Raw genomic sequence first — 72,089 nt, 5'->3', positions numbered from 1 at the left:
ACTGTGGAGGAGATGACAGTGGACTCTCCCCTGGGAGAAGGTGGGCCCGAGACTAGGCAGCATTGGATACACTCACAGCTGAGAACTCCTGAAAACAAAGAGTGAAGGGGGAGGGGTGTGTGTCCTGCCTGTTCAGAGCAGGTAGTTGCAGTTTAACAATCAGATAAGCCACCCGCAGCTCACGTATTGTGTGTGAATGCTGACTGTTATAATTATTGTTTTGGATATGGCCTTTGGGGTGATAGTAGCATTGACTTATATCCACTCAGTTGGCCTCAACATTGTGTCATCTCTAATGCTCTTTAATGCCTCTCCAAACTCTGCTGTATGAGAAATGTATATGCTAGTCAGCCAAATGCACCCTTAAACTGGCTTTGTTATAAATAATTCCCAGTTGCATCTAGCTTCAAATCTATTTTATATTTTGGGAGAGTACAGTTATTTTTATTGCTTCTGAGTTCCAATTATGACAAATGAATTTGCAAGCAGAAAAAAGCTTGAAGAAATGAAAACCTAGAACCATACTACTAATGGAGAAAGCACATTTTGTGTTGGAATGTCAGTTTCTGTAGGAAAAATTTGGTGTCCTCAGAAGTACAAACTGGTGAACATTGCTAGATCTACCAGCCAGAAAGGTACTTCAAAGAGGTTGTCAGCCTAAAGCCCTTGTGGAAAATGAGATTTGCTCCACAGTTAAAAGTACCCATGCCTTTAAAAGGAATGAAAAGTAGCTTCTTGGAAGAAAGGGCGTACTAATACTTAATTTTATAACCTTGGCAATTTACAAAATGCTCCATCATTTTAACTTAAGACATCTTTGTGGAGTGTGACATTATGCACATTTTTAAGAGCAATAAATGAAATAAAGGGAGACTAAGTGACTTGCCAAAAATCACATAGTCAATAAATAATAGGTTTGAAAGGTCTTTGGATGCCATCTGCCGGCCCCCCACTAGCTCACATCACAGAGGCTACACATTGCAGAGTATCGGCTTCCCCACGCCCTTCCCTTTGCTGCCAGCTGAGCCCTGAGCTGCCTTTGCTTGTTCCCGTAAGCACAGTAGGAAATGGCTCCGCTTCCTCCTTACCTTCCTTCAGTGCATTGCTGGATATCTATGTGCTTGGAGGGTATTCTTAGAGATGAGCTTCATTTTCTTAATTGTTAAGATTTCTGCTACGACTTAAATGTTCTGTCTTTTGACTACTACAAAAGTTGATTTAACAAAGGTGTTCAATGTAAAAATGTACACGACTTGATTTTGACGCTGTCACACAACAGGCGATGTGGAGAGGGGATGCGTGGAAGCAGCTGGCTTCCCTGGTGAGCACAGCCTGCCTTCACTCATTCCAAGGCTTCCAATGCGACGATACTGTTTTCTTGTATTACCATCATTACAACATTGTTCTGTTGCCCACTAGCTGCCATCTCCTCGCTTCGATATTCCTTGGATATGTCTGCCACCATGTAACTTGGTGTCCATAATTTTTTTCAACTCAAGAGGGTGAGCAGGTGAGCTTTGCTCATGGTGCCTTTCAGCAAGCTCATGATACCAAACAGCATTTGTGGTCTCCCTCACACTCCTGTGGGGGACCCCCAATGTTCTGTATTTTTTAAAATTAAAGCTTCAAAGCATAATGAAAACAATAGCTACCATTTCTTGAGCACCATTTGGCATTAAGTCCTATACTGAAATCTTTTTTGTGTGTGTATTGTGGTTACCTCAACACAGCCTGCAACCCTAACTTAACCGTATGGTAAGTGTCCTGAGCCACCGAGCTGCGAAGCAGCTCTCCCCAAGTCTATGAACTCCCATCACCTCTCACCGGGATTATTACAGCGGCCTCCTAATTGGTCTTCTTGCTTTCACTTTGGCATCACCACTTCCATTTTGCACATTACATTCAGAGTAATCTTGACAAAACTGACAGCAGAAGAGGTCCCTGCCCTGATGGCCCCCCACCCCACTTAGCGAACCGGAGCTCAAACTCCCCACCCTCCCTCCTTTACACTCTCTGGGAGTCAGAATAATGCCCCCTCCCCACACGAGATATCTCGTGTTCTGATCCTGCACACCTGTAAAACTGTTACCTTATGTCGCAAAAGGGACTTTACATATTTAATTAAATTAAAGAACTCAAGGCGGGGAGTGGCTTTTGGGGTGATTATCCTGGATTATCTGAGTGGGTCCAATGTAATTACAAGGGTCCTATAAGGAAAAGAAGGAGGCAGTGGGGAGGGGGACAGGGAGTGGTCAGAGAAAGATCTGAAGGTGTTAGCCAGCTGGCTTTGGAGATGGAGGAAGGGGCCGTAAGCCAAGGAATGCAGACAGCCACAAAAAGCAAGAAAAGGCAAGGAAACTAATTCTCACTGAAGCCTACATGGGGCATACAGCCCTTCTGACACCTTAATTTCAGGCAAGTAAAACCCACATTGGATTTCTGATGTATACAACTGTAAGATAATAAATGTGTGTGTTTAAGTCACTAAGTTTCTGGTAATTTGTTACAGCAGCAATGGGAAACTAATACACACGCGTATTCTCTTACTAGTGTTCTGAGCTTCCAACACAACAAACTTGTTCTGGCTTCATGGCCTTTGTACTTGTCCCCTCTGCCTAGAGTGGTCTACCCTGAAATTGTAGAATGACCACCCCACCTGAGGCATCCCACCTGCCCATTGCTCTCTGTCACATACTTTATTTTGTTTTCTTTGCGTTAGTAAGACTATGTTAAGTTACCTTATTGATTAATTTGTTTGTTTTCTTTTTGTCTCATCTGACAATAAGTGTAAGCTCCATGAGAGAAGGGCCTTACCTGCCTTTTTTGTTGCTATATCCATGACGTCTAGGATATTGTCACATGGCATCCCTCTGTCTCACTGTAGACAGACAGTAAGTGACTTGGGGGGAAGTTTAGGAATGGGAGTGGCAAACATATACCCAAGCTCAGGTCAGTTTACTCCTAAACATTTATGAAATGGGCCTCTTGCTCAGCCATCCTCCTGTGCTCTGTAGATGGTTTCCTCTGGACCCGTGCCAGATCTGGAAATCGGGGAGAAATGGAATATACTCAGAGAGGTAATTTCACCATGCCTTTCTCCTCGTTGTTGGCCTGTTGTTAGTCACCGTGGAAGACCTCCAGGAACAGAGGAGAATGGGCCCATCTTAGAGGTCGTTGTTGGCAATGACACTCTGAGACCTTTACGATATCTAGGGTCTCTTTATTGGATATACAGTAAACTCGGTATTTATACTCCATATTTGTAATTAGAAAACTTGAATATCCATTTAGCTTCATTCTAAGAAGCCAGATCAAAAAAGAAAACTCAAGCGATTTCTTACAAATGCATATCTGCCCTTCATTCCCGCCTCATATGACTATTGGCTGTAACATTAATACCACACATTTACATAGGGTAACATGGATCTCCTAGAACATGTGTTCTGGGATTTGTGTGGAAAACATGAAAGTTGTCGCTTAATAGACATCATTAAAATCATTCTAGAGTATCTCGAAGAGCTGGAAAATGTCAACAAGGGGCAGTATTGGATAGCTCTGAGGGCCTGGGCAGGGGTCTTCCAAGACATATCCAGTCTCAGTGAGAGTCTAGAGAGGTGGAGGAGAGGGGTGAACGGCACCAGGCGTGCCAGGCACACAGCGCTCCAATGCGTTAGCTTCCCCAGGAGAAGGAGTATTGCCTCTTTTCTCAGTCCCTCTATTCAAAATCTCATGAGTGAATCTCATTGGGTTATGTGTCCATTCCTGAATCAGTTTCTGTGACCAGAGGGATGCAGTACTCTGCTTGGTCAAGACTGGATCTCATGACCATCTCCAAGTTTAGGGTCAGGATCAACTCCATTTAACAGCTTCAAGGATAGCTAGGGAGACATGGTTTGCTAAGGAAACTGGGATATTTTTACCAGAAGGAGAAATAGATGCTGGGCAGGCAAAAGCAAGGTATGTCTTCTACCTTCTCTAATTGCTAAAGGAGGAATTTCAAGCACCAAGAATCTTGGATAAGGGAGATATTTCTGAGGTGCTTTTTTTGGGTCCTCAGATATACCATGTTACCACCAGCCTACTTGAAAAGCATTAAAGAGCCATCTGGCCTGGGTTTGAATATTCTGTCCATATGCTTAAAGTTCTAGCTTGAATCCCTTGGCTTGTAAAATCAGGTAGCAGCATTTACATGTGCTGAATTCTGAAAATGTTGAGATTATAAATAGTTCATCATATTTTGTAAGTGCAAACAGCAGCTCTAAGAATTGTAGCATCTCAAACACTCCAGCAGGATGTATGCGTTTCTCTGTTTCAGTGTGTGTGTTAGTTTTGTTAGGTTTTGTATAGTCGAAAATAGGATATTTTATTATCAACAATTATTCTTACACTAGACAAATGATGTAATAAAACTCTGTACAGATAAAAACTTTGAAATGCTTATTTCTGTTTCTCGGGTCTGTGTTTGTTGGAATATTTTAGAATATCTGTGTTTTTTATTTTCTATACTAGATTGGCAGAAAGTATGTTAAATTTAAAGTAGGCTAAAGCTCTATTTCTTATGAAAATAAAAAATAAAGGGTATTAATTGTGTTGCTCTGATTTGAATGTCTTGTGTTGTTGATTTGCAACATTTAAATTATATTTCTTTTATCTTTTCTGAAGTTGCACTTTATAGCCCTTCACTTAATATTTTTAAAATATTTCACCTATTTATATTTAGAGAGGAAGGGAAGGAGAGAAGGAGAGAAACATCAATGTATGGTTGCCTCTTGTGAGTCCCCCTCTGGGAACTGGCCCGAAACCCAGACATGTGCCCTGACTGGGAATTGAACCATGATCATGTGGCTCAATCCACTGAGCTACACCAGACAGGGCTTGTTTAATATTATTTTAAAAATATTAAAAAAATATTTTATGTATTATTTTATTCATATTGTTTATATTTTATAGATGATTGCACTAGGCATCAAAATTTATTTCACTGACTCCACTTCTGCTATGGAATAAATTCTAATCTAAGTATGTTAGAGTCATGTCTTCCAAGATTTGTCTGGTGCCTACTTTTCCAGGTGCCTGTTCCACCGTAGGAACTTACTAGGGGTCTCTGCTATTTTAATTTATTCTGCATCCCTTTTTCTTCAGTAACAGCATTGGCGTCCTAACTGCTCCTCCTTTATTCCCTGTGTTGCTGCTGGGACTGCTAATTGCAGCAGCGTTGCCTTTGGCAGAGGATTTTAGTAGGTGATCCAAGCACTGGGAGTTGATCACTGGAAATAAGGAGGTTGAGGAATGAAGAAGCCATGAGACTGGGTGGACCTTTCATGTAGGTATGGGAATCAACAAGTATAATGGCAGGACACTGGAGGAGAGAAAGATAGTAAACCTGATGCTGAAATCTCGGAGAATGTGTGGGAGTGACCAGGAGGACGGAGAGAGCCAGGGTGAGGAGGGCTGGAGGGAGCGCCAGGCTGATGGCGCGAGCTGCAAAGCTGCTGTTGGGGAGAGCAAGAAAGGGAGCATGGTCTGGAGGTGGCGCGAGGAGGGGGAATAACACCGGTACCACCTTCCAGCCCGTGGAGCATGGTACTTGAGAGAAAACTGGTCGCTGCTGATGAGGGCTGCAGGTGCTCGGGGGTCCTGGGGGAAAGCCAAGTCTCCCTTCGAACTGGCAGGGGAAGGGACTGTTGAGAGACGAGTGTGGATGGAGGGGAATTTTGTGATGACAGAGCAGTACAGGAGTAAGGATTTGAGCAATGAAACGGACCTGGGAAGCTCGGACATCTGGAGGTCCCTGAAATAAACGTCTAAGACAGGATGGGGTACCCTGGTGGCAGCTTAAAGAGACAAGACAATTCTAATTATTCTTGGAACCTGGCTCAGGCAGTTCTTCGGTGAGGTGAGAACAGGCACTAAATTGATCAGAATCCAATTGATCCAATAATGCTGTCCATTCTTCTTCTTTAGTAGCTCGAGTGGGCCCCCTTTTCAATCCCCCCTGGTTCTGTCTGTGTTGACTTAGGTTACTCATTAGTTCTTTTCTGGATTATTATGATTGCTTGCTAACGAGTCTCCCTCCTTGGCCTCGCCTCTCCATCCTCCACATTTCTGCCATAGCAGAATCATTCATTTAATCGCGCACCTCCCCTGCTCTAAGTCCACCGACGGCTGCCCCAGTGTTGCAAGATAAGATCCAAACTCCTATCACGGGAAGGCCCCTGAGGACTGACCCTTGTTCTGCCCTGTAGTCCCATGGGCCCCAACTGCCCCCTAGACTCAGGCTGTTCCCTTTGTCCACAGTGCTTGGTCCCGCTTTTTCACTTGATTATGTTGTATTCATTCTTTGAAGTTAGGATTCAAATGTTTAATAGAATGTACAAGAAACGGGCAGAGCTGGTTGTCCCACAGAAGGGAAACTGGGGGGAGGGGCCTGGGGGAGCAGTGGGAGGCGGGGGTCAGAAAGAAGCTTCCACCGCAGGCCCTTGTGCTCATTTTGAGTTTTATATTTATTATATGAACATATTGCCTCATCTTTAAAAGTCATGGAAACTTTTAAAAAAATCCATGAAAGCATCAAATGGACAAAAATAAACACTTCAGTGTTTCCTTTTTTGTGAAGTTTCCCCTGACTCGACACTTCCCTCCACTGAGCCCCCACCATGCCCACCACATTTCTCTATATAACATGTATCGCTCTGTATTGCAATGGTCAGTAAACAAGTCAACAGTCTTACTGACTTCATGGCCTGGAGGTTCCTTGAGGAAAGGGACTTGGTCTCATTCACCTTTGAATCTCCAGCACCCTGCACAGCACTGGTACATAGCAGGCGCTCAGTAAAGGGGTGTTGGATTAATGAGTGAACAGAACTTCTGCCCAGAAGGGACACAAAGACATGGAAGTAATCCCACTTATTTTACAGATGGAGAAAATTAAGCCCCAAGAAGTTGTTCATTAAGAATTAGTAGCAGAACAAAGACTTTCAATCTAAGGTAATGGGCTTAATATGGATTATACCTATTTATTTTGACTTAAATCCCCAGATTTTTCTAGAAATTTATGATTTCCTACCAGTTTCACCCCACAAAGGACACTTTTATGCATATCAGATCATGGGTCCTAAATTTGGGTTTGGAAAGTATATATCCTGAGTAGCTCATAGATCAGGTTTATACCGACAGAAATCACAGGAACATCTTGTGGCATGTTTACCTGAAAAGCTGTGTTTTGTGGTATTGTTTTCCTGAAACACACACACACAGTATGGTAGGTGTAGCTGTATAACAGTGTCTTTGGGGGTAAGAGGGTGGCATCGGGAAATATGGGATATTCAGTTCTCATTTGTTAATATTCGGTGAATATCCAGGGCACGTGGAGCAGGACCAAGGGCGTTTTGTTTTGCATGTCAGCCTTTTTCTCCCATGGGAGGTGGCGGTGCGGATGAGCACCTATACCGTGTTTTAAGTGCCCAGAGAAGATCAGTGGTCAAGGTCAACGGTCTTCAAACTTTTGATCACTTGCCTCCCTGAAAAAATCTGGAAATATTTACTCTTCTCCCACATTTTTATGTTGCCACCTATCATTTTTCATCATAAGTTTGTAAAGGGTGCAATTTCCAAGGTATTGCAATTCATTTTTAAAAGAAAGCTGTTAGCTCACTTTTTTAGTTTTCCCCAAAGAATCTACATCCCACATAATTTGTTACCCTCCGTTACTCATTTTAAATATAGATGACCTAGCTCTTTAACAGAAAATTACACTGTTCTTTCTTCTTCTTGAACTCATATTTTCATTCTATTTCCCCTCAGAATGTTATCTGATTGTGTATTTTCATGCTTGAAAAGTGTTTATTGATCATTTAATCATTCTTTACAACAGACATTATAACTACAAGTTTACATAATTTTCCTTTCCTGTGACTATGAGGATCTAAGTGTTAAAAATGTCTCTGGTTGAAGTTGCCCCTACAATTGTTAGTGATACACAATTGATCAAACAATAGCTGTATTGCAAATTGGTAACTGTGTATTTTTAAAAATAAAATAAGATTTTATTGAAAACACATCTGTTAATGAAATGGAACTTCCTCTTTCCCAGTGGATTTGTGGAAGAATATTATTTATAGCTAGAATGAGACCGAGTTCTGCCTCAATTCTATTCATGCATCTGTTCTCAGAGATAGAAATGCTAAGGCACTTTGTCCACAGAAATAAGTAGATGGGAATGGCTGGAATTTGTTGTGGCAGTGTTATTCCATTCCTCAAACTCCTTCCAATTATATGCCAAAATCATGTGGTAATCTAGCATTTAAATTACTTTCATTGGTCTATCAGGTGACAGTTCTGTTTCCAGCCATCATAGTCCTTCCCTTTGTCAACACTAAGGCAGGCTTCCAGTTTTCTGTGTATTGTGCACCTGGGGTCAAAGCGCCAGAGCGAGGTGTGGGATCTGCAAGAAGAATGACTTTCTTTTGTTAAGTGGAAAAATGGCTATAGTGAAATGGGGTGGAAAAGAGACCGCAGGCATGTTCTCAGGCAGATACAGTTTAGGAAAGTACAGAAATGAAATGGAGGATGTGAAACTGATTCTGTTAAAACTGTCCACACTCTGGACCACTCAGAGAGCCTTCACCTGCACAGGTAGAAGGTGGCTGTCTGGTTGGAAGATTTCTCTAAATTAACCGGCAGGCATTTGAACAAACACGGTTAGAGAGCAACAGAGATTAAGGCAACCCTGAAGAGACTGGTGAGAACCTGGTGGTTAAGTGAAGAGCTCTGAAGTTTACTAGATGCATAAACTTGGGCACATTTTTAACCTCTGCCTCTTAACGCTTCTTCAGGAAGCAAAGCCAGTAATGACACTTACCTCAGATGGTGGTTGTTCCATCTAATTGAATTAATATGCAAAGCGGTTACAACACTGCTCAACAAGAAGTAGTCACTCAATACATCTGTAACATTAATACTAGGGAATGATTATATATGACACAAAAATGAAGATGACTCCTCAGTAAGTTAAAGTTCCATACATACTTTGCTATTAGTGAAGCTAGCTGGTTTAATTTGTAAATTAAATTAAAAAGTGCAAGTATTCACAGCAGGTAGGGGCAGAGCCAAGATTCTTGCCCAGAGCTTGTACTCTTAATGATCTTGCTATGCTGACTCTTGAAAAACAAATGCAATAAAAATAAATGAAAATATAAGGTATATGAGTTTCTAGATCAATGGGTAGCCTATGCTAGGGAAAGTTTACAATCAGTTTATTTCAGAGAGGCAAAAATAGTGTTTGATGTGTTCTTTCCTCATCTTACATGACCACAGAAAGTTCCATTAGCTCCATTTAGGACAATTCCCATCCCCCTGCCACTTATTACTAAATATATCATCCAACTTTTGGTGCTTAGAGGTTCAGTTGCCTTGCTACTGTTACAGGGGCTTCAAGCAGATCATGTTCAACAGTTTTATCTTTGTTACATGAAAATTAAAGTTTTTTCGATACTATTTTATTTCCCCAGTGTTTCTACTTGTCCCCAACCCACCCCATTCTAAATTTGGGTTTTATGTTTGATAGCATATACCATAACTTGAAAAACACAACAAAAGAGCTTGAAAACCCTCATTTGAATAACATCAACTTCAGGAACAGCTGCTAAGATAAAATAAACCCAAGAGAGCTCAGCAACCAGAACCCAATTGCTTTCCTTTTTAAAGGAACAGGCAGATTCACATGTGATTGTAAGTCTTAAATGGTAACTTTAAATCAATATTATATTTTAATTGATATCAAATATGAATTTTTATATGGGTGTTTTACCTAGTATATAGGGGATTCTATTTCACTGTTTTTCAATTTAAACAATTATTTTGTGACATCACTGATAAAAGTGCACAAAGCAGAAAATAAAATCCATCAGGAATCAAGCCTCCAGATTCCTCCTTCACTGAGAATGCAGAAAAATAAAATTTGCTTATTATAATATAAATAATGAAATCAAATGGAAATTTTTAACTAAGATAAAATAGAATTGCCAGAATAAAACAATTTGAGCAGTTTTGTTGATCGCAACACCTCAACCTTTTGTAGTGTGGCTCATATTACAGAAAACTCAATAAAATAGTTATAAAAAAGTCTGAGTTTTAAATAATGAAACATAAAACTTTTTAAAAGAAATCTAATGCTAAAATGTAATCTTATAGAAGTGATAAATGATAAAGAGATTATTTGTTCTATGAAGGTGTCATTCATCAGGCAAAAAGACTACTGTAACTTTTTAAAATCTAGTCATTAGTACATTTAGAACATGATTTGATTTCCAAATATATTATTTACACCTGACTTTTACTAGAAAAGAGCTTTAACATGAAGAAAGTACTAGCAAGAAAAATAGTACTATGGCCTGAACATCTCAGCACAGCAAGTTATTTTGTCAAAAGATGTATATATGAATATGCTTTAATTTTTCTGGCCCAGTTAAATTTATATATATGTACTTTTACAAAAATTTTAATATCCTAAATATAAATTTATAATTCAAAGCATAGGAACAGTTCCACATTTTTCCTGCTTCTAATTTAATTATTTTAGTCAATCAATCCTTTGCAAATAGCTCCTATACTTAATTTTCACTGACTTTTTCTGCTCACTTGGCTGTTTCCACTTGGGACACTTGAGTGTATTTGTACCAACAAAATACAATACTATACTGTCAGGTCACTTTATGTGAGTTCTCCTTTGGTGTACTCTCAGATAAGATGCTTTTAACTGCAAGTAACAAAAACCCTCACTAGTAGTGACTTAGGCCACAAAGCGTTTATCAAGGACTAAACAGAATGCCAATAGGAAGGAAGCCCCAGCTTGTTTTGGGAGCCAGTGATGGCAGCATGACCCAGTGGCTGAGCCAGGGTTCAGCCCAGGCCGTCTGCCCCGAGTGCCTGTGGCAGGTCACTTCTTCTCGGCAGTGTTTACACTGTCATGCTTCCGTCTTCCTGGGAGACGTGGAGTTTCTCTGGTGAGCAGGGACCTTGGAACCCTCACTGGTAATCACTGGCACATGATAATTATGCAATAGATAGTAATTAAACCATTGAGGAAATTTGGAAGTAAGAGCAAGGGAAACTAAGACTATGTAAAATAAAAGAGTGCTTTGGTGCAGAATTAAATTAGTTAGAACTATTCAAGTTGGTGCTGGATCTTTGTGCTCTGTGTTTTTAAAATAGATTTCAGTATAATAAAAAATACCCAATTTTTGGTCATTTATACTCCCCCCACTTCCTTGGAGGGTCTTTGCAAATTTAGGATGTAGACTGAGCTAAATTGCACTGTGTAAGGAAGGTTTCAGGGCCACCTTTGTCAGCAAGGTTCGGATGCATGTACGTGTGTGCTGGGAGGGAGGAGGGGTCAGTGAAAACGAGGCAGCTGGAGGAGAGACCCAGGAGGAGACATGTATGATTGGTGAGGTTTTAAAAAGTGGAATGTTATGTACTGTGTGATGGGAATCCATAAGACTTTCGTAAATTTAAAAAAATGGTACTATGATTAGATACAGAAGAAGATGAATTCATGTCAAGAACTTTAGTTAACATGGTCGAATTGTTGTATCAAAATGTTCAGAATGATTACTTATCGCATGTGTGTGCCGTGCATGTGTGTTTGCCACATTTATTAAAGGAGGTGTGTTTACCCATGTAGATATAGGAATTGAGAACTCTTTTGGTTGATAGCTGACCACTTTTCTATGATAGCACCTTATAAACTATTTGAGTGATTTATGCACAACCACATTTTACATGGTATATTTTAAAATTAATAAATTAATTTGAAGGCAAATGGAGAGTTGGAAACCAATGTGTTAGAGGTTAGTAAAAATCTATCAGGTATCCTTGCTCAGAAAGAATCCTTTCAAAAGGAATAGTGGAGCGGAGCACTCAGCAGGTCAGACAAAAATCTTAAGTACTAAGAATGGGACACCCAGGAGGTGGTCATGCATGTGTCTTCTGCTGCTCGTGTCTGAGTCTGGCAGGGTGAGTTAGGGCAGGGCCGGGCAGGGCAGCGTGGGTAATGAGCAAGGATAGTTTTCTATTCTGGGAATTTTTACCCCAGAGAGGTGGGAGGGACAGGGAACCACAGTGGTCTGTTTTTTCTGTACACTCAGCCAGCATTTTTTAAATGGCTCAGGACTGTCATTTCAAGCTGGACTGCTACTGGCCCAAAGCCCAGGGATTGGCCGGAAATGGATCATCTTTGGAAATGCAGCATGATGCAGAGATTCACTCAGATAAGCAGAGGAGCTGTGCCCAGCTCACTGTAAGGCTACCTTTAGAGTCAGGAAGCAGAGCTGGTGGCCTGGAGTTGACTGGCTGGCAGAGTGAAGACTGCCTCAAGGCCTTACTCCACCTCCTTCCCCGCCAGGGGTAGCCCTGGCCACTTCAGCCCACAGGTGGGGCTCTGAGGTCTTGCAGCCCTTGGAAGCTGTTCTATACTATCTGGCAGTTAATTACTCTTAGCCTTAAATTTACCTGGAGTAAAATGAGATCATGGATATGAAGTTCCTAGCACAGTATCCAGCAAGATTTCGTTTATACACCCTGCCACTGCCAGAAAGAAAGTCCTGGCTAGAACACAGAATTAATGAATGTGGGTTGTTAAGGAAAGGTGACTCAGCCCATCTTCTCATCTGTTATAGCGTACAGGCCCTAAGAAATTCTTTGCTAGATCCAGAAATTATTGCTGCCATTGAAATAGCTCAGATGGTATGAATTACAGCTTGCTGTAATTATTACCCAGATTCGTATACATGTATTAGTAGAAGCTGTGCGGCCTGAATGTTTGCTGGGGTATTTAATACACTAGTTTCTGAGAAACATATATGAATAAATAAGGGTAGATTATTAACTCGATACATAATAAAGTCAGAGCCTATTTATTTCAGCAAAATTAAAATGTTTTAAAATTACAATACATATAAAAATTCACTTACAACAGAAGTTAATAAAGTGAAAAGTGGATGCTCTTTTCCTACTATCGACCTCCCACCCAATTTCCCCATTAACAGTGTGGTTAACAGCTCTAATTGCAGGCATGGAGGGGCTGGGGCTGTGAAGGCAAACAGGACCAGTGAAGTCCCCACATTCGTGGGCTTATGTTTTAGTGGAATAATACAGACCATAAGCAAGCAAACAAACAAACAAACAAATAAAACCAAGCCTGTGAAGTTTGCTTTATCTATGGAACTGGGATCCAAATGATGAAAAAGAACCATAGTCTTGAACCCTGTGGGAAGAGCCTTCCAGGCTGACTGAATGGCAGGTGCAGAGGGCCAGGGGGCCAAAACACAGGCTGCTATGGCTGGCACTTGGTGTGCCAGAGTGAGAGTTCCAAGCTGGGGACCAGATCATGTGTGCAAGACTGGGTAGAGAGTTCAGTTTCATCCTAAATACAATGAGCGGCCATTAAAGGTTCTTAGCTGTAGGGAGTGGGAGAGAGGAGTGGAGAGCATTTGATTTTCATTTTTGAAAGACTCATGTAACGGAGGCAAGAATGGAAGTCTGCAGACAGATTGGAAGAGATTCATTCCACATCCACACAAACATACAGAATATATGTATATATATTTTCCTGAAACTTGTTACCCATGTACATTTTTAGAACTCCTCTCTGAAATTATGTTCAGAGTCAGTTTACTGCATGTCTTAAAAAAATCAAACACATCTTATTTTTTTACCTTTCTCTATCCACCCAAATGTAACTTAGTTGGAAAACATAGGTTGGGCATGTTCAACACTCTTCCAAAATGTGTTCGACAGAATTGGCTCTAACTTTTGGATTGTTCCAAAAATTAGGTTTCTTCTCAAGAAAAGAATTCAATAATTCCGTGCCTACTGATGTGATCGCTTTTGAGCAGCATCATTGTAATGTGTATACATTAGCTTGCCAAGGCAGTTCTTTGAAATGAAAAAAACATTCGCTTGAAGTTATGTTCCTTTATTCACCAAATAATTATTGAGCACCAAGCACTAAGTACCAGACACTGTTTTTGGTGCTGGGGACACATCAATGAACAAGCAAACAAAACCTCTGCCTTTGTTGGGCTGACATTCTATAAAGGGAGGATGGACCAAACAAATGCACGATCAAATAAAATAAGTAGGTGTTATGTTACGGGTGAAGATTACATTAGAGGGATTTGGAAAGCTGGAGGGGCCCAACCTGACAACATTATTTAAATTGTAATAATTTAAATAATGTTGTCAGGTTGGGCCTCACAAAGAAGGTGACTTTGTGTAGACTAGAAAGGGGAGAGGTAAATACAGCTGTTAAGAGGGAGGACATTCAATTGGAGGGAATAGCTAGTGCAAATGTCCTGCAGCACTAATGTGCCTGGCAAGACTGAGGAACAGTGAGGCAGCCAATGGTTACTTGAGAAAGGGAGAGTGTTGTGGAACATGAGGTAAGGAGATGGAGGGCCAGCCATAAGAACCTTATAGTCATGGAAGAATTTTGGCTTTAACAATGAATGAGGGGGAAAGCAGAAGAATGACATGCTATAAATTACATTTTAAAAGAATTACTCTGACCACTGTGATACAGACTATACAGAAGTAGTGGTGGATGTTTTGATGTTTTAGAAAACAACAATACTTGATAGTTGCACTTCCTTAATTTTGCAAAAAGAGGGCAAAGTAGCCAAAGTAAAGCATTTAAAAAATATTCCAGATTGCACCTTTATCCTTTATCTTTCCTTGCCATAGTAAAGTACTATCAAGCCCAGTTCCTTTAGCCCCGTGTTTAATGTGTCCTTACACTAATTTTAGGCTGATGCCAAATTCCTTATTTTGTCCTATATGTCAGTCAAATGTCTTGGCTGCAAGAAACTGAATAGCTGACCCACACTGGCTTAAGCAACTGGTCATTTACTAGCTTACATGTGAGCAGTCTGGAGGTACACAGAGCCAGAGTTGGTTAACTCGGCCACTCAGTGACATTTGGGGTCTGGATTGCCTTTCCCCTCTCCCCTTTTCTTTCATTATTTTGGAATGTGCCACCACAGCTCTAAACATATTTTGCTCACTGGAGGATGACCAGGAAGGGACGTAGGAAAAAGACTTCCTATGGGCTCTTGTGGGAGGGGTCTCCATCCACAGAGCCCAACTCCCATCCACCAAGGTGAAAATAAGTCTACCAAGAGATGATCTGCTTAAGGAGAGGTGGCCAGTCTCTCAGAGGAGAAGGGCCAGGAGTTTGTTCCACAATGAGCTTTTATTGGGTTCAATTCGCACAGGAATACAGGTAAAGCTCATCAATCATTGTCAGCTAGTAAGGCTCAAACAACAGATAACATACCAAGAACTCTGAGGACTTATTCTGAGTCAGGGTCAATTAGATAAAGGGCCAAAAAACTTGGGGAAACAAACTTGTTTCATGCTTGGATCCTTATCAGAAAATTGGGGGCATTCTTAGCAAAGCAGTTTTCTCAGGATTTTATGCATTCTTTCTTAGGCCTGATTGCCCTGGGGAACCACCCATTCCTGTCCAGGGCTGCACCCCCTCCAGCATTGTTTCAGGCTTAAGTCAGGCAGGGGAAATAAGGCAGCCAAGAGATTAGGAGACTTCTTCCAGACAGAATGAGCACTCAGGGTATGTCAAAGCTGAGGGGTGAGGATCCATCACCCTCTTTTTCTATAGTCCCCCAAGTCCTTCCCTGAGGGCCACTTCGAGACTGTGCCTGTCTTAGGTCGTCCCTCCCTTGTGGAATCTTACCCATCATTGGCTAACCAGTCATCCACCTGGGGCCAAGCAGGGTGAAGTGAAAGGGGACAGAGGCCGGTGCCCCCTGCCAGGAAAATAAGCTTTGTCTCCTTAGTGTATTATGGCCCTAAGGTCTTTTACTCAGCCTTAGCCATGGCGGGGTGTGGGGGTGGTTACAGCTTCTGAAACCAGGCAGGGCAGTCCCCAACAGGCTCTCAGAGATAAAAGTCTGGCCTAAAGCTCCCTCCCCCACCATACACACTTCTCATAATGTACTGTCACCTCCTCAGTTCCTAAACCAGTCCTTGAAAAGGGTACGGCATACCAACACAGCTTTGGACTAATGGTATCCCAAAGACCATCTCAGAACATCTACAGAGTTACAACTATTTTTATCATACTACTAAAATGCTAACTTCTATTCCCATTCTCTTATGAGTGTACAGTTTTCCAAAGGCTGCCTGAGATAGTGCAACAGATTGAATGCAGCAAGTATGAAAGTCCAATTGCCTTCCATTAGGCCAGACATTCAAGGCATTTGAAAATTTTTAAAGTTATGTCACTGTTTTTGAAAATATAGCTGTTTTCCATTAAAATGTGCTATTTATGTTAAGATGTATTTTTATTATTTTATAAATAAATAATTTAAAATTTCCGTTTTAATTTCTGGTATGGTAAATATCTATAAATATAGCCCTTTGGGGGGTTCTCAATAATTTTTAAGAATGAAAATTGGGCCCTAAGAGCTAAAGATTGAAAACTGTTGATTTATTGTCACAGGTCTGAATCATCCTTGGAGCTCTGGGTAGGGCCGAATGTTTTGGAGTTTGCCTCAGCCTGACCCAGAGCTTCTTAAAATCCGATTCTGTGAATGGTTAGGTCACAAAAGGGTGTGCTAGATGCTGCTTATTTAAGTTATCAACCTTAACTCCTCTAGTTAATCAGAGAGTGAGCTCTCACTTTTACTGTGAAGAAGCAAAATGGTCAAAATGAAGCCTTAAGTGTTACTTCAAAAAAAAAAAACCTGTCACATTAAGTTGTTCCTTCTTAGTATGGGAAGTTTTGGGGACAGACAGTTGAAATTTCACACCCCCTTTTTGGAGCAGAGGTTACCCTTGCCCCAACATACACATTTTTTTTACCACTACTCTGGAGTAGGGAGTAAGGTAATTACTGGTAATAATTGGTTTCTTCTTCCCCAGCAGTCCTGCCTTAACAGCGTCCTTAACACTGATGGTGCCTAAAGGATTATAGAGCTGCCATTCAACTAAGCTTAACAGCATCCAGCCAGACCTCCTGAAGGTGGACAGGCCACCGGTCCCCAACCTTTTTGGCATCAGGGACCGGTTTCGTGGAAAACAATTTTTCCACAGACAGGGGTGTAGAGGGGTCGGGGAGACACAGGAGGTAATACGAGCTGGGTAATGAGAGACTCGCCTGCTTCCTTCCCCTGCGCTCGCTGCTCGACTCCTGCTCTGAGCCCCAGATCCTAACAGGCCACGGACCTTTCTTTATAGGTCTTCGGCCGGCCGAGAAGGTTGGGGATCCCTGACTTAGGCCAAAGGCAAGCAGGAGGATTTCTTTGGATTCTGGAGCAGTCACTATGGCGTGCTTATTGTCTTGACTTGATCTTTCATCCAGGGTTGAGCATATGTGCTTGTAAATTGGGAGGAGGGTACTCGCCCCTCCCTTATTCTTCATTGCTCACGTATATATTTTTTCTCATTATTTTGTATTTTAGTTTCAAAGTACTCTCAGAAGCCTTCTTAAAATAGCAAGCCTGTTTCCCCCCCTTGAATAAATAAATCCCCTCTCTTTTACACACACACACACACACACACACTCCATCAAAGTACATTTTTCTGTTTATAACTCAACTCATATGCCTGTGATTTCCCCATCGGATCTTTCCTTTCTATTGGCCTCTCTACTTCCCTAGAAAATTTTAAGCTGACACAGAACCGATAGGAGCCGGCTTGACCCCGGCTACGGGTGCAGCAGCGGGGATTCACTTTCTTCTCACATATTTTGCTGGGTGGGTGTGGGACATTTCTGTATAAACTTGTGGACCTTAAGAGCCATTTCTTAGTCTTCCCATTGTCTTCCGTCTAGGTAATTTTCTTCGCCGTAGTTTTCCATGTAACTTCCCCCCGGTTGAGTTGTTTGCAACCACGGTTCCCGACGCTTGAAACTCCCTTCCCCTGGGCCTGACCTAATTCTGGGTGCCGGCTGTTGTTTGGTTTATTTCTCCACTTTTAAAGCGCACGTGGCTCTACAGGGGAGCTTCACTTTTGCTCCCAGTCTGGGTGTTGGGGTTCACTGGAACCCAGAACACGTGTTTTAATGCAGTCACGACCCCTCCCCCGCCGGGCCCCTAGCCGGGTCAGCGTGAGGCGAGGCGGGGCGGGGAGCAGTGCCCGGCCGGGTGAACCACAGGGCGTAACAGGTGCTACAGCCACAGCTGCGCCAGCATCCCGCTCGGCTCTAGGGATAAGGTTTTCTTTCTTTCAACGGGTTTTTTGGAAGTAGGGAGGAGACCAGGCCCCCACCGGACCAATGCAAGCCGCGGTTGTTCATTGCCTAGCAACAGGCGGAGCCAATGGGAGGTAGCCCGGCCTGCGGCTCTGGCTCCGCGGGGGCGGGCTGGGAACCTAGAAGACCTGCCGCGAGCAAAAGGCAACTGCGAGGGGCGGAGCGGAGCCGTGCAGCGGATCCGCAAGGCGGGAGCCGGAGCCGGGGGCGGGGCCGCAGGCCCGGGGCGCTGCGTGCGAGCGCCTCAGCGGGCCCAAGGGGCTGCGCGATCTTGAGTACGACGCCGTGCCGTGTCTCCCGGCAGCTCCCGGGGACCGTGACGGTGAGAGCCTAGCCCCACGGCGCGGATAGTGACGTGCCCGACTGGGGAGGGGCGACTGCACCAGCGGGACCCGCGACCGTGGGTCCGGGGGTGGGGGTGGGCGCGGGGCTGAGGGTCGGCACCTGGCTGGGCGACCCGTTTCTCATCCAGAGGCTCGGCGCGGCCGTTCGGGCGGTTGAAGCTGGCGAGCGTTGACCTCCCCGGCCGCGCCCAAAGGTAGATGTGGGAGGTAGGTGCCAGCTTGGGGATCGTTCTCGCTGGCGGTCGCAGTGCTGTGCGTATGGTAGGGCTCTGGCCCAGGGAGCCTAAAACCCTCTTCTGGATGGAAAGAGCTTGGCGCCTGGCTTGTAATGACGAGCGATGCGGAGACTTGGGGGAGGAGGAGATGGCAAATTTGGGGCTGCGGTGTCTCAGCGGAGGCTGCAGGGCATACGGGTTTCGAAATTTTTTAGCGCAATCCCCGAGAGTTGGCCTTAGAATGAGTTACTAGGCGTCCCATGGTTGCTGCAGAAGAAGAGAACCTTGATGATAGTTATATGTGTAAGGGAAGAACTTACATCATCTAAGAGGCAGGCATGTGTGAGAATATTTCCATGTAGAATTTCGTAGTATAGTACAGTAAACTGAATTATGAGCTAGCGCCCTGCCCCCTTTTGAGCCTACGCTGGTCGCCCAGTTATGCAAGTCACTTGGGCCCAGGAAATGGAATCTGCTAAATAATTTGTTCTCAGCACGTGTGATACAGGAATCTTTAGATTATTACCCCACTTCGGGGCTGTAGTTAATGATTGCTAAATTATTATTACTTGCGACGCTGATCAAGTGCTTATTTAATCTGAGCGAATTGAAATTTCCCAATTCTGGACTCCATACTGGGGTGAGGATTAAAAGAAGCCCTCCTCCGAGGGTGGTTCAGAAGTGTCAGAGAGGGTGTTTCCTGAAATTTGAAAATGCTGGGCTTCCCTAACAATTCAGATTGGAGTCTAGGTCAAGATTTGGCTGTGAATTGTGGGTGCCTTAGAATTGTTCACTATAGAGGAGGGATTGGTTTACTGTTGAGGTAGGAAAAAAAATTCTGGCAGCTTTGACCCTGACCTGAAAAAGTAGATATGACTTAACACATTTAGAAGACTGAACAAAATATGAAAAGAATGTGAGATCTAGAGAGAGGGAAAAATGCCTTTAGAGTTTAAATTTAGGTCAGGCTAACCTGAAATTTAGAATAAGATAGGTTTATGAACTTGGATTTAGCCAGCAAAACTTAATCCATCCAATCCTAACTATTTTAACCTACAGGCCTGGGAAGATTAGGTTTTCATTCAAACTAAATAAGTGAAATTACTGATTTTGGTGGAAATACTTGATACTCTATTCTGCCTCCTGTTAGTGAAAGTTTCGAAAAATGCTTTTGAAGAGGATGAAGAAACTGGTAGTTAAAATGAAGGTTCTTTTAATGACTCACTGGGTCTTTTCAGCCAAGTCATTTTATACCCTTCCGCCTCTTCTCTTTCTCCATGTGTACAATGAAGATAATAAAGCCCTAGGGTTATGTAACATGAGTGAAACAAGTTTGAAGATAACTGCAAGGACTTGGTTATTCTAGGATGAAATGTGAAGATCTCATAACACATTGTGCCTTATGACAAAACTTGTTAAAGTATATTATGTTCCAAACACACTGAGGTGGTATATAAGAAAACTAAAATGTTAACTGTTAAGATGACTTGCCAAAGGCCTCAAGGCCGACATGAAATCAGATTATATCCTTGGCCTACCCAGAATCCTGTCGTAGCCGCTCTTTGACAAAGCTGGCCATGACACAGTTTTTATAAAAGGGGACATTTGAGTGTCTTCTATGTAATATGCACCTACAGTTAAGATGGAAAGGCACTGTTCCAGAATTGTGTGATTTTAATTCATTTCCCATGCTGAAAATGGAGCAGTCCCAAAGCATTTCAAGTGTTTTTATATATCACTTATCAGTGAATGTGTAAGCCTTGAATATATAAGCCTTATTAGTTCGCTAAGTTCACAGAGAGGTTTTAGTACTCTGTGGGTTTGTCTTGTGTCTCTCTGGTGATGGTGATCACAGTTAGTTGCTAATGAAGGTACAAGTTATCTTGCATCCACAAATTTATGGATTGAGATAGAATAGAAAAGTGTACCATTCATTATTGATACTGGAAAAATACCTAAAATTTTTACATTTGATAGTGGGTCAATATTACATAGTACCAGCAGATTTACTGAATTATATTTTAATCTTTTAATAAATATTTATTAAACACTTATTAAGCCCTCATCAACTTGCCAGACCTGTGCATAAAAATGATGAGTGTTGCTTTATGGAGTTTGTTTTAGGAAATTTACAATAAGGGAGAGAGCAGAAATAGAAAATAAAAAATGCAAATATGGGAAGGCTTCAGAAAAGAGAACTTTACCTGTGTCCTATTAGAGGGGAGGAGGTAGTGGTGTGGTTCCCCTGTTGAACACACAGTGGCCTGTTCTGTGCAGTGTAGCATTGGGGACACACAGGTGGTTTGCTAGTTAGAGCCGGGTGGGGTGGGTTAGTGATAAGCTTGGAAAATAGCCATATGACCTTTGACCAGTAAGTGATAGGGAATCTTTAAAAGGTTTTGTTCAGGGGAATTGTATGTCATTTTCACTCTAGAAGTATTTCCACCAAAATCAGTAACTGCCCTACACAGCAGTTAAAAACTAAAAATATCTTATTGAAGCCCCCAGAAGTTTTTAGAAAGTAAAAATGCTTGTTCATATAATCAACCTTTACTGAGTATCTTTTTCATTTGTTTTTTATTGAGGTATAATTGACATAACATTAATTTCAGGTGTAACACAATGATTCGGTATTTGTATATATTGTGAAACGATCACAGTTTGTCTAGTATCTTCTGCTTTTAAGATGCAGGAGTAGAGATGCAAGGATAAATCAAATACAGCCCCGTTTTCAAGCAACTTGCCACTCAGTCGGGGGGAGACCACAGTTATAATGCAGTGCAGAATCTGAGTGTCATAAGAGGTATGTTAGGTCCTAGCAATGCAGGATCTGGGATGAGAGAAGATAAATTCAAATTAAAAACAGTTCTTAACCAGAAATTAAACCGGCCAGTTTAACAATCAGTGCAATCCTGGCTAACATTTGTAGTTCCCTATTAACCCTTATTTCGTACACTGCCCTCCTTAATTCTTTCGAGTCAAATTTTTGGTTTGACCACCATTCTACTTAGCTTTGGGACCTTGACAGAGTTGCTAGTTGCCCTTTATCTTCTCTGTGTCATGGTTGTCTCATTTGTGCATTAGGGATGCACAACCTGCTTTATAGGGTTGTGATGATTAAATAAGAAAGTATGTTCATATCTAGAACAGTGCAGGAAAATGTACATTTTCTGAGCTTACGTTCACTGAGCACTTAGTATTTCTATTTGATGTAAAGTGCTGTAGCTGGATAAGAACCAACTTAAGGAGAGGATCTCTTTTTTATCACTAGTGGAACTATATGAGCCCCTGATAAAGTCTCTCCATTCAAAGAGGCCAAACACATTCTGTCACACCAAGCTTTGCTTGTTATCTCCTTTTCTTGTTTGCTGATCGCTTGCTTCTCTGAAATCCTGTTTCCATTTTCAGCCCTCACTAATCACCAAGTTTAACATATTTTTCTGTTTAGATCTTGCCGTTTCTATCACATTTGTTGCCTGCCATTCATCACACTTTCCACTTGAAAACTTTTTCCCCCTTGCCTTTCTCAAAGCGTGGCCACTCGGTTTTTTATCTCTTACATCTAGATTACCTTCACTCACCTATTATATGTTGATGTCCTTTAGGGGTTCTTTCTGCTTCCCCTTTTTTCTGTATGAATGCAACGATCACATACATTCTAAATTTGCCTGGATGCCTTTTGACCTCCTGGCCCCCGAGTTTATCCCTGTTTGAATGTCTCATGATGCATCTCTAAACCCAGTGAGTTCTACACTGAGCTCATTATCTCCACAATAAACCAAACTCAGGCTTATTAACCTTACTCTTCTGCTCTCTTCATCTAAGAGATAGTGTCTTCTCTCTGGTAACAGAGACAAATTTTTTTACAAAGAGTAAATGCCTCCCTTTTGTTTACTTGTCACCATGTTTATTAATGCAGCTTTTGAAGTATCTTTTCTGTGTCCTTTGCTATCCTCATTGTCATAGGTTAAGTCAGCCAGCCAGTCCCTGACTATCAGCTGCCCAGTTTGCCATGTTTTTGTGCTGGGACTGCTGAAAAAGGAGCCCATTTTGGAAACATTAAGATGGGAGGCAACTGCTCGAAGAATATTGTTCTAAAAGAGTTGTAGCACTACATACGATACTAAAATCATATACAAAGCTTGAGTAGCTAGTAGATCCTATAACCAGGATGAGTACCAGCCATAGGGCATACTTTCTACCTGATAGTTAGTAGTGTAGGTTCTCAAGGTCCCGTCTTGGGTTAGTCAGTTTGTCGCTACTTGATTGTAATCTGGTTGTTGTGCTTTCCTAGTTAAAAGGTGGCACCTTCAACATTACTCTTTCCGTTCTGTATCCAAGTTTTAGAAATAGCCTACATAAGATCTAGCATATAAAAGCAAGAAAATATTTGAGAAATCATCACTAAATACAAACCATCATCAGCTGTGTGACTTTATAATAAGGAGATGGGCTCAGAGATTTTATATCTTGATCTGGATACTTGCTCTGTGTCAAGAGGAGGCCAGGGTCTGTGAGGCTTTGGAATCATAGTTTTTATTCTTACCTTCCAGATTAAATAGCTGGATTTTTATACCTGCTTTCCTGGTTTGTAACTGGATAAGTCAACTAATCTCTCTGAGCCTCAGATTCTTCCATCAATAAAATAGTGTTATATCTACTTCTTACTAGGGCCATCATGAGGATAAATGGCATAGCTGATGAGCCACATCTGGCCGCTGTAGAGGCTTAGAGCGGTGGTAGTTCTCTCCTACAGTTCCACACAGTTGGCTAGTACAGGAGTTCTTAACTTCCTGCCCATGGACCCTTTGCAGATTTGTGGATGCTTTGTGAATCCTCTGACCCTAGCTCAAAATGCCTGTTTCAATACAATGCTTTTAAGGAGGGAGGGTCATTGGTTTTGGATTCTGTGACCCAAAACAGTTTAGTCCCTGAGTTGGCAGTTGGCAGTTGGCAGCAGGCCTAGGACCCAGGGCTTTTGGTGTCTCATTGCCAGACAGGGTACAATGTAGAGTTGTTCAAAATATTTTAAGAACATTATATATTAAAAATATATTTTAAAGGACTTGAGGTACAGAGAATCAGATTAGTTACAATCCTTGGCTCATGACACAGTCTCGTAATTGGTCCATTTGTTTAGTTTTAATAATATACTCATAGGAATCACCTAACATAAAGCAAAGACCTGGACGGGCCTCTCCGTCCCTTTTTTCTACTTGCCTCACCTGATGCAACTATTTACTGAACCCTGTATTCATCATTTCCTTGGTATCTTTTTTATATAGTTTTATTGAAACTTTAAGTTTTTAATACATACTCTACCACTAGAAACTATATGTTAGATGCCCTATCTTTTGAGATGTTTTTCACTTTATAAGACTGAAATTCATCCACTTGAAAGTATATTGCTGAGGTTTATGTACATTTTATGTCACTGATGTCTTCTGATTGCTGCATGATGTTCCATTTTTCAGCTTTGAAAAGAAAGATAGCTTCTTTTTTGTTCTTTTTCTTAGTAATTTTCATGTAAGAACGTTATCCCTGCTACTCCTACCCCTGCACTGGAAGAATTTGAAGTTGGTATACTGTCTGAAAATTGTTGCACTCTTGGTTCATACACTAAATCAGCTTCCTGCTTTTGTAAGCTGGCACCAGTGAAGATGTGATTGAAGGCCTCTCTGAGTTGCAGCATGGCCAAAGTGTTGGCTCTTCTTTATCATGATATTACAGTGGCGTGCCTCACACTAATATGTCATTGAGCTTTGTTGACATGTATCCAGCAAACTTTATTGGGTTCCTACTATGGGTCCGTTATGATATCTCATAACAAATCAGGGTACGAACAGAGCGATGACAGGCCTGCTGACCAGAAACTCAGTTTAGGTGCAGAGAGGGGTCTCATTATGGTTAGATCTGGCTGTAGTAGGGTGAATGCAAAGGTTCAGGAAGCAGAAAGAGAAGAGAATGGTAGTTTGGGGAAAGCCTGGCAGTTGGGCTTTATATTCTAGATTTTCCAAAAATGTTTTTGTGTATTGCTTGTTTGAATTTTAATATTTTGTATGCCTTGTAATTCATTCTGGTTACTCAGTTGGAAGTTACTCTCTGATTATAATTTCATCTCGAGGTGAGCTGGTAGAGAGTCAGGTACCTTTGTGTATGTTCAGTTTGAAAAAGCAGCTCACACACTGTGTATTCCCTTCTCTTCACGTGAAAGCCAGCAGGGTGTAATAATTAAATGTGCTGGACCACTGTGGTTTGAATCTTGGTTTTGTCACATTCTAGCTATGCCACTTGGGCAAGAAAACTCTCTGGGTGGTCTGTTGCCTCATCTGTAGTAGGGGGAAAATAGCTATTTGAGTTATTTTTGAGATTGAATGAGTTAATACATGTTTTTATGTGCTTTAACTTTCTTATTCCAAGTAAATGGTTATGCATAATAATTTTATTTTTATTGTTAAAAGTAAGTAGAATCTCATTTGTTAAACATGTGGTTTTGCAGACAGTGTGCTCACATTCTGTTATAAAAATGTGATGAAGAGATTTTGATACAGCTATACTTGATTCTATTTTAAGCCCCATGAGATATGTAAAAATCATAGATGATAGAACTGGAAATTCTTTAAAGGTCATCTAGTTTGACCTCCTAATGTGGACACTGAAAACCAAAGAAATTGGGACCGGCTCAAGGTTGCTCAGTGAAATGGTAGAAGGGGCAGTGCCCCTGGCACCCATTCTGGTCGTCTTCCAGCTCCCTCTCAGCGCCCCTGGAACGACAGTTCCCAGAAGAAAACTACATTTAATTGGAGAGCCAAGGCCAAACAGATGAAAACATAGCAATAAAAAGTCAGTCTATAGTGAAATGTCAGATGGTGTGATGTGAACTCTTAAGTACATACCTGCGTAACTTCATGCGCTGCTCCCTTGAAGCAGAGTGTAATTAACTGATTGACCTGGAAATAAATTATACACACACACACACACACACACACACACACACATATATATATATATATATATATATATATATATGTTATTGCTCATGCCATTCTGCCATTAGTTTTGGTGTTTGAGAGTGGTGCTATTCATCCCCATTGCCTCTGCTTATCATCAATTTCTGTTTAAAAACTTGGATTTTTTCCTTATTATATGAAATATATATTTACTCATAGACAATTTGGAAGACACAAAGAAGTAGAGATTATTCATAATATTTTATGGGTGTGAAAATGCGTGAAGAAAGGGATGAAAGTCCTGCCCTTGTTCTTCTGTTTTCTACTCCCAGGCTGGTCTTGTCTTCCAGTTTTTCCTGTTCTTCTGTCTTTATAGAACAGAATTTATACCTGTACTTATATACTCATATATAATTTCTAAAAGATCAAATAAGGTCATGTATTTGCTGCTCTGCAGCTTAAAAAATTACTTGATAAAATATCATGGAACTCTTTCCAAATAGTAAAATATCTAATAATAGCTAATTGGCATTTTTGGGTATTTAACCATGTATCCAAGGCCCTTTACATGTATAAAGTTATATTTAATAATGTTGTTACCTAAATTTTGAAGCTAACTTTAGGGTTTTTTTTTATTTTTTTAGATTTTATTTATTTATTTTTACAGGGGAAGAGAAGGAGAAAGAGAGGGAGAGAAATATCACTGTGGTTGCCTCTCCTGCGCCCCCTACTGGGGACCTGGCCCACAACCCAGGCATGTGCCCTGACTGAATCAAACCAGTGACCCCTTGCTTTGCAGGCTGGCATTTAATCCACTGAGCCACACCAGCCAGGGCACAACTAACTTTATTAATCACATTGTAATTCTTTGAGGTAAAGACTGTTTTTACTCTCCTTCTGCAGTTGAGGAAAATGAAGTCCCAAGATCTCTGTTCTGAGCAACTTACCTTATAAGTGCTGGAAGTGGGTTTGAAACCAGGCCTGACTTTGGCTCCTGTGTCATTATAGCATGCTGTTTCTCATACTGCAGCAATAATTGGTGTATATAAGGAATTTAATGTAGCATTCTACTCTATAAAGTAGCTTTTTAATGGCAAATTCTGGCTCAGAGCTTCACTGAGATTATATTCCTCAACCCAAAGGAATACACCTGAAATATTTTACTATGATTTGTGTCTTCACACTATTTGGGGCAGTCTTTGTCCTGTTGGGAGATTTGATTTAATGATTGGTAGTAGCACATACTGCTTCCCGAGCCTCCCATCCACTGATTCTGCAACTCATGGCAGTTAAGAGAATGGGTTCTGGGGTCTGGGGTGGGGAATACACCCCGGTTCTGCCACTTGCCAGTTCTAGGACCTTGCACCAATTACCTAATTCTTATGTGCCTCAGTTTCCTTATTCTGTAGAAAGGAAATAACAGTGAGGGTGATTGTGAGGGTTGACCTCATAATATTACAGAGCATTTAGAACGGCACCTAACATGTGTTTGTTAGATCGGTCCCCTGTATACCAGGTACACGCTGCTCAGATATACCCATTATCCCATAAACCCACAGCTATCCTGCAAAGTAGATAGTGTCACCCTGTTTCCCAGGTGAAGAAACAAGCTCAGGCTTGGTCAGGGTGTGACCCCAGTCTGTCTGACCCAGGTCTGTGAGGCTTGCATTGCTTGCACTGGACTTTCCAACTGTGGATTCTCATAGCCACAAGCTGAGCAAGAGGCGGATTTTGAGTTTTAGCCATTCAGTTATATATTAAAATGTAATTTGTGAAGAATTTACTTCTGTGGGAAATAGCTATACTATGAAATTGTGCCATTTAAGCCAAATCATTTAGATTTTAAATTTGTAAAAAGCAGATTTTCTAGAGGTTGAATTTTTATTGTGTTTTTATTTTGATATGCATGCCTAAATTGGGATTTTGTAGTTTACTGTAGCAGAGGCATTTGCATTGGAATTAAAAACTATACATAGTCTTCCTTGGAACAAAATTAGAGTAGGAGGTCGTATTAATTTTTAAATAATCATAATGTGGTTCTTGAGAGCAAGTGTGTCTCTTAAAGTATGCTGATAATGAAATTCTCAAGTTTTATGACTGAATTTGTGAGATAAGCACTAGTGTTTAAAGACTTAGTTTTAATCATTTTGTTTTCTCAAACTAACAATGTGGTGGCTCTGACTTTGTGAGATCTTAACAAAGACCTTAGTTTGCTATTTGTGAAAAATCCTGCACAATATTTAGAAGCCCAGATGGTATAATGTTTCCATATAATGAAAAACTATTATTTTTCTCACACTTGATTGAAGTTTGTTTTAGAATTCTGATTAGGTAGGCAAATGTGCCTTCTCAAGTTTGAATTCCCAGTGAACCTGAACACTTAAAATTGTGTACAGTGTGAAGGGAGTCTTGTAATCCTGATGTTACTTACATTTACATTTTTGCTGAGCTCTCTGTCAGTGAGCATATGTGTTAGGAGAGGCTTGGGGGATGGAGAGAAATGCTTTCCCCTAAGAGGCTCACATCTTTTGCATCGTTTCCACTGCTGTTTTCCTTTAACCACTTCTGCTTGCTGGAATGAACATGTTGCTTTACAATTAGTTATTTACCTGAGTATTCATTGATTATTCCGCCCATTAAGATAAGTGGGAAGACTACAGAAATGTAAAATAAGTGGTATTTAAAGACTAGCTGGGAAAGATGAAACATGCTAGTAAATGGATGGAGGATCTAGAGAGTGGAATTTTGCAGGGTGTGTAGAGGGCATGGTGGTGGCTGAGCTCTGAAGCAGTAGTGCGAGGGAGGTGAAAGAAGCAAGCAAAGGTGGAGAGCACAGGCTGGAGTGCGTGTGCCATATGTGGGGCTCAGTGCATTTATAAGCATTTACTGAGCACCTGCTGGGTTTCAGAAACTGTTGGATACAGAAATGAATGATTCCCTATTCTGTAGAATTTCATACACTAATGGGGGAGGCATCCAACTATAACAACATGGAGTGGTTAATTACAGTGCTGGATGACATCATTGTCCTAGAACTGAGTAGTTGCTTTTGTACTTTATGTTATTGCTTTAGTTATGTTTCAGCAAGAGACATGTAAATTAAGGAAGGAATTCAGAAATGTATACAGGGATGGGCAAAAGTAGGTTTACAGTTGTTCTTATGGAAAATAATACAAGAATAAGCTGTTTCATGTGCTCACAAGTGTAAACCTACTTTTGCCCACCCTGTATATATATTTTAAAACTTTTATTAGTTATTTATTGCTGAGTAACAAGTTACTCTAAAATCTGGAAGCTTAAAACAGTAAGCGTTTATCTCCCGATTTCTGTTGATAAGGAACCTTGAAAGCACCATGCTGCTTCAAGGTATTGGACAAGGTTGCAGTCATCTCAAAGCTTGACAGGGGGAGGATCTACTTCCAAACTGACTCTTCTGGCTCTGTGCAGGCCTGAGGGTCCTCACTGGAGACATTAGTTCCTTGACACATGGTCTTTCATGGGGCTGCTCCCAACATGAGAGCTTGCTTTCCCCAGAAACAGGGATTCAGGAGTAGTGAGTAAGAATTGATCCCAGATGGAAGCCACAGCCTTTTTATAACCTAAACTTGGAAGTGAAATCCCATCACTTCTGAAACATTCTAATCATTAGGAGCTAGTTGCTAAATCCACCCTGTAGTCAAGGGGCAGGATAACCCAAAGGTATGTATACCAGGAAACAGGAATAATTGACGGCCAAAATAGAGGCTGCCTCTTCCAAAATTCCTCAGGTGGCTAATGCATATAGAGAACTGAGTCTTTGCGTAGAAGGAAGAGGAAGAACCAGCTAAGGAAGTTTTCTGATGGAGAAAAAAAACAGGTGTAATTAACCTGAACCACAGATGTTTTTGCTAAAGATACATAAAGTTACTTTGGATGTTGTCTTAATATTTAGTCTACTGCAGAAAATAGTAAAATAAGTTTTTCTGTCCTCATTAACATTGTATGTACCTGATCTAATTTCTGGGAATTGTTTTTATGCCTTTTCAAAGCACAGTATATGAGAGAGACGCTATTGTTTGTGGCATAGCAGAGTTTATAAGTGTGCCTGGATTTTAAATAGTAGATAAGTTTCTTCTAAAAAAATGATGAAAATCTTTCCTATTATATTCTACTTGGAAGATAGGTAGATGGAGAGATTTGAGTGTACAGTGCTGACGGGTGCAACTGATGGTAAAATGAAAAGAGCACAGTTTTGAAGACTGAGTTTTTTGTCCAAACTTCACAACCAATTACAAATGACTTCAAGTAATACTGTCGACTTTCTGAGCTCAAGTTTCTTGTCTATAATATAGATAAATACATATGAAAGAAAATTCTTTGACATGGAAATAGTAGATTTATGAAAATTCCAAATTTTCTGTCAGTTTTCTAAACTAGAAAATGCTACTAGATAATTCTTATGTTCTGCACAATCACTTTACCCAAACAAACTAGAGTCCCTTGTTTGTTTTATACCTGAATTATATGGCATTGGTACTTTGCCACACAGAGGGAAGCCAAAGCAGTCCTTCAGAAATAGTAAGATGATATTTGTTTCTAAAATGATTGCAGTTTTACTGTAATTAGTCAGATTCTCTATTATGAAGACTTACTGAAGTGTACGTTTGGAATACTCGAAACAAAGAAGTGTATGAGTGCCCATATGCATATTACATATCAGTAAGGAATAAGCTGTCTCTCTGAATAGAATTTTTTTAACAGATCAATTATTTAATTAGGTCCTTTGTAAGAAATTTAGAACACCAGTTTGTGAGGATAATGCCTATCTGTGAGAGCAGACACGGAATGGAGTTAGCACTGGAGCTGAGGGACAGCTTTGATTTGTGGCAGAATTTACGAGTCCACGGCTTCCTGATCAACCTTGCGCGGCTGTGTAGTCTCTCTCCTTCTCTTGGTCAAAGATCTTACTCTCCTGGTGTCTGGGCTGGCACAGCTTCTCCTTGAAGTAAGCATCTGTTTGGGGATTTTCACACACTGATACCAGTTTTGATAGCGGTGTCAATGACAGACTTCTGGTGTGTTCTGTGTAGAGGAACTTGATTAAGGACAGAGGTCTGGTCACAAGTAGCAGGCCGCTGAGCAGGCGCTTCAGGAAAACTAGCCTCTTGCCTCTGTGACGCCCAGCAGGGACGGTCCGAATGGTCCCAGGAGTGACGCTGGCCCGTAGTCTCCTCACATACTAGGGAAGGCTTTCTTGATGTGGCTCAATAGTTTTCAAGGCACACCTTCATTGGGATAATATGTAGGCATTCTGCAGCATTTTTAACCACTCAGGTACCACCATTCTGGTTGCCACAAACTGGTTTTGTGACAGTAGCAAGAACTTTCTCCTTTTTCTTTTCAGTCCTGGATTTAGCTGCTGAGTAGTGCATCCTCTCGTACGTGGCCTTTCAGGAATACATAGCCGATTGGCACTATCTGCCACTTCCTCTGACTCGGACCGGGTTTCAGCTGCAGCAGGGCTTTCCCATTTTAGGCATCTTGGCCTTGAGGTTAACCTTCCTATTAGCCTCGCCACCAGCATCAGCCTTCATGGCTCCAGGTTTCTTCCCCTTAGTATCTGGAGTCTCAGGTTTTTCACCTGCCATCTTGTAAGGTGGGAAGAAGAGGGGAAAGAATTCTTAGTTACGGAATACTTTCTAGGTTATTTGTTTTTATATATTTTAAGATTGTTTCCTAATAGTCTTAGATGAGTGAAATGACTTTTACAAGATGTTTAAATTCTTTAAGCTTCAATTTTTGTTCATAAAATTCACTTGTGATCTTGATCTATCTTGAAATCTGGGGAGCTGTCCTAACAGCTGGTATTTAGAGGGAATTGAGGATTCCAGATCACTTGAACCAAAACCGACCACTGTTGACTTTTTTCCTGTTGTTTTCTTTCATGAAACTATCTAGCATAATCAGATTTGTTCTATGACTTGCAATAGATAATTGTGTCTAGTATACAATGGTTTGCTATGACTCGATTAATATATTGGGTAGGCCAAAAAGTACATTTGTTTTTTTCTGTAAGATGGATTTAGTAGTGCTTAGTTGTCTTTAATTTCATTCAAAACAATTTTATTAGATGGTATTGTGACATCTGGCATATCAGTGTACATTTAAAAAAACATCATAATTGGTGAATTTTTGTGTAGCCATTTAACTATTGAAGATGGAAGAAAGCATGCAACATTTTCATCATATTATGCTTTATTATTTCAAGAAAAGTAAAAATGCAATTGAAATGCAAAAAGACTTGTGCAGTGAGTGTGTAGAGAAGGTGCTGTGACTGATCGAATGTGTCAAAAGTGGTTTGAGAAGTTTCGTGCTGGAAATTCCTTGCCGGATGATGCTCTGCAGTCAGGTAGAACAAATGAAGTTGATAGCGTTCAAATTGAAACAACAATTGAGAACAGTCAGCATTGTAACACGAGGAAAATCGCCGACATACTCAAAATATCCAAATCAATAAAGTTATTGGTGAAAGTGAAAAACATGTCTTTTATGGAAAAAACCATATGGACTTTGGTTTGTCCATATGACTACCTATTTATAATAACATTAATTGTGTATATATATATATATATATATATACATACACACAACATAATATGTATATAAAATATGGAACTTAATTCTGGGCCAGTGCCATGCTTTAATGGAGTCTTTCTTGGCTGCTTTGAGGCTTTCAAAAATGAACTTGGGATGGTACAAGATTTAGTTATAATTAAGCTAGAATAGAATACTGTGCTTAAATTAGTCTCTTGATTTTTGAGATATACATTGATTAAGAATCTTAAGGCTCCTCTCTTGGAAAAACTGAAACTGATTGGTTAACTTTTATCACAAGCCTTGTAGTTTATAATTAGTTGCATCATTGAGCAGAAGAGGTGATAGAAGGTTCTAGATTATGTGAAATCATATACTAGAAGTTCTTTGTTTCATGGCACTTTAAAATGGAGTTCTGGTTTTCATTGTGAAGATTTAGTCCTGAATACTTTGCAGTTGATTTCATCTTAAGTAATAGGACAGGCAGCAGTGTTTACTGTCTAAACCTGCAGATGCTGGACAGCTAAATTCACAGAGAAAGAGCACCTGACTTAAATTACAGTTTTACAGAATGGATATGCAGTAGACACACTTTGGTGTTTGACAATCTTCCTGTATGAGGACAAAAGGCACCTATCGCAGTTGAGTCATTTTCAGATATCCTGAAAGATAAAAGGACTTGGAAAAGTGCCATGTCTGTTTTCCTCTAATCCTGTTCCTCCCCACGATTTATTGATTACAGAGTTAATCTACTGCCTGATAGATTTTTTATAAGGACATGTGTCTTCAGATCATCTAAGGATTTATGTCCAGCATTTATTGGGTACAGCAGAGCATTCTGTTACAGGTTTTAGAATTCCGTCATTTCAACAGTCAGATCTGTACCTTGCTAATGATAATTGCTGATATTAATTCAGTGTTCACATTCCAGGCAGTTTGCAAAATAGTTTATGTGCATTATCGCACTAATTCCCAGGGAAAACTACAGAGTAAGAGCCATAATAATGACAGTTTACCTGGGGGTAAACTTGGTCTGAAGAACATTAAATAACTTACCCAAAGCAGAGCTGAGTTAGAGTAGATGGGTTATTATCTTTTGGACTCTGTTTTGCTTATAGCTCTTATCCCTGAAAGCCAAAAGTAAAATCATTGCCTGCCTTGATGCAAACTCAACCTTTATCCTGCTCATCCTGTTCATCCTGTTGTTGAAGACATCCATCTGGACAGTGGGAAGTGCAAAATGAGTAGAAATATGGTAAAAATTCCGTGCCAGAGTGAATGGCTTTCTGTGTATATGTGCGTGTGACATCATAATGTTACCATACCACCACCCGTAAATTCCAGAGGCAGAGGTTTTGCGAAAAAGGAAGTCTTTTATTTAAAGGCTATACAACTTATGAAGAATAATGACTTCTGCCTCGTTCCCTTTCAAACACCCAAAGGTAAATAATCCCACCACCCTCTGCCAGATCAGTTCAAGGCTGCGTCTGGAATCCCCTCTCCCGTTTAAGAATATTGTCCTTTGGGGGCTTAGATGGTTCCCAGTCATAGTTTGGCTCCAAGTGTCTTTTGGAGTTTTCTAGCCACATGCTGGAGCTCGGGGTCTCCGCCTAGGGCAGGGGCGTCACCATGCTCACCTCCATGATATATGAGTGTTGTGACCTTTTCAGCCCATGCGGGCTCTGTGCAAGCTGTGTCACAAGCCACATTAGTTGTTTTTACCCTTCCCCAGGGTATGGCAGCCTGTCACACCCCAGCTCGGCTTCAAGCCACACCTTGGGGTTTCTTGCAACCCTGCCCTCACTTCGGGACTGCAGTCTTTTTGCCTTGGCACTTCCTGATCCCTGTCCTTGACCCTCCCCTCTGCCCAGCAGTCTGGCCAGACCTCTATGTTACAATAACATGTAATACATAACATCATTTGCATTAGTATAAATAGTATGCTGCTATATGGCCTAGGAATCATCTGTAATTTCTTTTGCCTGTATTTTAATCCATCTGTGAATCCTGAAGGCACTGTCTCCGGCACACATTCCTAACTTGTTCACCTGTTTCCACTCTCAGAACTTCAGTGTAGTACTGACCTTGCGTGAATGATTGTAGTAGCTTGGTTTCTTTCAGCCTCCACTATTGCTCAGCTATAATCTACTTAGAGGGGAGAGTAGTTAGAGTGATCTTTTTTTAAGGCCTCAAGATCATGTTGCTTTCCTGCCAAAACTGCTTCAATAACGTTTTGTTGCAGTTCAGAAAAAGTCCAACTGCCTACCATCTATCCTTGCTCATGTACCTGAAACTTACTGACCTTTGTGTTATTCTTACTTACCAAGTTCATTTCCATCTTGGGTCTTCCTACCTATTGGTTCTCTACCTGGGCTGTTCTGCTCATTGATCATCTTGTGGCCAACCCCTTATTATTTAGGTCTCAGTTCAAACGTCAGCACCTTTCTTTGCTAATCTAGATACCCTCACCCTAAATTGCTCTCATGTTAACTGTGTTGTATGTTCTTTATAGTTCTTATTACACTCCTAGTGTTATGTTCATGTAATTTATTTCTTATCTATTTCTGTCCCCACTGGCATGTGAACTTCTTGAGGGCAGGGCCTCCCCTGTGCCTAGAATAGTGCACTTGGCACATAGTAGCACAATTAAAAATGTATTGGATGAGTGAAAATTTTCATCTCACTTTAACATTGTATTGTGAATATTTCCCTACAGTCGTATATATTCAGAAAAGAGGTTGTGAACCCAGATCCACAGTCCACATCTGGCCTATTAAAACATGTTGTTTGAGGAGTAACTTAGACTCAGTCAAATGTACAAATCCTAAGTGTACATTTTGCTGCATTGCACTAGTGTGTGTACCTGTATAACCACCTTTTCATCGAGATATAGAAGGCTCTTTCATATCCCCTCCCGGCCCTTCTTTTCACAGGATAACTGGCATAGTTCATTTTTTAAATTGGTTTCCAACTTTAAAAATTGGGAGATTTCATACAAATATCCAAACGGCCAGCGTCTTTTAAGAAATGGAAAGCTGTGATGACGCAGGACCTGCTCTCTCTTTGGACACAGTGCGTTGTCTCGGAGAAGCAGCTGTGCAGAGATGGGGGTGTGCCTTCCATCTTCGCTCTCCTCCTTCCCCCCTGACCTTGAAATCAGGTTCTAGTTGCCACTTATAGGTTCAGTGCACTTTTTATGATGGAGAAATATTTATTCAGTTATTTCTGTTAAAAATGGAAAGATGAATGCCACACTAAAAACATTATCTGTTTCTTAGTCTATTTCATTCAGACTCATTTCTCGCCTTTTATATATTTGTTAGCCACCCTAGTTCTATTGGATTGGCGAAAAAATTTGTTTTGTTTTTTTCCGTAAGATGAAGTTTAATGTCGTAAACTTCATTCAGAACCCATTTGTTAGATTGTATTATGACAGCTGGCATATCAACGTGCATTTAAAAAAAACTTACCAAAATTGGTGAATTTTTGTGTAGCATTTTACTATTGAAGATGGAAGAAAATATGCAACATTTTTGTCCTACTATGCTTTTATTGTTTCAAGAAAGGTAAAAATGCAACTGAAATGCAAAAGTATACTTGTGCAGTGAGTGTGTGGAGAATGTGCTGTGACTGATCAAATGCGTCAAAAGTGGTTTGTGAAGTTCCGTGCTGCAGATTTCTCATTGGACGATGCTCCACCACTGGGTAGACCAGCCGAAGGTGATAGCGATCAAATCGAGCCGCTAACTGAGAATAATCAGCATTATACCACACAAGAGATAGTTGACGTACTCAAAATATCCAAGTCAATAAAGTTATTGGTGAAATGAAAAGTGTCTTTTATCTTATGAAGAAAACCATTCTTTTTGGCCAATCTAATACTTGGTTATGTTTAAAAGTTGCACGGTGTCCCATTGCATAAATGTATCGTTTATATAAACAGTTCCCTACTGTGGGACATGTAAGTTATTTCTGTTCTTTTGATATTGCAAAGAATAATAGGTGAATCTTTGTACAAATCATTTTATTAGGATAAAATTTTAGAAATGGAATTTCTGAATTAAAATATATTTTCATTTTTAAGAATTTTGATACATGTGGTCAAATTGCTTGATAGTAGTATAAGTTGATATCTTTCTGGGGAACTTAATATGGGGGAGTATTCATTTCTGTACATCTGTGCCAATGCTGGGAATTAACAAAAGTTTTGCTGATATAGTTTATAAAAACAAAAAATGGGAATTGCTGGCCAGGAATTTTTCATCTTATCTATGTAAATAAGAATTATACTTTTATTTTAAAGGACATAGTATAGAAATATTTATTACTCAGTACAATGCTGTCCCTCGAGTTGGGAGTTAAGTCATGTATTTACCATGTACTTTGTATATGAAGTAATGTGAGTATCTCAGTACAACTGGAGAAGTCCTTACTCTCGACCCTCACACACATGTGTGCACAACACACAACAGTTATTACTGAGTTCCGCCATGTTGTATTCTGGGTATACATGAGAGTAAATAATGCAAAATCTTGCTGTTTTGAAGCACATAGAACTAATTTCTACACATTGGTTGAATATTTGCCTTCATATTTTTAACTGGGTGCTGCTGCTCTGTGATTTGCTTTTTAAGGAGATGCCTACATAGAGGAGCAACAGCAGCAGGACTCCGTGTTGCACTGCTGAACTGGTCCCTCAGGTTCCCTGGCTCTGGCGATTGCTATGGGAGATTGGATGACTGTTACAGATCCAGGTCCGTCTTCAGGTAACTGAGTTTAAAGTAACTGTAAGCTAAAGCAGTGATTGTAATGGTGATTTTTTTCAATGAAACTATAATTACCACAACATTGAAGATGTGACGAATGAGAGAGACAAACAATGGTAAAATATTTATTTCCATCTTGAGTAAAATTATTAGGGAGAGCTTAGAATTATGCCATAAGATATGTTTTGGATGGATGATAGATTTCTTGATTGTTACTATTTTTGACAAAATTTTTATGCATTTGAAATAAATTCACTGGCTACTTTATTTCTCTGATGTATTCCTTCAGTTGCATAAACTTTGAGTGCGTAGACAAGTGACTTGTCTGTTTTTATAAATCTAAAGCACTGTAAATTAAGGTAGCAGATTGTAGCTTAACATGCTTATTAGTAAGAACATCACTTCATAGTTGTGTCTTTTTGGAAAAATGTATACAGTCTTCATACAAAACCCAACTTTGTCTTAATTTGAAAATACTTAAAACTATTTATATAATTCAAAATCTTTGATAATGAATATTATATTAACATTGCATGCATTTTATAAATTAGTTATATAAGTGCCTCTTATTCTTTCAGAAAGCAAAAATCTCTCTCAATATACCTCAGAAACAAAGATGTCTCCATCAAGTTTATACTCCCAGCAAGTGCTATGTTCTTCAATACCTTTGTCAAAAAATGTGCACAGTTTTTTCAGTGCCTTCTGCACAGAAGAGAATATTGAACAAAGTATATCATATCTTGATCAGGTAACTTTTTTTTTGTAAAAAGCAAGAGTGTATTGTAAATCATGTTCTATAGTAGAAGGTGTTATATTAATGTTAGGAGAACACTTGCCATTGCAAGTGTGCTGCTGTGCGAGGGCCAGGCCTTCATTAGATTCGTGGAGATCTTCGTGAGCAGCTCTCTAGATACAAGGCCCATGTTTTCCCCTGGGGCAGGGTGGCCTCCCATCACCCCAGGGGCTCCTCCACCGAGTGTCGCCCTCATTTTACTGATGTAGAAACTTGAGTGCTCTGCTCTGAGTGAATACAGAGCAGAGACAAAAGGAACCTGGTTCTCTCAGATATGTTTCCTTCAGAATATTTACTATTTTCTTAACTATCTCAGGATATTTTTTTTTTCTTTCTCAGAAAATATTTCTGTCTTGCATTTCTTTACTAAGTTGTCTGATAACCAACTTTTAGGAAAACGTTTTCTCCCACCAGGAATTGACTACTTTTGGTTTCCCTTCATTATATGAAGAATCCAAGGGTAAAGAGACAAAGAGAGAATTAAATATAGTTGCTGTTTTAAATTGTATGAATGAGCTACTTATACTTCAGCGGAAGAACCTTCTAGCTCAGGAAAATGTGGAAACACAAAATCTGAAGCTGGGAAGTGATATGGACCATCTTCAGAACTGCTATGCAAAACTTAAGGTAGAAATTACACGTCAATCTGAATTTTAATGCCATTATTATGTAATTTGATGGTGTAAATTTTCATTGGCTTTCTCAAATTTTAGAGTTAATATTTAAGTTTTATTTTTTTTAAATGGCTGATTAAAAGTGAACTTAAAGTAACTTGTGCAAATTCATTATACTACTTCCTAATATCTGTATCAGCAACATTGATTTAATGAATTGTTTAGTGACTTGCTGAACCTGTAGACAGTTAGAGTAGGAAATACTTATATCCGAGAAAAATAAGGATTGCCCCACCCCATTCAGTCTTGCTTAATAAATTAGATGCTTAATTTACAGAGGTCTTAGTATGACAGGCTGCATCAGTTAATTCCAAGAAAAGTATTCTAGAGGGCATCTAAGTGAAAGTTGCTAAAAATCTCAGTACCAGAAGCAGGCCAGGTTGCTTGTCACTTGTAGAAGTCTCTGGGGCTCGAGAGACGACCACAGAAGAATGCTTCTGCAAACTTGCTTATTTCTCTGAACAGAGGAGGTATTTTTCACGGGGCCATTGACCTCTACCTTAAAATATAGAGCATTTGTTGCTGGCTTCTGCTTTACTTTCATTCTTTCCTTTTATGTTTTCCTTTAATTTTTTATATTTTATCCATTGAGAATGAAAGGGAAGGATGTATTGAAAATCACATTAGGGTAGAGACTTCTGATTGTGTATGATGGAGGATGTAATAGAATCAACCCAGGGTAAATTTTAATAAAACCTTTTGAATCTGCATACTCCCAGAGGGTCAGCCTCCTAGTTTTTCACCTGTTGGTCCGTGCCTCTCCACTGTTTTTCTTCCTCTGTATCCCCCCCTCCCACACTCCCTGTAAGAACAGATAACAACAACAAAAAAAACCACTTAATATCTTGAATCTGAGCTGTGTTGGAAAGCAATAGGATCTCTGTATGTAATATTTGGAAATTAGTAGGGAGTGTACAATAAAGAAGTGGCTTGGAGCTGGCCTATATGTGAGTGCTGGGAGCATTTGGTAATTGACTTAAAGAAGCATCAGCTCCTCAGCAACACCTGCTCCTACTAGCCCCTCTTTGCCTAGTGCGATTTTCTGTTGTCTTCTAGCTCATGTACAGTAACAACAGTATATTTTCTCTTTAGTATTTTTAGATTTTGTACACCCTGTATGCCTAAGGAGTGGAGATTATCCAGCTGTGCATCTCTCTCAGCACACTGGGGAACTGTAGTGGGCTGGAGGGGCCAGTTGCTACCTCCAGGCTTATTAATAGGCTGCAAGTTGTGGATACTACTTCAAGTATAATCAAAGAGACCTGTAGAAGGTCTTATGAATTAGATCAACCCAGAGTTGTAAACCCTAGACTAAGTTTTAAAACTTTTTACATGTGGTCATCATTGGCCAAGTCTTACAAATAGCTACTGAATAATTAATTACATAATGATTTTGGTAATTTGGGGCTGTTGAGCCTTTCCCCTAAGAAATGATCATTTATTAGGACTATGCAGAGCATTGAGTGTTTTATAGAATACCTTCTAATTTAGAATTTGACCTGGGTTAGTATCAGGTATTTTGGGTCAACTCTGGACAGAAATGTGTGTTTAGAGTTGATCTGTCCTTGAGTTTCTAGATCTACCATATGATTCATTCAGTTTTTTGAGCAAAAGTTGTAGAGTGTGTACTAGGCACTGGGTTTCAAAGATGAGTGGAACCCAGTCCCTGCTTGCACGGAGATTGTAGTCTAGCGGAAGGAGATATCCGGAACAGTAATTATTTGTTTCACTAATTGTTCTTGGTGTGGGTGATAATGAAAAAGCTTCCACAGGGAGGTAACAACACTTGAGCCGAGTTTTGAGGGATGAATAGAAATTTGCTAGTGTTTGGAAAATGCGTTCTAGGTAGAGCATAGTAGTTTCAGGGAATAGCACATAGAGCTCTGTAGAGGCTGATGTATGTGCTGTATGACGAAAAGTGGTAAGCGGTGAGGCTGGGCCCCAGGTGATGCGAAAGGCACTGTGCAGAAACCTGGGGGCACCGAGGAATGTAAACGGGAGACATGTATTGTGCAGATATCAATCTGGCAATAGTGCAGAGAAATCATAGAGGGGAGGTGTGGATTTGTATTTGAAATGGAAGTGGAGGGGCGTGGGGCTCCGAAAGCCCGATGGAAAGGACAGCTGTTAGCAGGCCTCGGCAGTCACGCAGACCAGGGGAAATTTGGACTTGGACAAAGGTAGTGCCAATGGAGATAGCAAGGGGGAGCTGTGAAGACAATTTGGGAGGTAGAATTTTATGGAAAACTGAATTTGGGGAATAAGTCATGAATTTAAGATACTTTTCAGGTCTCTGACTCGGGTTTGCTGAGGATGGTAGTGTGAGTCACTATGGTAGACAGTGCAGGAGGAGAGTGTACAGATTTGCAGGGGTGATGATGTGTTCAGATAGTGTTGATAATGACTCTGAGTGAATCTCTCATTTGACAGATTGAGGATGTGTCAGCTGGCCCAGAGGCTTTAAGTTCAGCCATACCAAATGGTCTGGCCTGGTAGAAAGTTTTAAAGGAAAGGGTGCTACAACTTTTGACAGCCTCAGAGTTATCAAGTTATAACCCTAAACCTATGGATATCTTCTTGAGATCCATTGTTACAGAGGTTGTGCAAGTCATTGTATGAATCATGACATAACTTGAATGGCTTTCATATTTTATAAAGATAAAAAGAAGATTTAAAAAATATTCTAGTTTCATGCAGAACTTGGCGCAGTTTCTTTAGAAGCGTGCAGAATGAATTGAAGTGAGCGCCGTATTCTACACTGATTCCAGCATTGCCGCCATTTCTTCCTGAGGAAAATCTTTAGAGTGTGCCACCTGCAAGTGACAGTCAGTGTCACACTGAGTCCCACCTTTATGACCTGCAGTGTTCCTCTTTGCCAATCACCAGTCTTCTTTAGCCTTAGCTTTGTCACTTTGGGCTCTTTCTCAGAGCATGCTATAGAAGGGTTAAAAAGTATTAAAAAAGAAATTTAAGATCCTGGGGGACGACATCACTGGAGTAAGTGAAGAGCCTTACAAGGGATCCACTTTGAAGATCTTCTGAGTATACATTAAAAATTTGGTAGTGCTTTAAAAATATTTTGTGTACCTCCAAAATTTTAGCAAACACCAGCATACGTAGCTTGTTTTCACCAATCTTTTAAGAATTCGTTTGCTCTGAATCCTGTGTTAATTTTAATCAAAATTGCATGTGAATGTTTTAGGAACAACTGGAAACCTCCAGGAGAGAAATGATTGGGCTTCAGGAAAGAGACAGGCAGTTACAGTGCAAGAACAGGAATCTGCATCAGCTACTGAAAAATGAGAAAGATGAGGTGAGTTGCCAGTTCTGCAGATAAAGTTTAAGTGAGTTTTTTAAAAAATTATTTGAGGTGACCCTAAGAGCCACTTCATTTTAAAACAAGAAAGAACAATTTAATCATCCTCTGTCAAATCGTGTGGTGGACCTCTGTGTACAATGTTACGTCATATTTAACTGAGGGGAGGAACCCTCCCTGTAATCCCCTCTGCCAAGTGGACCCACCTGGAATAGTACACCAGTCCCTAGCTCGTGGCAGCCAGTATCCTCGACCATCCCTCCTGGATGTACACGCGCTGTCACTTTTTGTTAGGCACAGGGATGCTTTAAATGCAGATGTCTTATTCTCTGCCTTACCTCTGCTTAATATCTGGCATGCCTCTTCTTGCACTATCTTAATTATTGACATTGTTCAGCGAGTCAAGAAATTGATTAATTGAGCACAAGAGTTGCTGTTTAAAAAAAAATCACACTAAAAAAATCTCGTTTCTGAGGCTAACAATATTGTAATCCTAATCTTATTTTTGCTTTCGTGGTTACTTAGTATTTGGACCTATAGAGCCAATGCATTTGAAATTATTTTTTAATTTATGCAAGAAGAAATCATTATGTTTTTTAGATATGCGTAAGTTGTTCTATCTATCTACACTCATCCACCATTACCCCCCGTGGTGTCGATTTTCCCATGCTATTCTTACCCTCCCCCCTAGATCATTATGTTTTAATTGCTCTGCAGTTTTATTCTTGACCATGTGATAACTGTAAATATAATACTTAATATATAATTTTAGTGCTGTATATGTTGTTTTAACTATAATTAAAGATTGATGATGTAGTGTATTTCTTTAAGGACCTTGTAGTGATTTAGACAGATTTGTTTTACCAGATTTGGTTATTTAGTAGTATATTTAGTAAGTGATTAATGAAGCATCTTAACTAAACCCCAAGGTTGCTTATATATTTCCTTAAGTTATTTCTCAGAAAATTTTGACTTAATCTGTAGGTTACACATAAGTGATTTGAAAATAGTTCACCTTTAATAAGGATTTAGTTAAACATGATCATCTCTTACAGATATTAAGAATGTTTATGTAGAATAGAGCATAGTTCTATTAAGGACTGCCTGAGAAGCTATAGTAGAAATCAATACTGATCACTAGTGTCTGGCATGTAGTAGGTGCTCAGCAAATGTCAGAACTGGGTTCTGCTCTTTGTACTTATTCTAATTTCACAACTGCTTGTGGTTGGAGAAAAATGAACCCCTTTACCTGCTGCCGTCCATGTACCATGACTACTTTGTCTTGTCACAGGTCGATAAGCAATAAAGTGATTCAAGTCCTTCGTATGAAGAAATCACTGCAAATGATCAGATGAATTCTGCTTGTTTCAGATGAAGCTTTAATTACTTTAACACTTTCATAAATGAGTTTCTGGCTAAGTCTACACGTAGGGTGAAAGGTGTAGAATAGTGATTTGCAACTGGTGTGCCACAGAATTGTTAAAACCTGCAGTACCTGATTGTTTAGTCAGAGGCACTGACCTCTTTTCCCTGAGAGGGTCAAATGAAAAATGACAACAGCCAACCCAACAATAGTCATCTGGTGTGAATGAATCAATATTATACTTATTTTTTTGGTCAGATGGGCAAAAAATAGATTTTTTGGTTATCCTGAACTTTTAGTGATTAGTTTATGTGTGCCATGAGATGAAAAGGATTGACAGTCGCTGGTGTAGAAGATAATTTAGAAAGCAACAACAGATTTTCAGAGTTAAAAATAAAAATTTGATGTGATTCATTTAAGTGATATTTTAAAGAATGATTTTTAGTAGTTACGGAGAAGGAAGAATAATCCTAGAGTTCTGAAACTATTTTACAGGGAACTGAATGATAGGACCTCTTTTCTCTTTCGAATTTGTGAGGTTTAACTGGGTTTATCAACCCTTAAGGGACAGATTTGATAGAAATTCTTTTTTCAGGTACAGAAATTACAAAATATCATTGCAAGTCGAGCTACTCAATATAATCATGATATGAAAAGGAAAGAACGTGAATATAATAAACTAAAGGAACGTCTACATCAACTTGTTATGAACAAGAAGGATAAAAAGATAGGTAAGAAGCAGCTGGCGAGGATGAAGCAAATAAATAAGCTAATAAAATACTATGCTAAGAAATAAATGTAAAAGCATTAAAAACAGTTAACTCCTGAAGTGTCATTTTCATACTTTACACAATTTTTAAATGATGGTATATATCCATATAAAGTAGAAATTGAGACCACTGGTGAGTGAAAAATAGTGATTTTGTTTTACTGATTAGTTGCATATGCAAATTGCATTTCTGTTAACATGGCAAGTGTAGGATTAATCCATAGAGAAAAACTAAGGCAGAGGACACTCTGATCTTCCATAATAAAGAACCAATGATACTAAAAATCAGGATCAGTTTGTGGTATCACTAGAGATATGTTTCTGAGAAAATTGTTCATCAGACCAGTAATTTGTTTGAGTTCCTTTAAGTTGAGTTGTGCGTTTTTGAAACAACTATTCAGAAGGATGGATTATGAAAGTTATGCTTATATTTGAGTCTAAGGTATACTTCTGTCTGGTATTCTTTTGGAAATTAATGTGTAACTTCATCCAGGTTTGTGCCTAATTTCAAGTAAATAGCATGGAGTAAGAAGTAGGTCTACATGGACACGAAAGTAGATACACGTAGTTTCACTTGCCTGTTAAGTCTCAGGGGACATGAAATCTGTGCGTTTATTTATTGGAGCATGGTTTCTAAGTGGAGGATAGATAGTCTGTCCTGTAACCTATATTATGCAGTCATACCCCTAAACTGTCTTTTTAAACTGAACTTGAACTTGCACGCAACAGCTGATGAGCAGATGTTTCAAGCTGTCACATGCTGGGCTCTGGCTCCCAGCAAGCCATTGTGTTGCCTGCATCACTCATGTGGTACAGCAGAGATGTGCAGCTATTCAAATACTTTATTCTAAAAATTATTGAAAACTAAAGTGTAATAAGCAATTAAGACAAGTTTGAAAATCTTTCAATATTATGAGGTAATAAATCTTAAAGTGTACTTGGACAGTCATTGGTTTTTAAGGTTGGTTTACCTGGTGTTCATTCATGAAGAAAATAAAATTAAAGAAATGCTAAAAGTGTAAAATGTATTGCCTAGTTAGAGAAGTTTATTAAAAATTTTACACTGGTAACAGAGCCTTTATTTCATGGGGGAGAGGGGTGGTCTGGCTTGTTTCACCCAGTCCAGACCCAGGTGAAAGTGGCAGTTTTACAGTGTGGTGTTATCAGCTCTGACATCACAGTAACTGACCCCCTCCTCTTCTTTCTTCCTCATACCAATTGCCTCCATCTCCACCCAGTGCAGACTGGGCATTAACCCGATGCAGGGCCTCTGCTCCTCCACTGATGCAGATGCTACAGGGCTTGGCAAACTTCTGCAAAGTTCACGTAGTCAGTATTTTGTGTTTTGTGGGTCTAAACTGTTAATCTCTGCCATCGTAGCACAAAAGAAGCTGTAGGCAATGTATAAACAAATGGTGTTCTAATCAGACTTAGTTTATAAAATCAGGCAGACAGCCTTCAGGCCTTGGTTTGCCAGCCCCTGGCGATGAAATTAATGATGACAAAATAACATTTTTTAGGAATTTACTGTGTTAAGTGCTTTAACAGTTTCATTTGCTCTTTATGACTTACTTTTGGTAGATACTTTTGTTATTACCTGTATTAATGAAGAGACAGGCTGAGCAGTTAAATAACTTGCCATAGTCTCAGTGCTTATCAGTGATGCAGCTATAATTTGGTATCTGGCTGACTGAGCCCAAATATTAATTCGTATGCCAGATTGACTTACGTCCCTGATGTGTTGTAGAGTCTATTAGGGTTTTAAACACTTTATCATGCACAGTGAAAATTGGTTTTGTTCTGTGTGTTCACATTTGTAGCTATGGAAGTTTTAAATTATGTGGGGAGAACTGATGGAAAAAGAGGCTCTTGGAGGACTGGTAAAAGTGAAGCAAGGTGAGATCCGATTTCAACTGATAAACTTAATCAGGCTTTTCTTTCTGTACTGTGTTTTCATACTGACAGTTTCTTTTTCAGGAATGAAGATGAAATGTATAAAATTCTATTGAATGATTATGAATATCGTCAGAAACAAATCCTAATGGAAAATGCTGAACTTAAGAAGGTTCTTCAGCAAATGAAAAAGGAAATGATTTCTCTTCTTTCTCCCCAAAAGCAGAAACCCAGAGAAAGGGCAGATGATAGCACAGGAACTGTAAGTGGCTCTTTCCTCTAATATAATCCTCAGATTGCGAATTAGAACAATTGAAATGCTAGGTAGGTGTTCTTGGTGGGGACACTATTGATATTTTGGACAGACACTCTGCTATGCTAACCCCAGTCATCTGTCACAGCCAAGAAGATGTCCCTGTAAGTTTCCAGACGTGTCCTGGGAAACGATGGGGATTATTTTCTGAGAACTTAATCTGTGCCGAACACTGTGATGAGCCCTTTTATAAGCATGGTGTCATTTCATTCTTACTACAATTTGATGCTGTTGATACTATAATTATCCCCATTTTATAGATGAAGGCACCTGAGGCACAAGAGTTAGCTCATTATCACATATGACAGAAGCAGGGTTTGAATCCAGGTCTGTCTTGCTCCAGAGTTTGTGTTTTTAACCACCGTGCCAATATTCTTTAAATATTTTAAGTATTGTGTACTTAAGCAAAGTCTACTTTTCAGAGAGTGAGACTTTTGTTAACTTTAGGAACCAAATAATCATTTAATTCATAAATATATTTATAGTATATTATGTTCTAGTCCCTGGAAAGAAAAAGCCAAAAAGATTTTGACTTTTCCCTTTTCTTTGTTTGGGCTGCTGTAACAAAATACCATAGACTGGTTTTTAAACAGAAATTTATTCCTCACAGTTCTGGAGCCTGGAAGTCCAAAGTCAGGGTGCCAGCAGATTCAGTGCCTGGTGGGGGACCTCTTCTCGGTTGCAGATTGCTCACTTGTGTTCTCGCTTGGTGGAAAGGGGGCCAGAGAGCTCACTGGTCCCTTTTGTAGAGGCACTCATCCCGGTCATGACCCACTCAGTGCCCAACAGCCTCACCTCCCAGTACCATTACACTGGGGGGGGTTAGACTTTCATCATAGGAGTTTTGAGGGAGTACAACATTCAGTCCATTGCCTCCCTCAAGAAGCTCCTCTTAGGAGAGAGACGCATGTAGAGAAGTAGTAATTCTCTAATTACTATAGGCTGCCATAGGGTGGTACAGTGTGTAAAAGAAAAGTTATGGCAATCAGGGAAGATGTCACAGAGCAAGTGACATTTTAATTGGCTCTGTAAAAAAATTAGTAGATGTCTTTGAGGTAGCAAGTATGGGAAAGCAGTTGACCAAGGGAGAGTAAAATGCACAACTGTCTGAGAAAACCAGTCACGTAGTGGCAAAAAGTTCTTTTTATTTAATTGTTTTACATGTAAATTTAAATTCTAGAGTCAAGATTTATGACTAAAATCTGAAAATAACAGTGTTGACAGAAAATGCTAATTATCAGCAAGTCACCAGAACTTTTTTCTTAAACCTATGTTTGAGGACTACAGGTATCCCCCGACTTTTTGAAAGTTTGCAGTGTACCACTTCGCTTTTATGAAAAAATAACTACAATACGTGTTTTCATTAACTGAGGAAAAATCCAAAGAGGATTGCCACTTTTAAATGAATAGGAATTGCTTCTTCGCTGCCCGCCATTTCGGTCTATGGAAGGTTTTACAGCAGCACTCTGCTTTCGGAAATCGGGGACCCGGTATTTATTTGTAGTGTCAAAGATCTTTCCAACCGATAAGCCCATCCAAACTCTTACTTTTTTCCCCCTTCTTTAAAAAACAACATTACCTGAATGTTCTTTTAAACTCTACAGTTTGGGGCCTGCTTGACGTCTTATATTTAGTTAACCTTCTCTCTCAAAGTCTCTCTTCTGGTCAGTTCCTAACATTCACTAGTAATACCGCTCCAGGATTAGCGTAGTTTCTATTACTCCTGTAGTTTCTTCCATTCCTGGCCCATCCTTTACTAATCTCTTCGTTACTAGCTTTCAGTAAGCAAAAGTACCATATTTTACTGCGTATAATGTACACCCATGCATTATACATGAGATTATTATACCCATGGTATGTAATCACTATACCCATGTATAGTGTGCAACCTTATTTTTCCCTAAAAAAGTGAGCATTATATATGGCAAAATGCAGTAGGTAATAAATAAAGATCTTTCTCAGATAGTTAAATTCCCCCTCTCCCTCATTACCCAACCAGTAGTATCTGTGTAATTCATAATTACATTCTTCAGATGTTAAGGTTTGGAGAAACAACCTTTTAGGATATTTTGTGGTTTTGAGAGATCTGTGTTCCAGCCCTGGCTGATGCGGCTCAATGGATAGAGTCCTGACCTGTGGACCCAAAGGTCGCCAGTTCATTTCCGAGTCAGAGCACATGCCTGGGTACTGGGCCAGGTCCCCAGCTGGGGGCGTGTTGAGAGGCAACTGATTGATGTATCTCGTGCACATCAATGTTTCTTTTCCTCTCTCCGCCCCTTCCCCTCCCTCTAAAAATAAATCTTAAAAAAAATAAGATCTGCTTTCTAGATCCTTCTTCTGTTAAAATTAAAGTAAGTCAACCATGTCTTTCTCTTAAGAAAAAATTCTGGAGCATTATAGTAAGAGGAAAAAAATGGATGGAATGCTGGAATATATACGTAGCATCCATATTTCATTTATTGTTTTGCTTAATTATAGCCAAAATTTATACTAAAAATTTACATTAAGTGGATTTTTAATTTTCATTTTGTGGTTTTAGAGTTTCATTCAGTTTGGAAATGCGCAACAATTTTGTTCGTTTTTCTGAAAAATAATGGATTTGTAATATTCTTAAAATATACGGAAGAGAAGGTATAGCTCTTTGGAAGAGTTAATTGGCAAATAGGTCTGGAAGATTGACTGGCAAGAATCGAGTACTAATGAGCTGCACCCTGGGCATCTCCCCACCTGCTTCCCTGGGGTGCCCCGACCTCTGCAGCCCATCACTGACCTGAGACTGTTGATACAGTTCTTCAGACTCAGGACCATTTTATGTAGATTCAGATTATTATGACATATTCACTTTAATATTCTCCATATGTTCTTTATCCTGCTTTCATTCTATTTGATAATATGCAGTTACTAAGTTTGCTACATTTTGCTATAATTTAATTTCTTAGTAGAATTCACAAAGTAAATAATCTCCAGTTTTATTTTTAAAATTTATATGGGAAAAATAGGATTAACAACTGCTTTCACTTTGGAGATTATTTTACAGGATCATTTAAGCAGTCTGAGATTGGAGGCAGGGGGATCTAACTTTGTCTTGATTCTTCCTGTGGCTGTCATGCACTGGGCCACCTACTGTACTTCCTGTCTGAGTTTCCCCACATTGTACTGTGATTTGGGGATTACGTAACATATGAAAGCATCTAACACATTAGACAGGTCATAACTTGCTCACACAGCTCTGCAACTCTTGTTGCTAACTATATTTAGATTCAAATTCAGGTTTGAAGAGACCTGCGTTGAAGAATTTCTACCTTCAGTATTAATTGATTTTTCTTAAGATATTTATGTTAAGTACTGGGTCATATATGCTTAAGGTACAGCACAGAAATGATTTTGATAAGTATTTGACAATCAATCTGATTGCTACCTCCTTTGCATGGAGGGACATGGAAAGTGTTAATGCTAAATGAAATAAGCCAGTCAGAGAAAGACAAGTACCATACGATTTCACTCATGTGTGGAATCTAATGAGCAAACTGAACTAACAAGCAAAATAGAGATGGACTCATAGAGAGAGCAGACTGACAGCTGTTGGGGTGGGTGTGGGTTGGAGACTGGGTGGGGTGGATGGAAAGATTGAGCAAAAAAAAGAAAAATACCCACGGACCAGACAACAGGGATTGCAGAGGACAGCGGGGTGGGGGAGGGTACGGGGCGGGGGAGAAATGGTGATGGACTTGGGGTAGTGAGCACATAATACAGTGTGCAGAGGATGTGTTACGGAATTTCGCATGTGAAACTTGTGTAATTTTGTAATAAACCAGTGTTACCCCCAGTAAAGTCAATAAAAAGAAAAAATGCCATTTTAAGATACTGGTCTTTTTGTCTCTTGTAGGTTATCTCTGATGCTGAAGAAGATCCTGGGGAACTGAGTAGAGAGAGTACGTGGGACCTTTCCTGTGAAACCGTGAGAGAGCAGCTTACAAACAGCATCAGAAAACAGTGGAGAATTTTGAAAAGTCATGTCGAGAAACTTGATAACCAAGGTAACTACCGCCTAAATGTGGGCAGACTGAGTTGTGACGCAGTTCATGTAATTTTCAGTCACTTAAAAAGCCATGTTATGAGCTCAGACCTGAAGTACTTTAGCCCAGTTTGGTGGTTTAAAAAGCCAGACTGCCCACTTGCAGGCGTGAGGTTTGACTGTCACTGAGAAAATGCGCTCGACTCTCAGAGTAAACCTTTCCCTGAAGAGAGGACACTGCGCACGGCATGCGGTGGGGGACGTGGAGTCTCTTCCTGAGCCTTGGGAATCAAAAAACAGTAATCATCATGTAGTATAGACATGAACTTATACTTATTCTGGATACTTGCGTATTCTCAGGCTCCTAATAATTCATTTTTAAATTATTTTCAAAATAGTAGATGCTAAGTGTTTTTGCATCAATTAGGGAATACATAAAGTAGAATATCCAGGTCTCTGTTCCCTGTATACAACACGTAACAGGTTGGTGCATATATTTCTAAACTTTCCTCCTTGCGTTTTACAAAATAATTTATTTAAAAATATATTAACCTGGCTGGTGTAGCTCAGTGGATTGAGCATGGGCCTGTGAACCAAAAGATCGAGGTTCGATTCCCCATCAGGGCACGTGCCTGGGTTGCAGGCCAGTTCCCAGCAGGGGCCAGTTCCCAGCAGGGGATGCACCAGAAGCAACCATACATTGATATTTCTCTCTTTCCCTCCTTCCCTTCCCTTCTAAAGATAAATAAATAAAGTAAATAAAAATACATTAAAAAACAAAAATTGAATATTTTAGACCTTTCCCTGTCAATGCAGATAGTATAGAAAGATCTACTACCTTGATGAATATATCCATAATATTTTATATTTATTAAAATTTACATGCTTTTAAATCAAGAAAATTAAGCTCCTTCTGAGTAAGCGAAGTCTCTTTTAAGAATTCTAAATTGGCAAAAGTAACAAACACAATGCCAGTTTTATTAAAAAATAAAGAGCAATTAGCAAAATTACTGTAAGTACCAAAATTAATTTACATGAGATTTTATGGAGTTGAGTGAGTCATCATTGTTTGTTGTTAAAGAGCAAGTATGTTTGGACTTTGTTAAATTTAATACCAGAGGGCAAGATTTGTGGCACTGCATTGACCTTTGAAGAAGTGTCAAAAGAACATAGTTTATGAATGTTAATTATTTTTTCTTCTGTAAATGTAGGTCATCCATTTTTAATTAGGATGTAATCTTGAATAAATAGAATTACAAATTAAATGTTGGCACTAAATCTCTGTTTGTATGGACATCATGAAGTCCAAAAAGAGTACCAATTTATAGTTGTCATAAACTCCTTATAGTTGCTTTGATTTTTAAAAAATTTCAAGTGTTAAAATAATATAAATTTAAGTTCATTATATTTTAATGAAATTTTTTAAGGGCAGTGGGAGGTAACTGTCTTTCAGAAAACCTATGAGAATCCAGAAAGAGAAAAGTTCTGAGAGCCTTGATTTTTAAGTATATGTCCAACCAAAAAACAGCATAAACTGGTGACTGTTAAACTTACATCAAGTTACTCCTTTTGTGTTAGTCTCAAAGGTGCACCTAGAAGGTTTCAATGACGAAGATGTGATCTCACGACAAGACCATGAGGAAGAAACTGAAAAACTTGAGTTAGAAATTCAGCAGTGCAAAGAAATGATTAAAACTCAACAACAACTTTTACAGGTAAACGTGAGTTCCTTTTTCAAACTGTTCTCCCTTGAGAAGGACTAAAATGTTACTGAATCTTACTAGATTTTTCTTCTTATTTCATAGGATCTGTAGTATTTGACATTTGCCTGGTCTAAACTAAGTTCTCTGCTTATTAACAGGTAGATTAGTGGGTGCTTTGCCAGTTAGAGTAGAAGAATTTGAGGAATGACACACGTCAGTTGAGTTTCTCATTGTTCGTAATTCCTGTCCATCCCCTGAAGCTTGGCCTGCCTCCCTTTTCATTTCGTCTTGTTGGAGTGCTGCAGGGACCCTCTGGGGCTTAACTGTGTTCTAACATCTAATAGCAGCAGCTCGCTACTGCCTGTGACGATGATACCACTTCACTGCTCCGAGATTGTTATTTGCTGGAAGAAAAGGAACGCCTCAAAGAAGAATGGTCTCTATTTAAAGAGCAGAAAAAGAATTTTGAGAAAGAAAGACGAAGCTTTACAGAAGCCGCCATTCGCCTAGGATTGGAGGTATCTTAAACAATTAGCTTTCAAAATGTAGAGCTTTTGAGAATGTGGGGAGGCCTCACTAAATGCGTCTAAGTTTTGTTTCCCTGCTGTCCATTTTTTCAAAAAAGCATTTTTCCATTGATTTCATAAATAACTTGACACGTAAGGGATGCTAAGCACATGAATTATAGGATATCTGGTTTTTACTTTTAAGTAAACTGTGTAATGCTTCTACTTTATGTTTGCTCAACTTCAGACACTATTAGTTTATCTTTGCAATGAGAGGTGACGTTCTCCTAGTTACACTTATTCCACTTCTCTTGCCCCGGTCGGTACTCCCCAGTTTTTGTGACGTTATTTTTCATTGTCAAGTGTTATCACATTTATGTTACATCCTGTCATATAACCCAGGTGTAAGTATTTTGTGTAAGGTTGAGACTTACAAATGGAAAACCAGGAAAGAACATTGATAACATCATAATTATGTGAACTTTCTTCATTTGATTACCAAGTAATAGGCTTAGACACATAGAAAATAGTCTGTATGATTAAGACTGTCAAGCTGGAAGATAGTCTTCTGTGTATCACTGTGTGCTACCTCACTAATTTTCTCACAAGTAGTATGAGTGAAAAATATTCTGAATTCTGGAATATACAAAAATGTATTCATACTTGATTGGTTTGGCTGAATATAGAATTTAAGTTCCAACTTCCCCCTTTGAAACTTTGAAAAAGTTATTTCTTCTAGTATTTGGTTTTGCTGATGAGAAGCCTCATTATACTATAACCTTCATTAATTTGTAGATAACCTGTGTTTTTTTTTTCCCCCATCTGTGGAAGCTTTTGGAAGTTTCTATTTGTCAAGTTCTGAAGTTTAACCAGAGCCTGTCTAAGTAGTCCCCTTTAGCCTGAAGATACACTAGATTTCTTTATGTTAGGGCTATTTTCTTCTGAAAATTTTCCTCCTTTGACTTCTCTTGCATTCTGGAACTTTTATTAGACAAATGTTTGGCCTTTTGACTGTATCTGTAGGTGGACTTTTATGCTCTGACTTTGGGATATTCTCTCACTTTTATCTTGTGCACCATCAACCTGGTACTCAGCAAGATCAGTATTACTCATTTTATCCACTGAGTTTTTATTTCAGAGTTTATCTTTAAAATTTTAATGTCTTTTTTGTATAGTATTATATTATTTTTTAGGTGTGCATACATGTCTCATAATTTGTATTCTAGTTTTTTAAAAAGATTTTTTTCTATCTTGAACTATTAGCCATTATCAGTTCTTTTTGTATTATTTTGTATTGTTGTTCTATTACAGTTGTCCCAATTTTCCCATCGCTCTTCCCTGCCACGCCCCCACAGCCAGGCCCCGCCCTGCCGTCCTGCCTGTGGGTCTTTCGTACCTGTTCCTCCACTAGGCCCTTTCCCTTCTTTCCTCCCTCACCCGCCCCCCCCACCTTGGCCTTTTTTCTCTTATGCTACTAGTTTTCTTCAAATACCTGGTGATGCCTGATTTTGTTTTAATATTCATGAGTGAAAGACTATATATGTTGATTGTTTTAAATAGCTGGCATGGATTTTCTCCACAACTATGAAAGTCTACCTCATCAGTAGCTATCTTCCTCAGGAAACCAGAGCAGTCTGCACCAGCACTTTCTCCTGCAGGATCACCTGCTTCACCCCCCTCCAGGAGACACTCCTGCCACTTCGCAAACCTCTTCCAGTTCTCAGCAGGGGCATCTCTCTGCCTCTGGTCCTCGGGGGACGCCAGGCTCAGGGAAGGATGGGAGGGAGGGAAAGACCGGAACCCTGGGGGCTGGGGGAGAATTCAGTACAGGACTCATCAGCTGTGCCAAATGGGGAGGTTCAACAGGTGCCCCTTGTGGTTTAGTGGTGGCTGCTAGTGCTGGCGGATGGTTGAGGGTGACAGCAATGCTCGGTAAAGCCTGCCCTCCTTTCTTACGTGGTCACCTTACAGTGGGGTGTTTTCTCTGTTTATTTGTGTGTGTGTGTCTGTGTGATTTTATAATGTTCTGTGTGTTCAAAAGTTATGCTAATATTCTGTATGTTTAAAAGTTATGCTAATATGTTAATTTTTTGCTTTGTTCTTTTGAATTTATTCAAAATTGATGTGAAAGGTAGTGATTGGTTAGTTTATTGGGTGAAATGGGTGGCTTTTTATTTTTTTGAACTATTTTCTTAAATATTTTTTAGTTGTCTAGGTTAATTCATTTGACTTAAGAAATATATACCTGATAGCCGTAAAGCAGACACAAAAAGCTGGAGAAATCATGTGAAATGGCAACTATATGAATGCTAAAATATTGATCAGTATTCCTTTGGTTTGCTTGTTATGACAGAGAAAGGCATTTGAAGAAGAAAGAGCCAGTTGGTTAAAGCAACAGTTCTTAAATATGACCACCTTTGACCACCAGAACTCAGAAAATGTGAGATTTTTCAGTGCCTTCTCAGGAAGTGAGTACTCCATAAACTCTTTAACTTGAAAATTCATATATAAAATACTGTAGATTATTAAGATAAAACTTTGGAGAGCACAGTAAGAGTTTTCTAATTGGAGCTTTAAAAAATCAACTTTAGCATATCATTTATTGTAGTGAAAATGAGAATGATGGCAGGACTATGCATGCCAGAGACCACTTTTGTTGTGTAATAAGATTGAGTTTTTTTTTTAATTTATAAATTCATAAAACAAATATTCTTAAAACTAGATCCTTCGAAATGTGTGTGGCATCTGTATAACAAAGACTGCCAGTCTTACTGTCTCACACCTTACTCAGAACTAGAATGAACCTTCACTGCATTTAATACCTCACCATGTGTTCTACCTTGTTTTGTCTCACAGGTTCTGATCAGGACAATCTTACAGTGCACTCCCGGCCACGACAGAAGCCTCACAGTGTGTCTAACGGGTCTCCAGTTTGTACCTCTAAATTTACCAAATCTCTTCCTGCTTCTCCTTCGACTTCTGACTTCTGCCAGACACGGTCCTGTGTGTCAGAGCACAGGTATTGGTCCACAGATCGTCTCCTCGTATATCGGGGCTTCGCTAGAATTCTAGGAAGAGTTGTCCTGTCTGTAGTGTGAGCAACAGTAGAGGCTTTTGAGAGAAATTTAGTCAACTGATTCATGATTATGCAAATATTTATTGGGTGTCCGTTATGTATAGAGAGCTGTTAGGTGTTGGAAATGCAGATGTGCACAGGGAGATCTGGGCCCTGTCTTCTGGGAACAAAATGATATAATGTGATTCTTTTTATTTCACACTTAAAATATACTCTTATTTCCATGAGTCACTTAATATTTTAAGTTCTGTAATTTTATTAGATAGAAGAATATTGTTTTGACACTTTTTGTAGAGCGTGTATTGCAAAGCTTCTTTTGATGTGCCCATTTCACTGGTGCTGTAGGGCAGAGTTTGAGTAAAGCCCACCCACCCTGACTTGTAAAGAGGACCTGCACCCAAGGGCGACAGGGTGAAATAAATAGTTGCTCCCCATCCCGGGAACCCCACATATTGCTATTAACTGCTGCATTTTGGTAGTTTCCTCTGTCTCGGGTTGCTGAATCATTTTCTAAGGTATAATATCAATTCTCTACCACACAGCCTGCTCCAAGTGAGTTTTAACTAAGCAGATAGACCATTCCTAGTGATACAGAGGAACAGAAAAGAGCTGGCGGGTGCATTGCAGAGTTAGCTGGCGATCGCTTGTCTCTTAAAGCTGGAGACAGTGGTGGGGGCCTGCAGATTGCCAGGCGCCCTGGAAAGAGGAGCCGGGCCTGCCGCACACTTGGCCTGTGGTAGGGAGAGACCAGTATGCGGTGAAGTATTGAAGAGGCCAACTAGCCCGCGGACCAAGAGTTGATAAACAGATGAATTTTAAAACAAAAATATGAAGCTTTAAAAAAGGACAAGATCCCTAACTTATAGTTGATTTTTGAAAGGATTAGGACTCTAAGTAAATATTGGGGGCAAGGAGGAGCTGGGGGAAGAGCCCTTTTGGCAAGGGTAGGGACCCTGAGGTGAGAACACTGTGTGTGGGTGGTGAGTGTAGTTAGCAAGCAAGACCAAGAGGTGGGATTTGGGCAGGAGGGTCCTATCCTTTAAAGCCCTGGGTGAATAGGTTGGGATGAAAACATTATTATGTATAAGTTCAATGTATATAAATACAGAGAGAATGAGGTCAGGAATCCCTGCGTACTCATCACTCTGCGCCGGCAGTTGTCCACTGGTGATAATATCGTCCATATGTAACCCCACTCTGCTGCCCACCCCTGCACACACTTGGGATTTTATCTATAAAATAGTTTAGTCTGTATTTGTAGGTCAGATATTATTTTAAGGGCATTAGAAAAGCATTGGAGACTTTTAAGCAGGAGTGTGAAAAAATTTAAGTTTTAAAAAGATGACTCCATTTTATCACGTAGGCAGCATGCTTGGAGCCAGTAATATAAGCTGGGAGGCTCAGGAGGCGTTAGTGGAGCCGAGGTGAGAGGCGATGGGGACTGGGCGAGGGTCATGATGCGGAGATAAGAATGTCTGAACTTAGGGTCTGTTTTGCAGTTGCAGCCACTAGGTTGAGTGTTGGGTTGAATATAGGAAATGAACATTTATATAATTTATAATAAAAAATAATGCAAGCTAAGAGTGTTTTCTTATATAGAATATTATTAAAACACTCAAATTAGACCAATCAGAACCAGACTCAACTAGAATTAATGTCTAAATTTACATATATAATTTAGACATACATTCCAATTACCAGTTACAAGTAATGTGTTTTGTATCTAAAAGAGAACATAGCATAGTTGCCTCAATTATTTTTATGTATTTAAAATTTTTACCTTTTTACATAATTATTCTTAGTTGTGAAATATTTGCCATAAGTATTTCTTGAAGACATTGTTTTATGTTTAATGAAAGTCCCACATTTAGTACCCACGTACGTCATGGGGTGTGGTAAAAGACAGCACTTGGTCCATTGTAACAGGCTATGAAAATAAAAATATATGTAAACATAAATGGATTATACAAATGCTTTTCTGTTTCTTGTATTCCCAGGTTTTACACTATACAACATCAGTAGCATAGAAGCAAAAATTTTTTTTTAAAGATTTTATTTATTTATCTTTAGAGGGGAAGGGAAGGAGAGAGGGAGAGAAACATCAATGTATGGTTGCCTTTTGTGCGTCCCCTGCTGGGAACTGGCCTGCAGGGAACCTGTCTGCAACCCTGGCATGTGCCCTGACTGGGAATTGAACCGCGATTGTCTGGTTCGCAGGCCCGCGCTCAATCCACTGAGCTACACCAGCCAGGAGAAGCAAAATTTTGAACTAAAAGAGATTTCATTAAGCTATTCACAGTTACTGGCCTCTGAAGATTAAACTTAGAAAAGAGTTGTGTGACTACTTATCAGGACAGAAGCTATTGCAGCTTGATGTAGTTCTTGAAATTTTATATATATTTTTAAATCCTCACCCAAGGATATGTTTTCATTGATTTTTAGGGGGAGGTAAAGGTGGGGGTGGGGAGAGAGAAACATTGATTAGTTGCCTCTTGCATGTGCACCCACCAGGGATCCAACCCACAACCAGCGTATGTGCCCTGGTCAGGGATGGACCCACACCTTTGGTGTTCGGGACAGTGCTCCAACCAGCTGAGCCACCCGACCAGGGCTTGAGATTTTGTACTATTTGGTAAATTTGGGTTCCTGCTCCTGAAGCACCTTGGATCTTGGTTTGTAATAAAATTAGAGTAAATAATGAGGAGTATTTGTGGCTAATTTCTGTAACATCCCCATTGCTCCTTTATAGGATGGAATTTTACATAAAGCCTGTGCCTGGATTCCATGCAGAGTAACTGTGTACTAATAAGTTAGAGGGTTTAGTTGATCATTGATCTTACCTCATATGAGATGGCAGGGATTCTAAGAGCTGAATTGTAAGCAGTTCCCTTTTTTAAAGCAATCTTGAATTATGTTTTTGCTTTAAATTTGTAGTATTAAAGCAAATTATTATGTTTTTCAAAGATTGCCACATTGTAAAATCAAGTTAGTAAGCCAAAGTCAGAATGTTTAAGGAAAAAAGTTTCTGTGAAAAAAATTATGTAAGATATTCACTTGATTAAAATGTATTATTTGTTGGCTCACCCCTGTAAATTTGAAAGTAATCATGTAACTAGATTTCTTTGTCCTGAAGCTGGTTGCAGAGCATTCCTTTCAGATTGTCCCTGAAGGTAGAAGCTGTGTCTGTGATGAGACACCAGGTGGTTATGGCCCCACTCATGGCATTGAGCACTGTCCCGAGTGTGCCGTGTACGCTAACTCGTTTAGTTCCTGGCACAGCCTGTGAGATAGGTACTGTTATTACTTTTGTTTTGTGACGGAGGAAGTTGAAGAACAGGGAGGTTTAACTTGCCAAAGCAACATAGTAAGTGCTCCATCTTGGGTATGGACTCTTACCCACCTTTGCACGCAGTCATTAAATACGTCTGGGTGAGTGGGCGGGTAGGTGAAACCATGCACCAGCAAACGGATGAGCCCTGGAAGGAAACGGTAAAGAGATGAGAAAACAGTGGAAGAACAATGGGGGTATGGGAAATGCTAGCTTTCAAAACTCACAAGTTGTCTTGGGCTTTAGTTGGGCAGCATGCTTTAGAGTTAGACTAGAGAGATAAATAAATACATGGATAAGATAAAAATAAATAATTAGGCAACTTTGAAAGACTTCTTTGCTCCCGATCAGTGTGGATTTAAAATTTACTTAGCATGGGACAAGGGAGCACTCAGCCTTTAGACACTGAGGCATATCTAAAGTGTAAAAGGAGAAGGAGGTGATTTTAAGGTCTACCTTTCTTTCCCCAATAGTTCAATCAGTGTGCTGAATATAACTCCTGAAGAGGCTAAACCAAACCGGGTTGGAAGAGAATGTGCAAGTCAGAAGTGGAGCGTGGCCTCAAGGCCTGGATCGCAGGAGGGCTGCTGCAGTGGGTGCTCCTTGACCTACACAAATTCTCACTTAGAGAAAGATGACTTACCTTAGACACTGGACTGGAGTTTTCATTAACGTGTTCATCGAATTTCACATCTTAATTGAAACAGGGTGTGTCATAAAGTCAATCATCTCTAATAATTTAAGATTGTCTGAGTTGTTTGTTTGGACTTCCTGTTCCTCCCCCAAAGAACTCAAATGTTGACTCTATTTAAAAGGATATAAAGGTTTGGATATGTATTTTTAGTAACAGAAGCATCTGGTTCTGTGAATAAAGGAATGTACGGAGGTTCGGATGGAGACAAAAGCACTAGGATGGGTTTCCTCTGTAGGTACTAAAGATAGCACTTTTAGGAAACTGATTGCTATAAATGCTTTAATTTTGTCCCATATCTAGTTGGCATTGAGAGTTTAGCCTTTACTTGAATGTATACTGTAGATTTTTAACAAAGCAAGTTCTATATTTATTATGTTTAGTGTGATTTGAAATTTGCTCTTGTATGGTTTAAATAAAGTGAAATTTATGTATGTTTTGTACATAGATATACATGATTATGTTAAGAAGCTTTAAGATATAAAAATTTTACACATCCATAATTATAATGTTTCATGCCAGTAAAATTTTTATTAGTGGTATTGTTTACAGGTGCATTAGCGCCGTCACCACATTATGTTTTAAGAAATTTTTGAACCCATTTGAGCAATAAGTACTCAAGCTATTCCATGAAGCCAAGTTCTTTAGATAATTGACATCCCTAACATACATGTTTGAGATTCTACAGCATTAGATTTTTTATATATGTAGGATATTATAATTTTTCAAAGGAGTATTGATTATGGGGTAATAGAGTTAAGACAACAAAAGTACCTTCAAATAAAGCAATTTAAGAATTTGGCTTAAGGTATTTGGATAATAGAAAATATTAAGATATTTGAGCTGTTTGGATGGTGATATTTTCTTTACCGGATGGGTGCCCATGCCGTAACAGCTGTGCCAACTAACACTTTGTATAGTTGTCAGTGATTTTGGGGTAAGTTTTCAACAAGGCATTTGCCCCTAATGTTAAGGAAATTGGACAGTATAAAAGCAGTGGGTTTTATAGTCCAGATACACTCTGGACAAACTAGTGTCGTGTCCTTTTCAGAACTGGTTGCATGTTTCTTCATGTACGTTACTATTAATAGTAATAATATGCGCAGACCCAGGCTCTTTCCAGAATTTTCATCAAAAAGTTTTAAGTGCCAACCTTTCTGGTCTCTGCACAGAGGCCTGCACAGACCCATCCTCGCCGGCTGCCATAGTTTAGGCCCAGCGTCCACTAGCTCAGCAGTGGCTGTTCCATTCAAATTGGTCGTGTCTTTAAAAAGTGTTTTTGTCATTCATTCACTATATATAGTATAATTCTTTGGAATTGTGTAGCAGCAGCCATTTTTTCCGGGTTAGTAGGATATTATTGAGTATCTTGTAAGATTAATGTAACTACTCATGAGAAAGTAACCACATTTATAGTCTCAAAAAATCTAGCTTTTGAACAAAAGTAAATTTGGCACTCACTACCTTCTGCGGGATGCATGGCCGTCTCTTTACCATTTAAAACAGTAGAAAATGGTACAGTTTCAGAGATGGTTCTGTATTCCAAGGGAAAACAGCTGGGATATCATTCTTTTGTGATTGAGCAATAATGTGATCAAAGAAGAACAATCAGAAATTTGTAGTCAGTGATACATTTGTTAAGAATTCTCTAGGAGAAACTCCCTAGGAGTTTCTATGGTGTATTTTGCCAGAAATGAGCATTAAAATTTTATGGTGAATCTCTTACTTTAGGAGATACTGCATTCCATGACATTGGATTTCTACAAAGGATTATCTTTTTTGTTGTGTTAACATTTCAAAATGGTTGAATTCTCATCCTGGAAAGAACACTCCTTGAGAGACAGTCAGATCAAAGCCAGGCTCACTGTCCCTGGATGAACGTGGGCACAGAGCCGCTGGGAGCTGTTTCCCCTCACAGCTTTTGCTGCGCTGTGCTTTCCAGCTCCAATATGGCTCCCGGTCGTACGCACTCCCAGGATGAGGGAAAACCCCTGACTTCACACATAAAACTCCTAGGACTTTGTTTTCCTTCCCTCTCTGTGTATCTGTGACGTTCTGAAGACACAGCTGCACGGCAGCCTGACCTTGCACCTGATCGGGTGATGGCACCTTGGAGTACTTCAGCATGAAAATCCCGATAATCCTGTTTCCTTGTTTATCAATCGATGTGTAATTCTGGAGTATTTTGTACCTGGAGTTTGTTTTTACATGACATATTCCATTTTGAATTTTCAGAACATAAAATTGACAAAATTTAACAGAAAAAATTTATTTACTACTCTTAATTTTTCGTATCTTCAGTTGATGATGAGAAACTTAATAGAATAATCATGACAGAAAATTAAAGTTAAAATTTATCTTAAAATAGGTGTTTTCTCATAGAAGTAATGCATTAAATGTTTAGATTCATAGAGTGGTCCAGAAAAAGTTGTTTTCCTCATAGTGTAATTAAAATACTATTGTTTATTTAGAGTTCCCTATTGCCCACCTTACTGGACTTGTTCGAAGGCTTGTGATAACATGGTTTTGCTGGGAAAACAATTCCACGGTGCACAGTGAGGAGGAGAGTGGAACCCGGGCTCCGCCGCCCGGCAGAGCAGGAGAGGTTTGGCAGTGTGTGCGCCCCGAGAACCCAGAAGCCCCTCCGGATGCTCCTGTAAAAACCTTCACAGTGTGTTGCCTAATGTAAATCATGCTATTATTTCTAAATAGACTGGATTTAAAGTAAGCATGGGTTGTGGAAGTCTAGTAAATATACTTTTCTACGTGTTTCCCCTTAATTTTTTTTCAATCTCATGAAAAGCATTTACGAACTACCTGCTGTGTGCCGGGACTTATTTATCCATTCTAGTTGATGGGGATTGGAGGACAGCTGAGCACACTCCCTGCCCCTGAGAACCTCAGAGTGGAGTGGGAGACCAGGTCCGTAGACCTAAATTGTAGTGGGGCCCATACGCTGTTCAGTCATTGTGTGTGAGTACCAGGACTCCCTGTTCTGCTCTGGGACTTCGTACCAGTGACCTGGCTGGGCTTCCATTCCAGTTAGTCTTTGGATTATTTCCAGTGGGAAGTTCTGTGGAATCAATACGTTATCGTTTTATTTTGCTGCATTTTGTTTTCAACAAAACAATGACCTGCAAAGCAGTGTAAGATTTTCTGCCCACAAAAGCACATTGTTATCTAGCAGAAATGGTATTTACAAAGCTTTGGGCCCTATAGGTAAGGATAATGAAATAGGTTATTCTAGTCATTTTTCTGAATAGTGTTTTTTTTTTGGCTGGATGTAAAATTAGAGTGGGTTGGTTAAATTGTTTGATTTACACAGGAACTTTAACTTGGCTGGTTAAGACTCTTAATATTTAACATTTACAAATAACTGATTCAGTCTTAGGGGTTACCGTAATGCCAATCCTCAGTATTAATATATTTTGTTCAGAACTATTTATACCCAGTATGATGCTTAACATAGTAAACACATCACTGTTAATGAAAATATAAAATAGTAATGAAACAAATATCAAATCACTGCATTAGCATACACAGACTATAAATTTCAGGTCAAAATCCTAAAACTCTTCCCCGGAAGGTGTGTAGTTTTTGTGTTCATTTCCAACCCCACACGGTCGGAATCCTGCACAGAGTATTAGGATAGAGTAGGCCCTGGTACGGATAAAAGACATGAACTTGGTGCAGCTCAGTACAGAGGTTTAAGTCTTGCCCGCGAAACGTCCAACGCGGGTCGGGCAGTCCACCCTCTGTGCCGTCTGGAACATGCGTGGGCCCCGATGCTGTCAAATTGAGGGAAGAAGGGGCTGGCAGATGCTGTTGGATATTAAGGACCTGCTCTGAAAAGACACAGATTCTGCCTTCATTGCTTCGCCAGGAACTTCTGCTGACGTCCCTAGCCTAACTACAGACAAGGCTGGGACACGGAGAAAGCAAAGCTGTTTTGTGATCGACAGTGTTGCACACTGTAGTTAGTGCTTAATGTTTCATCCATTCAGTTATTTAAAACACAGAACATAGTACTACGTGCAGGGGGTTTATTGCTGATTATGAAAGGTTTCAAATATTCTTGATTTTTAGAAGGAATGTAAGTTGCCTAACCTTTTCATAATATAAAGTTTTACAATGTTCGAATGGTAGTTCTGCATGGTTACTAAAGTCCAGTGCATAAAACACATTTTCTTGTGCTCCAGTAGCCCCGTGGGAGATTATCAACCTTATTTTTAGAGCTGGTAACAGACTTGGATATTAAGTGATGAACCTAAGGTCACATAGCTAGTAAGTGATAAAATCAGAACTTAAAAATCCAGATCTGCCCTGACCAGTGTGGTTTGGTTGCGAGTCATCCTGCAAAGTGAAAGGTTGCCTGTTCGGTCCCCAGTTGGGCACAAGCTTGGGTTGCCGGTTCAGTTCCCAGCTGGGGCATGGCACATACCAGGAGCAGTTAGTGGATGTCTCTCTCACATCGATGTTTCCCTCTCTGCTTCCCTTCCCCTCTCTAAAAATAAATAAAATATTTAAAAATGTTTCCGAATCTCTAAGTTCTTAACTTATGGCAGACTGCTGCAGTGCCTTTGGTATGGCTTTTTAAGTGAAATTGTTCAATTCTTAACACGCCACCCTGAAAGGTTATCATTTGGTCCATGAGTGAGACTCAGCCATGTTTTGTGATGGTTACCCTGGCAATTCTGTTAGGAACTGGGCTTCTACCCTTTCAACATTAGGGCAGTAAGGCTCTCACTGAAATAGCTAGTTTAGTAACAAATAATACTCTAAAGGCCACTGGGTGGTGCAGGGTGCACCTGGGCAGCCTGCTGTTCCCGCCTTGTTAACTCCGGGTGAGGTGAGTGTGCATGGGTCCCTCCCTCTGCCTGCAGTCACGGTGACCAGAAACACTTCTGTTTCGTCCAAAGGTCTGATAGCCTCTTACAGACATTTCATCATGAAAAATAAGTGTTAAAGTAGTGGAATTAAGTAATGTGTGAATGTTTTTACTCAAAAAGAACTGCTTGCAGGACAGGTGAGGTTTTCTAGTCTCCAGTTGCATCTGCACTTAAGATGCTCAGTTTCCTTATTTCTGGTCTGTCAAGACAGATTTATTTCTGGTTACAGTGCTCCATTAAAGCATACCATGCCCCAGTCTGGTGTACTGATTGGAAAAAGTAGACTTCGCACGTTCCCGAAGCCCTTAGGCTGATGTCCTACAACCCGCCCTCCGTTCCAGCTCTGGATCCAATTCTCTATTAAATCTGATGTCTAAACTGAGGCAGACTCTGTCCATCCCAACCAGGTGGGCTCAGGCGCTGCTTGTTCTTCAACCTCAGTGTAGTTGTAGTTGATTATAATGTCATAATTGATTTACTCTGAACACCTTTGGATTTTTTTTCTTCTGTACTTCTCAATCTGGAACTGGCTTAGAGCAATCTTTTATGTTCTCATTTTTTTATTAGTGAAAAGTATAAATCAAATGCAATTCGTGAGCATGCTTGATATTTCCTTCATTCAGTTCCTTTAAGATAGTGCTTGTGTAAAACAGCAACCTGAACTTTTTTAGCCTTTTTTCTTTACCAATAGCTTTTACCTTGAAAAGCACATACTTAATAGATTATTTTGGTAGTTTTATTCTTTTTTAAGCACAGTATTAAATAATAATGAAATCTCTCTAAATTATTTTATCAGTGAAATCAACCCTCCTCACCCCCCAAAAAACACATTCTAGATTTAGATCCATTAAATGAAATAGAAATCCATCAACAACTATCCCTGTGGCTGGTGTGGCTCAGTGGATGGAGTGTGGGCTGTGAACCAGAGGGTTACCAGTTCTCTTTCCAGTCAGGGCACACGCCTGGGTTGTGGGCCAGGTCCCCAGTGCGGGTAGCATGAGAGGCAACCACACACTGATGATTTTCTCCCTCTCTTTCTCCCTTTCCTTCTCTAAAAATAAATAAAATCTTTAAAGAATATATCTTTAAAAAGCAACTAGTCACACAAGCCTTGGCATATGTTAGTTCTAAGAAAAACTATTTTGATCTTAAAGAAACCATAAAAAATTTTAACTGGAATTTGAAAATTGAGTTTTGATCCTTTGCTTTTTAAGCACTGTTGCTCATTTTTATCAAAGGCAAAGCTGAGGAAATGACTTACGAGTGCTTTTAATTTAAAATCTATAATTGTTCAAACTGAAAAGATGTAATTGCCAGGTTACAGCCATGTCCTGCAAACTATTCTCATTATATTAGTAATGGCTGGACTTTTTCTGGACAGACCTCATATATAAATTTTATCCTGACTCAAGCAGAGAGTGAGAGAGAGAGAGACAGACAGACAGACAGACACGGGGAGAGAGAGGAAGGAAAGAGGGAGAGACATTAGTGTGAAAGACAAGCATCAATTGGTTGCCTCCAATACACACTCCAACCGGGGATCAGGCCTGCACCCAGGCAACCAGGGATGGAAGTGGCTACCTTTTGGTTTTCCAGGATGATGCTCCAACCAACTTTATCACACCACCCGGAGCTGTATTTACCACCTGGAAGCTGCCTGTGCATGAGGCCCTCCTGCCAGACTCTTCCTAATACATCACAGGGAAGTACAGTGAGAAGAAGCGGGCAGTGGTGCTGATGGCAGGGGTGACAGGCCCCCTGACCTGTTCTGCCTGTATGAGAGAGGAGGGGAGGGCTCTCTCTCCTCCATCACCTGTGCAGACATCACGTCCCCAAAATTGAGGGAATTGCCAGAAGATGAATTACTGTGTTTTATAGTTGGTTCAATGATATCTGGTAAAACGGAGGGAGCGAGCACTGGCTCAGTTTGGTGAGCCTTTTTCCGGGAGCCTGGTTTTCTTCTCAAGTGCAGGACGATACTTCAATGTCTTTGTGGCCGCAGAGCTCTCTCCCAGCCGTCACCGATGGCAGATGGCCTGGTAGCCGGGAAAAGGGGCTCTCTGAGAAGCCTGCCACAGGGGTGCTGTCCCCCTGGGATCCTGCAGGGAAGCTCAGGCCTTATTCTCAGTGTCTAGATGTCAGAGCTGTCCTTAAATCTGTGGCCATGGGGACAGGAGCCACAGCCTGCAAGGTTCACCCTGAACACAATGGAGCACTTGGGTGAGGAGTAAGAATGCTATTTATTTTTCTCTCTCCTGGGGACTTACTTATATTTCTCTTTCACGGAGATGACTCAATCCTAATGTGAAAACTCAAGTGAGTTATTGAAATAAGGAGGCAAAAATAAGATCTCCAATAGGTTTCCAAGAAAGAACTCTCAGGGTTTGTTTTTATTCCCAGTACATTTTCACCTGGCCGTCCAGTTTGACCCTGAATGCAATCAAATCATGCTAACGGGAGGGGTGAGATTCTCTTACATTTGAGTACTTACTGTATGAACAGCCAACATGCGCAAACAAGCAGAAGGCAAGTCATAAACTGAGTGGCTTCATGGAAAAAATTGTTACTGGTGGCTCAGCCAGGTAAGAATTAGATGACCATCCTCTGTGGGCTCAAGTATAAAGATCTGAGCCTTACGGATTGTGTCTGTGCCCTAGTCCAGCTCAGGGCTTATAAAACTGACCAAGAGAGCTGCTGTCTGCAGACCAGAAAGGGTTTAGTGACACACTGGTCATTCAACCTTGATAAAGGTTCAGGTCAGAGCATCTCTGCGGATAGTTCCTGAGAGAGGGAATCATCCCACTAGTTCTGAGAAATGTAGGCTCCTAACTTCAAGTGACTCATGTAGTATAGAAGCTCCTTATGAGGTTCTCTGTTTTGAAATTTCAGTGTATAAATTTTTTAAGTGGCTGCTAAATGCATGTTCAGCTCTGTTATGGCGTGTGAAGAGCGTTACTTAAAAGATTCTACATAAATAAAGAATAATGAACTCATCCTCTCCCTACTGAACATTTTAGAGCAGAGTCTGAGACACAACCTCTTTCTGCGTGTCGCCTGCTTGGGGATGAGAAATAGAGCAAATCAAATGGAGTCACTGAAGTCAAGTTGCTAAATCACTACGATCAAGTAGGTTGAGGAAGAGATTCTGTTCTTGTTTTAACTAGCCTGGGACCTTGAACTTTGGACATCTCCAGCACTATACCAATGCCTGGATATACACCAAACCTCCAGATAAGCCTCTGATTACTCCCTGAAGGTCTGAGAAAAGCATGTTCACGTATCCAGACCACCAGTCATCTAGAGAACGGCCCCAGAACAATGCAGAGGCTAAGAATGCAGGACTGATTCTTCTCAAGAATGTACTCTTTACTATAAGAATCTTATTTCTTCTTCAGAACTGTCAACCTAAGAAATGTTCAAATTTGTAGAGAATTTTTATAAGTCTATTTGAGCCAAACAGATGACAATTGCTGGGAAGCAAAATCTCAATGGGTTGAGGAAATGCTCCGGAGAAGGGCATTTTAACAGCGTATTTTATACATTAGAATTAAAGTAGGAGGTGTAAAGGGGGTTACCTAAAATCCGCGGGTGGTAGATTAAGGGGCTGAGAGAAAGGAGAGCTGGGAAGTCTCTGAGACTGGATAAAGAGTAATGTGAAGAGACACATACTTCTTTCACATTGGTGGGTATAGAGGAGTTGTTAACATTTACGGTGCACAGAGATGGTTGGTAGGGAACGAGATGACCATGAGGGTTTCTCGTGGGAGGCTGTACCCTGAGAGGCCCAGAAAAAGAGGATTAAGCTGACATTACAGCGTATGTTGTCTTAGACGCAAAAAGAGAATAGACAGGCTCACCTCGTAAAGAGTGACCTTTGTCAAGAAAGTTACAGGCCCAGGCTGTGACTATCCTGCCCAACTCACTTTTGGGTTAGGAATTTTTATGTTCGGACCATCCTCTGTGTTTACTTTTGGTCTCTGAATTTGCAGGGCCCACTGGGCAGGCATCTCCTGAGCTTGTCAGAGTTGGTATGTGGCCCTTTTTCATCCACAGAACCCGCCCACACAGCTGTCGGGGAGGTCTCCATGAAATATACCTCAGCTTTTCATCTGTCTTCTGATTAAACCTGCCTGATGGTTCCTCACCGGCAGCAGGACAAAGTTCAAGCTACCTGACCCATCACGCAAGTCCTTCACCTGCTTCCGGCCACCCCAGTGTCCTCCTCTGCCCCCCCCCGCATCCTGCAGGGGGGACTGCAGACTGCACCCCAGTCCCCTTCTCTCCTCCTGTTATTAAAGCTGTTAAAACTGTTCATCACATTTCATTACATTTCCTAGTTTTTCTTGCAGTTAAATGTGACCAGGTGACAAACTATAGGAATTGAACTATAGAATATAGTTATAGTAAAGAATATAGAATTCTAGTTTAAACCTGCAGAATGTAAATGGAAGTATCATCCACGAGTTTCCAAGAACTTTTGCAGGAGGGAGCTGGCACACTCCTCTGCCCCTTTTGCTCCTTCCTACACCCTACAGCCTGGAACACAGATGTGACTGATGGCATCACTTGGACCATCAAGACCAGGGACACTCCCGAGGGGAGGAGGAGCAGCAGCTAGAGGGTGTCGTGCAGCCAAACTGCCTCAGCCCTAACCACCTGCCCCTCGCCCTTTCTGTGGGAGATGAACTTCCCATCACTTAAGCACTGCTGTTCTGAGTCTCTGTCCCCTTCTACCGAGCCCAGTCCTGACTGACATAGGGTTTGGTGCCGGAGGGAGGGCGCTGCAGGGGACTCTCTGCTTGTCCTCTTCTTTCTTTACACTCCATAGGGACTCAAGAAATCAGCCAACCTCGCGATCTTTGAATTCTTCACTCTTGCCACAAATGTTTATTACTATAGACATTTGGCCTAACAACATTTTGCTTTCCGTAGATACTTTTCCCCCCAGGGCCCCGCAAGGGATGTTTTAAATGACTGCTCTGCCACTGTGTGCTGGAGATTGGCAGAACTAGTGAATGTTTGCAAAGGGTATCTAATCAATAGTCACACCCAAAACCACAGCTTCAGGGCATTTTGGAAATGAGGCTTTATGTCCAGTTCTGTGGGACAGGCAGGCGTGCAGGGAATGAGCGTGTGGGGGGGGAGCCCCGAGTGTCCAACACATGCTCCCCAGTGCATGCAACCTGACGGGACAAGTCTTTCCTTTGCGGACTTTGCCAAGATGTTCCTGCTTCCCTTACAACTTTTCTGCATTTCCTTCTGCCTTCAGTCGTGTCTTTCCCCTCCCTCACTTCTCTGCCCTGGGCTTTATGCTTACCCTGAAAGCCCCAGATGCTGCCCCTGGCAGAGCAGACGCGTCCTGGCTGCTGGGTCTAAGCAGCACCCGGACTCACCCTCAGTAACTGTCCTTAGGCAAATCACACTCAATTGGCTTAGCCCTTCTCTGCTGAAACCCGAGCTCCTCGATGGCCAGATTAGTAAGTGCCTGTCGTGCTATCTGTGCCCACCTTAGCACCCTGTTTGTATTCTCAGTCTGACATGAGCAGGAGCTAAGAAAATGTTTGTGGAGCTAGTGAGTGTTGATAATGGCCCCAGACAAAGGCCCCTCCTGTCTCAGACCGCAGGGTTAGGGGTATGGGCTCCAGAATACAACTGCTGGTGTGGGGCTCCCAGCTCTGCATGGACCAGCGGGGGGGGCATCTCCGGCGTATTATGTAGCCCCACTGAGCCTCAGTTTCCATCTCTGTTAAGTGATTTAACAACACCTACAGGGTCATTGGGAGGATTAGATGACACAGTCCATGCGAAGCACTTAGCGCGGTGCCCAGCAGACAGACAGAACTCAGTAAGTGTGATCTATTAACATTTCACAGTGGTTAATCTCTTTTTCATAGTGGTTCACAATCCCTCTTTTTCTCTGCTCTCTTTGTACTTTGCTTTTCAATAACATTTGGACTCAGCAAACATTTTCTGAGCCCCAGTGCCTTGTCAGGACCAACACAGTTCCCACCTTGTGGAGCTTGCTGCCTATTGGGGAGGCAGTCACATTAATTGTGAGCTACAAGGAAGCTTGGCACATGAGCAATAGAATTTCTCAACAGTTTCCATGGAAGCCCAGCAGAGAGAGGCAGTCATGGGGCAGGGTGGAGAGGGCTGCTCAGGAAATGATTTACAGAGGGGTGAATAATCTTGAGAGGACCCTTCAAAGGTGAGTGGGAGGGAGAGGAGCCTTCTGGGCAGAAAGGGCGGCAAGCAGAGAGGCCTGGAGGTGTCCCCTACACAGTGTGGCTCAGGGGGCCACGCAAGAAACAAGAGCAGTGGACCTCACACTGGAGCATGCATCCTGATGCCTGGAAGCCTCGGGACAGTGCATATCGCTGGGCTTCTCCCTCCGAGTTTCAGCGGCATTAAATCTGGGCTGGGGCCTCAGACTGTTTTTGACAGGATCCAGGTGGTGCTCCCGTTGCTGGTCCAGGGCCACTCTCTGATGATGGTCCAGGGCCACTCTCTGAGAGCGCTGGGAGGCCAGAGCACCGAGGTGGGGGCGGGGAGCCGGGAAAATGTGGGAAGCAGAGCTCGGCTTCACAGGCCTGCCCAGGAGTTTAGATTATATCACATCGAAAACTACAGGACTGTTTAAGGTGAAGAGTGAGCAATCAGATGTAGGTGGCAGAGTACATGGTAAGGGCGCACGACTGCGGACAAAAAGACGCGTGAGGAGTTGAATCGGGGAGCTGTGGGAGGTCTGCACTAGCTGAGCAGGGTCCAGACCCGTGCCCGGCCCCAGCCCCTCAGCCCAAGCCTCCCTCCCGTGGTTGCCCCTTTCTCTTCATCACAGAAAAAGAGGCGCATCTCTCACCCCATCTCCTCTGGATCTGCTCTCTTCCAAAGCACGTCTTTCCTCCCCTATGTCTTTCCTTAAACTGTGTTGGGCCGAACCATCAAACACAGACAAGCTCCCAGAATCACACTATGCTTTGATTGCTATTATTGATCATCTTTGTTCACCAAAACTTCTCACTAAGTGGTCATCACTGCCCCGTGTCCTCACACCCAGTCCTTACCCCTCAGTCTCACTCCGCGCCTGCAAGAACAAGGAGACAGCAACTGGTCCAAGTTACTTGCCTTAACCGCACCACCTGCGTCAGCCCCACAACCTCTTAAGAGAACCCCACGCGGAGGCTCCAGTAAAAATAGTTAATAAATGTTGAAAATGTCACAACAGAACTGAATTTTTAAGCCTCCAACCATTATTAACCTTTCTATTTCAAAACAGCTCACATGAAATTAATGCAGTAGAAATACATTCTTGTTCCTAACTTAGCCAATCTAACCCAAAAATGTCTAAATGATGAAGTTAAAATAAAATGGAGACTTATGTAAAGTATAATTTCATTGGGAGGTATGTCTTATATTCTCCTGATCTGACTCTCTACCCCTTTGTAAATGGATTTATCCAACTTTGTATTAATTACTGCAATAAAATGTTTACAACTTGTCTTTCATGTGTTTCTAAATTTTTAAAAATTGTTATAGGCTTGAGAAAAATGGTGCTTGTTTGACACTGGGGGCATAAGCAAAGCCTACTCCTTTTTTCTTTTTTTTAAAGATTCTACTTATTTATTTTTAGAGATAGAGGAA

At 40.4% G+C, this 72,089-nt stretch overlaps 1 protein-coding gene and 2 pseudogenes across 6 annotated transcripts; 1 reads left to right on the top strand and 2 right to left on the bottom strand.

Moving 5' to 3' along the window:
- Window positions 1-1,342: 1,342 nt before the first annotated feature.
- Window positions 1,343-2,839, bottom strand: LOC128625857 (small nuclear ribonucleoprotein G-like; annotated as a pseudogene).
- Window positions 2,840-18,411: 15,572 nt separating this feature from the next.
- SSX2IP (SSX family member 2 interacting protein) lies at window positions 18,412-62,767 on the top strand. 6 transcript variants are annotated; one of them, XM_037163973.2, is made up of 14 exons: window positions 18,412-18,593; window positions 36,988-37,119; window positions 37,698-37,867; window positions 38,327-38,539; window positions 41,789-41,899; window positions 43,867-43,996; window positions 45,855-45,930; window positions 46,012-46,189; window positions 50,127-50,277; window positions 51,834-51,970; window positions 52,303-52,476; window positions 54,818-54,932; window positions 55,321-55,483; window positions 59,342-62,767. In XM_037163973.2, the coding sequence occupies exons 2-14, from the start codon at window positions 37,077-37,079 to the stop codon at window positions 59,514-59,516; spliced, it is 1,836 nt and encodes a 611-aa protein (XP_037019868.2). In that variant the 5' UTR covers window positions 18,412-18,593; window positions 36,988-37,076; the 3' UTR covers window positions 59,517-62,767. The 6 variants fall into 6 exon arrangements, with proteins under 6 accessions (XP_037019868.2, XP_037019867.2, XP_037019869.2 ...); XM_037163972.2 differs by having other exon boundaries at window positions 43,861-43,996; window positions 52,306-52,476; XM_037163974.2 differs by having other exon boundaries at window positions 18,413-18,593; window positions 36,988-37,107; window positions 43,861-43,996.
- LOC119062882 (60S ribosomal protein L6-like) lies at window positions 30,554-31,407 on the bottom strand (annotated as a pseudogene).
- Window positions 62,768-72,089: the final 9,322 nt, after the last annotated feature.

The sequence above is a fragment of the Artibeus jamaicensis genome, unplaced genomic scaffold, assembly GCF_021234435.1.
Source record: "Artibeus jamaicensis isolate MK-2021 breed Jamaican fruit bat unplaced genomic scaffold, CSHL_Jam_final scaffold_1019, whole genome shotgun sequence".
NCBI classification, from domain to species: domain Eukaryota; kingdom Metazoa; phylum Chordata; class Mammalia; order Chiroptera; family Phyllostomidae; genus Artibeus; species Artibeus jamaicensis.
Note: the sequence above shows the minus strand (reverse complement) of the source record. Positions and strands in the feature narration are given on the sequence as shown.

Excerpts from the sequence above, each read along its gene's own strand:
- SSX2IP (XM_037163970.2), top strand. The coding sequence starts at position 37,077 with ATGGGAGATTGGATGACTGTTACAGATCCAGGTCCGTCTTCAG. Across the intron at positions 52,477-54,817 it reads CCATTCGCCTAGGATTGGAG|AGAAAGGCATTTGAAGAAGA; the intron begins GTATCTTAAACA and ends TTGTTATGACAG. Across the intron at positions 54,933-55,320 it reads TTTCAGTGCCTTCTCAGGAA|GTTCTGATCAGGACAATCTT; the intron begins GTGAGTACTCCA and ends TTTGTCTCACAG.